The sequence below is a fragment of the Danio aesculapii genome, chromosome 17 (assembly GCF_903798145.1).
Source record: "Danio aesculapii chromosome 17, fDanAes4.1, whole genome shotgun sequence".
NCBI classification, from domain to species: Eukaryota; Metazoa; Chordata; class Actinopteri; order Cypriniformes; family Danionidae; genus Danio; species Danio aesculapii.
The window spans coordinates 37,652,471-37,708,885 of NC_079451.1; the positions used below are offsets into that span (position 1 = coordinate 37,652,471).

The window sequence follows — 56,415 nt, forward strand, 5'->3', positions numbered from 1 at the left end:
ACTTCAATAATGCGACTAAAATCGGCATACTCCACATGTCTTAATTCGATTTCTCTGTAGTTCGATTATGACCGTAATCTGATTAAATTAATCAAAAAATGCTGTTTACATGGTTAACTCTTAATCAGAGTATTGTCTTAATCGCATCAAAATCGAATTATTGTTGTCCATGTAAACGTACTCACTGATTTTTTATTATTTTATTATTTTTTATTTAATCTGATTAAGGTTATAATCAGACTAAACAGAAATCAGACACGTGGAGTATTGTCTTAATCGCATTAAAATCGAATTATTTGTATCAAACATACTCAATGTAAAGAAATGCTGGGTTCCACAAATGATTTGTGTTTGGACAATATAAAGCAATTAAGTTAACTTATTAGTTTTTACTAATTTAAGTAGATTGAATATAAAACAATTAAGTTGTGCCACAAACAACTCAAGCATTGTTTTGTTTCAGATCATTTAAAAAAAAGTAGTTTGAACAAGCAGCAGTATAAAAAACAGTATATACAGTTGAAGTCAAAATTAGTAGCCCCCCCCTTTATTTTTTAAACCAATTTCTGTTTAATGGAGAGAATATTTTTTCCAAAACATTTCTAAGCATAAGAGTTTTAATAACTGATTTATTTTATCTTTGCCATAATGACAGTAAATTATATTTGACTAGATATTTTTCAAGACACTTATATACAGCTTAAAGTGACATTTAAAGGCTTAACTAGGTTAATTAGGTTAACTAGGCAGGTTAGGGTAATTAGGCAAGTTATTGTATAATGATGGTTTGTTCTGTAGACTATCGATAAAAATATAGCTTAAAGAGGCTAATAATTTTGACCTTAAAAAATTAAAAACTGCTTTTATTCTAGCGGAAATAAAACAAATAAGACTTTCTCCAGAAGAAAAATTATTATCAGACATACTGTGAAAATTTCCTTGCTCTGTTAAACATCATTTGGGAAATATTTAAAAAAAACAAAAAAATTCAAAGGGTGGTTAATAATTCTGACATCAACTGTATATAAAAAATATTTAGTATGTAAAAACCCATTTATATCAACAATAAGTAAGGGATAATCAACAGTTTGCTGTGCGTTAAATAATTTAAAATGCACGACAAATGCTTCACAAAGGGCATTTAAAATCCTTTAACGCACAACAATTCCTTGATTTTCCCACTTATTCTATGGTTATTTGCAAAGTTATAGACAAGTTAAAATGAGTTTTGTTAGATCTAGTCCCCATAGAATAAGCAGAATGTAAATGACACAGGCATACTTTAGGCTGTTAACAGCTGCTTTTCTGATCTTTTAATCTAATACTTTGAAAGCTTGCGGCATAGTGACTCAGTAGTTAGCACTGTCACCTCACAGCAAAAAAGTTGCTGGTTCGAGTCATGGCTGGGTCAGCTGGCATTTCTGTGTGGAGTTTGCATGTTCTCCTCGTGTTCATGTGGGTTTCCTCTGGGTGCTCTGGTTTCCCTCACAGTGTAATACTTGCGCAATAGGTGAATCAAAAAACTAAATTGAATAAACCGTAGTGTATGTGTGTAAATGTAAGTGTGTGGGTGTTTCCCAGTTCTGGGTTGCGGCTGGAAGGGCATCCGCTGCGTAAAACATATGCTGTAATAGTTATCAGTTCATTCCTCTGTGGCAACCCCTGATAAATAAGTGACTAAGACAAAGGAAAATGAATAAATGACAGTGAAAGCCAGCACACAAATACAAAGCAACAGATCAATTAAACTTTATGAGTATAGGCTACTTATCGACTAATGAAATTAGAGGTAGATATTTGTTTTCCAATGCAACTACACACTTTATTGTTGTTTAAAGTTTTAAGATGTATATATGCCTTTTTATTTTGATAAAAATTAGTTTATTCAATATTTTAGGACATCAAATGTAATTGGTTGTCGAATATTAAAACAATAAATAAATGATTAAGCAAAGGAAATGATCAATCATTCAATATGCGAGGTATTCGACTCTTTTCCAAGTCCCTCAATGTTGATTTGAATAGAATAAAATTATTAAAAGCACATTAAAAACTATACACTATATTAAATAAAACATTCATTCACAGGCGCTGTGAGCTTCTGTTTGAAAAGAATGAAGCCATATCATGTTTGAGAAATCTCATTTGCAGTCCAATATGTATTTGTTTTTCCAAGAGAAAATATTTAAACATATCGGGACTAGTGAGAGAACATTCTACTATAATGTTTTTGTGTCCAATACAAAACAAAAGATTATCAATGACAAATTTTTAAGGTGTTTGCCGTAATCTCAACTGAAGAATGAAGGTAGGACATAATGTAGCTCCTCCTTTAAAAAAAAAACAGCCAATAGCATTTGTTTTTATCACAGCTCTGCCAGTGACAGTGGTTGAGATCAAAATGAAAAGCAAATGAGATGCGGCTTGAAGGGGATGGGACATGTCAGATACTAGAGAGCATTTGATTGGTCAGAGATTTGATGAGAAAGTGAAGTATGAGGTGACATGACAAAAATCGTTAATCATATTAAAACTTTGGATGTTTATATCAGTTTTAGATTTTCTAAATGCAAATTTTGGAGCACACTAGCTTATAAGATATCTTTAAAACTAACAGACTGATTATAATATCTAAAAACTTTAATTTAATTTCACGGGACCTTTAAATCTGTCCTCCGGTTTGAGTGTCTGCGCTTATGAATGAGCTCAAAAGGCGAAGACAGAGTTTAGCAGCTGTTAAACACTTGCACTCAGACTACCGAGGAAAAAAAGGCTCTGGCAATGGTTGTTTCTAATTTTGAGGGGAAGTGCGTTAATTTCGAACTGTAATCAAAACTGACTGGAATACCTGTGAGCTTCAACTAATTTAATGCACCCCCTTCAGCCAATCAGAATCAAGGGTTTCAACAGCCCATAGAATAACTGGATGTATTTATAGCATTGTATGAAAATGTTTTAAAACTTTCACTTTAAAGTCTATTTTTCAAAGTCCCAAAATGCTGTTGTCATATAATTGAACAGGAAAGATTCATTTAAAAAGTTTTAGTAAAAAACTTTGTTGAAAATCCTTATTCACTAACTCTTATATGTCATCATTATATATGATTATCATCCGTGGATCATTTTGGTGATTAAATATTGAAAAAACAATTACCTCATATTAGTCTAACTTAATAAAGCAGAGAGACTGTTTTATTTTTATCTTTATCATAGATAATAAAAAGGAATATATATATATTGTCTGGTCGGACACAGAAAAAAAGCATTTAAATGTGTGGTGTAAAACACAACCGGTTTTTACAAGAGATGCGCTGTTAAACGTATCTACAAAGGTTAGCTTTAGGAGATGACTAGTACAGGTTTATTTACCAAATTAAAGTACAGATTACAAGATAAATACATCATATTTCTCATTTTTAAAATGATTACACAAAGTCACATGACAATTCTTCCCTGACTGGCTATAAGATATAACAAAGGTGAAGCATCGCCATCCAGAGGGAAAAACTGGTAAAACATGCACAAGATGTTGCTTTGTTGTTTGCTTGAGTAGCCAGTCTACATTGAAAAATGTTTTATGTAAAATAGTTTTAAATTGAACAACAAATATAAAAGTGTAATAAATATATAAGTGTATTTTACAAAACAACAATTAATATTACTGTCTTTTTATTTAATACACTGACAATATGAATAGGGAATCCCCTGTTTTAAAGGGATAGTTCACCCAAAAATGAACATTTTAAAATAACAACTTTTAAAAAATGTTCAACCTATGTCTTGTTACTTGCTGTGTCTTTAATATTTTCGAGATTAATTTCGAGATTAATTACAACTTTCTAAATGAAAATAATTTTATGCCTTTTCAAAAATAATAATTATACCAAAATTTACTCACTCTCAATTCATCCTCAGTGCATATGCCTTTAAGAGAAACACAATTGGAGAAAATGTTAAATTATATCCTGGCAGTGCAATATTTAGACAGTGAATAGTGTTTGAGATTTAGAAGCTCTAAAAATGCATCCATCTGTCAAGAAAAAATCCATACAACTGCAGTGGGTAAATGAATATATTCAGAGAACATTCATTAGCCAACTGGAGACGTATGGATTACTTTTATGATGTATGGTGCTTAAGAAAACTTGAGTACTACCATACAAAGTTGGGAAGGGTCAAGAAATTATTTAATATAACTGAAAGAAGAAAGGCATACAGTATACATCTAGGATGCATGGCTTGAGGTTGAGCAAATTATGGGATCATTTTCATGTTTGGGGTAAACCTATTGCTGTACCCTGAAAAAGGCATAGACGTCATTTTCGTTTAGATATTCGTAGTTAATCTCGAAGCTATAATGAAACAGCTAATTCTTTTTAAATTGAAAAACAAATACTTAGTTTTTGCACACAAATGTATCAAAATTTAGCATTATTTGAAATCCTGAAAAATATTTATAGTTCATTTTGCTGTGCCACTCTCACTCTAAAATGTGCCTTTGATTATATACATTAACTTTGGAGAAGGTAGGCTATATCTGGACTAAATACACTGAGCAATTAGTTGACTTTAAAAAAGTGCATAATCCTATTGTGTTATGCACGGGAAGTGTGTAGTGGTAGGGATCCAAATGCAGTTTATTTAAAGATATTTCAGACAGGCAGTGATCAAATCAGTGCAAGCAATCGTATTGGGCAAATCCAATGTATATGCACGGCTAGGGTTTTTCAGCCAATGATAAACTTACGGTGAAAGCTTAATGTGACCATTTTCAATTTCATAAGGTTCCTTTTACAGCATCAGTGTTGTAATGTGATCAAAATACATTCAGTTAAATAGACTTGAGCATTCATTTAGTTGTTGAAGCGTAAAACAAGATGAAAGACAGCATAATCACTAGCACTGTTACGATCAGCAGACAAGCTCAGAAACTCTATTGAAAGTACTGGGATAAAATAAATTGTCATATTTTAAAGACATGGCAGGGGAAAATGGAATTTAATGCAGTGCTTCTTGTCTGGTCTGAGACCCACTTCATATCGTATATCTATCAGGCAGAGAAGATCACTGATTTTTAAAGAACTCAAACCTTAAATGTGGCAATTTTATAATAGCAATACAGTTCACCAGAAGCACTGAGGCTGGCTGAAAATTAAAAGTCTGTGTGCATATAGCCCATTGAGTAAAGCTGCGGTCACACTGGACTTTTCTTCCCATAGACTTCCCTTCATGTTCAGACCGGAAACGCTAGCTCATGCGACAAGTTTCGCGGTTGGCTGTGTTGCAAAGTTGAAGCTTGGTGAACTGTGACCTGCGAAATCGCATCACATGATTGCGTGAGACCAATCGAAGATTAAAACATGACCTCTTTGGACAGAAATTTAAAACATGGACCAATCGCTCGCTTTTGTTAATGTCTAATCATCTTGTTTAATCCCGTCCCTTTTCGCAGCGCCAATATACACTGACACTGAAGAGAAGAAACTGTTGATTAAAGTAATTATTTTTGTTTCATGTGCGCACGAAATGATTCTTGTAGCTTGATGATATTCCGATTGAACGACTGAAGGCATATATCAATGGTCTCAAACTCAATTCCTGAAGGGCCGCAGTCCTGCATAGTTTAGCTCCAACCACCTCCAACTCACGCATGCTTAGTAGTCAATAGTAGTCTTGAACACCTTGATTATTTGGATCTGCTGTGTTTGTTTAGGGTTGGAACAAAACTGCAGAGCTGCGGCCCTCCAGGAATCGAGTTTGAGACCTATGGCATATAGTCTGATTTGAGGATTTTTTAAATCTCTATTTTGGGGTGAACTAACTCTTTAAATTAATGAACTGCGCATATTTATAGAAAATTAAGTTAAGTTAACTTTACAGTTCCAAGTTATAATGGCTTTACTCACTTTTTCATCACTTTTTACAGTGTTTCTTTAGTAACAATGCACTGAATGTATTTTGTTATAGATCAAATTCACAACTGATAGCAATTACACTTTGAACCATTAAACAAACACTTCCTCAAATCCACCAGCAAAACCTGTGAAGATAAGACCATGTTTTACAACCAAGCGGCCACAGTTCAGTCTGCGTAGTTATCCACCAGTGATACATAACACATACTTTGACAATATTTGTACGAAACGCCCGTTTCCGTCTGTTTTCTGGTAAGACACACCTGTGCCACACCGAACAGGTGTCCAGCCATGGTTAAAATGTGTTACGAATCGATATTTCAGTCTACTTCTAACAAATATCATGTGAATGATTACACCATAGATTAGATAGATTCACGCTGGGTGTGTTTTGACATTCGGTGCATGTGAAATGGAAAAGATTTGTTGGAATAGGAAGGAAATTACGGCTTTGCAGTTTCTTTCAGCGCTGCTACTTGAACTCATTTGTCTCAGAGCTTCGTCATGTTATAAATGTCCTATTGATGCTTCAGTTCACCCCATGGTAAGACTCTTCAGATTAGTTAATAAGCAGTATTGATTTCTTTACTTGCGCTAATGCCTGTATTATTGTAATTCTAGACCCCCAGAAGTGGCTTCAAACAGTGCTCGAATGCCATTTGCCAAAGTGAGTAGGACTCCTGCCAGGATTTGTAATCAAATTTACGATTTATTCTCGTCTTTCTCTTTGGTGTCTGTTTACAGATTGCTTTACAAACATTTACATTCTTCTTGCTGTCTGTAGATGTTGCTTGTGAGCTTGCAGCGCCGTATGCATCCTGGATTGGATCTCATAACATCAGTTTGACCTGGGAGTCCCTGAATCAGTCTGATGTGGTGTTTGTTCCTCAGTGGACCGGTCCCAGTTTGTCCGGGATTTGGGCACAAGCTGAGGTAGTGGTTGTGTTTATATTCGTACTTTTGTGTGTGTTTAACTCTGTCTTTTAGTCATTTGTACATTATACATTAAATTGTAGTGAAATAGTCAATGGTCAAAAACATTTGATTGTATGTCTGGGTTATTTTAATTGTAAAAATTACTAATTTATTTTAAAAGCTATTTTTACCATTAGGATATTTGCATTGAGACTATTTTTTCCAAACCACCTATCAATAATTTAGTAATAATAATTAACAATCACATGTTGATTAAACAAGACAAGCTTCAGTGTTGGGTTGAAATAATCTTGGCTGATAGTTTGAAGCAGCTAAGAAATACTAGATTCTAAAATATTAAAAAATAAAACCTGAAAACACAAGTTCAGTGCTATTCTATACAACATGCCCTTGGTAGTTGTTAAAGTATTGCTCAGTGTTTTTTAGTGTGTTGCTAGGTGGTCACTAGGTTGTTCTGAGTAGTAGTTTGTAGTTTGCCAGAGGTGAATACTAGAGTGGACTGGTACAGTTGTTGCTAGGGGGTCATTAGGGTGTTATGGTTGGTTGTTATGCAGTTGTTAGGGTGCTGTGCGGTTGCTAGATAGTTTTTAGGGTGTTATGATGGTTCAGTAAAGTTGCTAGGGGCTTGCAGGGTGATTACCACTGTAGTGTGCTTTGGGTAGTTGCAAGGTGGTTGGTGTTAGGGTGGTTGCTATGCAGTTGCTGGGGTATTGTGAGTAATGTTGGGTATCCATTGGGGTTATGTCGATACCGGTGCTAAATCGATACTTTTAAAATGGTACCAGTGCCAAAACGGTGCCTGAACCGATACATCTAAGCCACAAAATGATGGTGCACGACTCTAGAAATTTTTTTTTAATGATTTTAATTGTACAATATTAATAAAGTTTAAAGTATACATCAATTCATATTATATATTTGTTTTGATCATTTGTTTGTTTGCATACATTTAACATTTGCATTATGCAATTCACATTAGCTTACAACTAACCTGTGGAAAGGCTGTCATCAAAATCAGGGAACACCTTTTTTCTAGGGTTGAGGTTTGTGACTACTTTTAGATGGACATCAGTAATCTAATGATTTGCCTTAATCTGAATAAGACAATAATATGATTAAGGTGTTTAGATGAGTTGCTTTTTGAATGTTCCTTTTCTGATTCTGCTTTACATGTTACAGCACATAGATTGATTAGCGTCGTTGCGTCACCACGCTATCCACATTTCCTCATGAGTTTCATTTTAATTTTTAAATTTTCGACTTTAACTGAGGGCGACGCGGTGGCACAGTGTGTAGCGCTTTCGCCTCACAGCAAGGAGGTCACTGGTTCGAGCCTCGGCTGGGTCATTTGTCATATCTGTGTGAAGTTTGCATGTTCTCCCTGTGTTCGCGTGGGTTTCCTCCAGGTGCTCTGGTTTCCCCCAAAAGCCAAACACATGTGGTATTGGTGAATTGGGTGGACTAAATTGTCCGTAGCGTATGAGTGTGAATGAGTGTGTATGGAGGTTTCCCAGTGATGGGTTACAGCTGGAAGGGCATCCACTGCGTAAAACATATGCTGGATAAGTTGATGGTTCATTCCACTGTGGCGACCCCTGATTAATAAAAGGACTAAGCCGAAAAGAAAATGAATGAATGACTTTAACTGCAGTTCAGCACTTTCACTTTCATTCAGCAACATATTGTTCATGCCCTTGTCACAATCTGAGATATTGGATGAGAATATGAAGTAAGGACTGGTGGAAGAGTGCTGTTTTAATGGAATTTGATACCGAACCCTGAATGGAAAGAAAAAACCTCCGCATTTCGTGACGCGGGTGTCTGTGGTCCTTTAAGGTTATCAAAAATCACTGTTTACATTGTAGTCTAGACTCTTAGTCAGAGTATTGTCTTAATCATATTAAAATCAGAGTATTGGTGTCAGTGTAAATGTAGTCACTGAAAGTGCCAGATGATGTCGCAAGCTGTCAAATTCAGTGCATTCCTCTGCCTCTAAGTTGATTCCATGTGCCAAATGTTTCAAATGTTTAATAAGTTTAAAGTGTTTCCCCCTTACATGCATTTTTGTGAAGCATCTGCTGCACGTTGTTGTGTCAGAATCCTTGCTTGTAAAATATAGCCATACTTTGGAATGCTTAGTTTATGTAAATTTGATGAACGTGATTATGTGTGTTGATGACTCTCACCGGATTCGCTCACTGGATGTGCTGTACTGCACTGTACACAAGTTGCCTATGTGTGTGCGTTCCCCAGGCAAGAAGAACAAACGCCTAACATCATCGATGGTGTCCGTATACCTCAAAGTTGTTTAGAATGAAATGTTTAGACCTAATGTGTGCCTTTGTACCCCTTGATGCTTCTTACGTCCTTGTCGCAGCACCAGTGGCCCTGAAATTTAGATGCTGATTCGGTCTGGTGCATACGGTTACACAGGTACCGGTACCCAACCCTGATTGTGAGTGGTTAATAGGAGAATGTTATGGATTGCTATGGTATTCTGGGTTTTTGCTAGGGTATTGCTGTGTGGATTCTATGGAAATCTAGTGTTGTTGTTAGAATGTTACTATGCTTAAATCATATTAAGTATAAATATATAACTATGATAAGTAAGTAAAATTGTACTTTGCAAATATTTAGTGCATTTTAAGACTCCCCAAGTCCCAATTTAATATATTTGAAAACATCACCTACGTTACAGTGTAGGCTAACACTTATACAGTTCTTCACAGTTTGTATTAAAATGTCATTTTTCTCCATAGAATGTCACTGAATCTTCATACACAGTTGAACAGTTGGAACCTTACACCTACTATACGTTCAGGGTCTGGGCTGTGATATCAGAAACGCAAGCTTGTTCTCCAGCAAGCCCTTGGTACCAAACCAAACCTTTTGGATGTAAGAAATCAACAGTAGATAAGTAACAGTCTTTTTACATTATGTTCCAGTATCGGTAGTTTGAATCTGTTTAATGTGTTTCTCTTGAAAGTGCCCTCTAGTCCATCCATCGAGAGTGTTGAGAACGTCTCTGGAGAAAGTGTGGAGGTTCGCTGGACTCCACCTGAGAAACCACGAGGACCAATCCTGGGCTTCAACCTCAACCTCACATCCAATAAACACAACATCAGTGCAGCAACCGGAGGAAATGTTTTCTCTAACACATTCTACCCAACATTCCATAACACTACATACAGGTAATGCAGACCCATTTTTATATTTCTGCGCTTTATTTTACACAAGGGTGCGAATTATACACTGACGATCGGGGGGGTCAATTTTTTCGTTGTTTGCTAATATGCCTCAGTGAACCAAATTCATATATTTATTTTGATCTAATTTACTAATCAAACTTGTTAGTGTGTTTTCAGTGTTTTGGGGGATTTTGAGTGGTTCTCAATGACGTTTGTGAATATTAAGTAAGCGGTGACAGATTTGCTTTTCTGCACCTATTAATAGATGACCATGAAAGACTGCATGTATTTTTTATTTTACTTTTTATTTAACTTCCATGTGCGAGCCAATGTATAATAAAATACACTAAGCATCTTGTTACAGACACCTACAAATGCCTTTTTTAAAGAAACATGTTTTGTGAACACTTACACTGTCTGTTGGTGCTCTAGATTTGCCGGTTTCAAACCGATGGATTAATATTTTTGGCACAAAAATGCATTCACAATGGTATGAACCATTATAGGGGTGGTTATATGTATATTGAAGTTACTTATTATTTTAATTAATAATATTATTTAAGATACAGATCAGAGCAAATTATTTCTTAACTATTAAAGGGCAGAACCACCCATCTTGTTTTGATGTCCTTCAGGGGGGATCAAGCGTTAAGTCAGAACCCCCCCAAATCCCCATATGATTCGCACCCTTCTTTAAACCCATGAACTTGGCATTTCAAGCACTACACTGTGGCAGTTTGATGTTACTATTTTTGTATATTAAAAAGAATGTAATAAAGTTCTAAAATAATGATTTTATTTGAATGTGTCATACAGAATCTCCATAGCTGCCGTAAATGACGAGGGCCAGGGTTCAATTGCTGAAACCAGCATAACAACACCGGCACTAGTTGGTAAGTTTAGTGACACTTTATACCAGGGCTGGCCAAACTTTTCATATAAAGGGCCAAAAAGCAAACTTGATTGAGGGTTTGATATTGCATACGGATCCTGAGCATACGTCAATAGCCCCGCCAAATTTATACAGTGCTCCCAGGACAAATGTCATTCAACGGCACTGGTCAAGGCTAAAGCCAATGTGAAGATGCTGGACTTTAGTGCCGTGTATGGGTGTAGTAACGAGCAAACAAAGAAAACAAAGTATGAAGACAGAACATTTCATAGGTAAGATTTAGTTTTTTACATTTTTGTATGTTACGAACTTTTGTGCTCAACAAGTATTGATGATAATACAGTCACTTACTGCACTGATCATAAGGTAAAGTAGAATCAACTCGCGCTAATTACTAGGCTTATGCTAGTTTTGTTGAATAAACTAAACAAACGATGTAAATGAAATATGATAACAAGATGCTGCAGTTCATGAAACGTATTATTGTCGGCTAAGAGAACGAGTCGTTCATTACGGAGATTCATTCACAAACGAATCGCTCCATGCATTAGAATGAGAAGTGAAAGCGGGAGATGGGGTGTGTTTCAGGACATGGATTAGATCAAATTTAACAGGAAGGGAGGATAATATATTTCCATGCACACAAACACACGCTCTTTGTCAGCAATGACCACTTATCCACCGATGTAGAAAAGTGATGTAAAATTATAATTTTCGTAATTTCAAAAAACAGTTGCATACTGACCACTGGGAAAACGCCAGATCACAGATATATGTATATATGTGTATATATCTCTAGCTCTGGATGGTCAGTCCTCCACAGCACCTTGGTCCCACATTCATTTCAAAGGAGCTGTACTAAATTGGCGGCTCTATTGACGCATTCCTTCCAATAGACAACAATAGCGTAGGCGACATCTAATGTAAATATCTATAGGCCAAATATATATACCAAACCTGTATATATTAAATTTGCCATGGGTAATTTCCTAATTAATCTGGTAAATTTTTTAAATAAGTAGAAAACGTTGCTTTAAGTTATCTTAACTAATGCAGTGTCATTTTTAACGTTTAATAATGAACTTAATACAGTAAAAACATAAACAATCCTATCTATAACGCAATGGAGTTCTTGCAAACACATTAGTCGAGCTGCTCCTGCCTTTACTTTGATTTGCTCGCAGATATCTTATGCATTGTCTTCTATCGGTCAAGTGACCGTTTTACATTTTAAAAGTCTGATGTATTTACAACATTTGATTGAATCATTTTATCTCAGTTGGCTTTTTGTAGCTTAGCAATAAAACAAATCAACAAAAGGTTACGTTAATTTTGAAATGTCGATTTCTGTCAAAGGAATTCACCCTAACCACCTCCCCATCGTTCTGACTCTCTTTTCAGATGGGATGGTGGGGCAAATCAAAGCTTACCATGGGCTCTTCTTTCAGCATCTCTGATTTATACTATTGTCTTAACCCAGTAAGCATTTTTTGTTTGTAAAAGATGTCTAATAGATGTCTAATAGACGTCTAAAGAGTCCTCTTGGTTAAAACAAGGCTAAATTTGGCTGTCAGTGAAAATCAAACAGACATCTAAGAATGGCCCATAACCTAGACTAGTCATCAAATAGACAGATTAGACAGACTTTATATATGTAGTCTTTCATTTTTGTTTATTTGCTGACTAGTCTAGTTTTGGCCTATTCTTAGCCGTCTATTTGATTTTCACTGACAGCCAAATTTAGCCTTGTTTTAGCCAAGAGGACTCTTTAGACGTCTATTAGACATCTATTAGACAACTTTTACAAACAAAAAATGCTTGCTTGGTTAAGACAATAGTATAAATCAAAACTAGACTAGTCAGCAAATAAACAAAAATGAAAGACTACACATATAAAGTCTGTCTAATCTGTCTATGTGATGACTAGTCTAGGTTTTGGGCCATTCTTAGATGTCTATTAGATTTTCACTTACAGCCCAAGTTTAGCCTTGTTTTAGCCAAGCTGTCTACATTTAGATATCTATTAGACGTCTATTAAACACAAAATTTTTTGCTAGGAAGTTATGTAGTATTTTGTTATTTATTATTATCACTTAAAATTCTGGTACAATATAATGATAAAATATAGGATAAAAAGTTTAATTGTATTTTCATTGTATATATGCACTACAGCTTTGTATATAGATGAAGGTTCTGTACAGACCTTTATAATGTTAGTTTAACTTTTTTTGATGCATTGTGGTCAGAGAGTTACAGAATCAAATATAAAGAAACAGTAAGACATCAATTGTTCCAGTCTATCAGCAGAAAACAAAATAAGTTCACATTTTCTTCCTCTCAAACAGTACAATTATAATTTCTTGCATCAAAGACAATTATGGAAGTTTTTTCTTAACAAAATAAAATGAAAATGCTTAAAAGATCAAACAATAAATCAAACTGTCTAAACAACTACTCAAATCAGAAATCAAATGCTCAAACTATAGTTTTTTTTTCAATTCACCTTTATTTGTATAGCACCTGCAGTACTTCACCATTGCTTGTTAAACGTTTCTCAATGCACTGTGATTGCATTGACTTGCAATAAACAACAATCATATCATCACTCCATTTGTGCTGGCTTACAGGGCAGGACGGAGGCCGCTGGGTCTTTGCATCCAGATGGAGCTCTTTAAGGATGAGAGAAGAGGATGCCGATTTCTTCACAACAGCACAGTGTCTCTCAGACAGTCGGATCGAGGGCAACATCACAGGTTCATTCTTCCTCTAATCAATAACATCTCCACCACACAAGAGTGCTCGTAGGAAAGACAAATCATGAATGAGAGCACTTCAATACCTCAGGTGTTTCTCTTACACGGAGAGGCAGAATCTCTTAAATGGAGAGCAAATTTGTCTCCTGAGAAAAGCCAGCAGTAAAGTCAAATTTATTCTCTAGTTATCTCGACACCAAGTTATACAACACGTTATTTATCTTTTTAGCTCGATGCTTTGTCACTAAAGTTGATTTAAATTTAAATTAGCTTTAAAAAAAGCCACCATTTATCATGAAGAGTTTACTTTTGGCTAGAGATGCACTGATAGGATGTTTTTTTTTTTTTGTTAGTTTTTTTGCTGATGCTGATAAAGATTTTTTTAAAAATTAAAACTTTCTGCTGACTTTGATACAGATATTGGTCAATTGGATACAGTATTATACAATGTTATCTAGTTTTTCGAGAGGGGTCTGGATGCAGACCGGGTGCGGTTGCAGTCTGAGCTGAATGCGATGCTTTTTAATGTGCACAGCTAACCCTGCCCCTCACCGTGACATCACTAGCTCCATTTAGTGCATTGGGTCTGACAATGGTCTGAGACTTGCGGTTTCGGCTTGCACAATCAAGGCTGTATCCAGATACTGTTGGGTTTTTCTGCATTAAATGAATTGTACTGAACAAGAACTTGGTCCAGAATCAAACAAAAAGTGCTCAAGGGTAGCTTAAATGATGTGGGATAAGGGATTTATCAGAATAAACAGCAAAAACTCAGTCCAAGGCACTCGAAAAATGTGGACAAAATATTTAAAAGTCTTTATTCACATGGCTAATCCTTAAAAACTGCACTTGCATGTTTTGGCAGAGAACTGCCTTCCTCGGGGTAACAGTGATCAGGTGTGTCTGGAGTTTCTTTTGAAGGTTACAATCTCATGATTCATTAGAATATATATATATATATATAAATGTTTGTTTCTTTCTCTTTTTCTCTGCTTTCATTTTGTAAAATCCTTTATTATAATAATTAATATTATTATTATTATAATTATTATTATTATTGTTGTTGTTATTATTGTTATTATTTTTAAATGTGACAGGAAGGGTTGACAAATACTGTAATTTTTTTTCAGTATTAAAACAAGCTGTATATCTAATCTTTTCTATTTGAATAGACTGCATCAGTCTTTTATAATGTTATAAAATATTTCTACTTCAAATAAGATATTTGACCTTTCTATTCATTATAGAATCATAAAAAAAATTGCAAAAAAAAACTATATTCATTTTTATAGAATGAAACCACAAAAAATGTATAAATAGACAAATAATATGTACAGTGTACAGAAAATGCACATACACATACAGTTGAAGTCATTATTAGCCCCCGTTTGTTTGGTTTTTTTAACGAAGAGATTTTTTAACACATTTCTAAACATAATAGTTTATTATGATTATGATTTGACACTGATTTATTTTTGTCATGATGACAGTAAATAACATTTTTCTAGATTTTTAAAGACACTTCTATACAGCTTAAAGTCACATTTAACGGCTTAACTAGGTTAATACGGTTAACTAGGCAGGTTAGGGTAATTAGGCAAGTTATTGTATAACGATGGTTTGTTCTGTAGACAATCGTAAAATAAATAGCTTAAAGTGGCTAATAATTTTGTTAAACATCATTTGGGAAATATTTAAAAAAGAAAAAAAATTCCAAGGGGGGCTAATAATTCTGACTTCAACTCTCTATATATGCATATATATATATATAATATTATTATTATTGTGTCATGAGACTGTAGCATTCAAAAGAAACTCCAGACGCAACTGATCACTGTTGCCCTGATGAAGGGAGTTCTCTGCCGAAATGCATAGGTGCAGTTTTTAAGGGTTAGCCATGTGAATAAAGGCTTTTAAATATTCTTTCCACAATTTTTGAGTGCCAATGAGGCCCAATTAACATTCAGTGTTTTTTGTTAATAACAAAATGACAATCTTTAAAAGTTTTTTTTTTTCCATTCAGTATTTTTTAACAACATTAATTTTTATTTGACATATATTTAAATTGTATTTAATAGTTTAAATTATTTATGTAAATTGTACATTTTGCTGCTCCAAAATAATATTGACCCACTTTCTTATATTTTTCAAGACGTTTTAGCCCACACTAAGCAATGGTTTTAGCTCTATATTACAGCACTTAAGCCTGGTGCAGACCAGTTGATTTCACAATACACATCTGACATTTTGTACATATTAGATGCAGGTCTAATTACATATGATTTGTCCTCTGAATAAAACATTGGATTATTCAAAAAATATGCAATGCATTGGCTCTGTGTAATTAATACGACTGGTATCTGCATTTTTCATATTATTGCCAGTATGCTGATAGCTGTAAATTAATCCAATTTTGGCCGATAAATATCAGTGCCCGATACATTGGTGCATCCCTGCTTTTGATGATTCCTGATGAATGCTTGATTCTTGATTCTTGATTTCTGAGTTCAGTATTGAAACATTTTCAAATAGAATTATTTTCAAATAAAAGCAGAGCTTAAATAGTTCCTGGCAGGTCTTCAGCACATTACAGTTCTATATCACTATACAGTCAATGTTGTACGAATTCAGTGGCTTGTTGTCCATTATTCCATATTTACAGTAAACAATGTTTGTTTATTGACTCGCATAATTAATGTTTTTTTTCTTACAGGGGTGGCCGTGCATTACGATTCCAACCATGTCTACTTCTCTGAGGGGTCTCGTATCTGGGTTAAAGGGGCTGGGAATCTCACTGACCACTCAGATCTCAAACTTCTGCACACCGCCCCGCTGGAGGTCACAGCATTGACTGTAGACTGGCTTTATTTGAGGATTTACTATGCTTCTGGTGGCAGGGTGTGTATTCGCTGTTTATTTCAGTAACTTGCACCTTTATTTGGTGATACAAAACTACTGTTGAGATTTAATTTAATTCATCTTGATTTTATAGCACTTTTACAGTGTAGATTATGCCAGAACATCTTAATATAGATGAAGAAAAGTTAATTAAAAAGCCATTTACTTAAAGACCCCATATTATACATGAAATAGGGTCATATTTAGGTTGTAAGGGTCTCCAACAACAGTCTAATATGCATGCAAGGTCAAAAAACACTTTCATGGTCTTATAATCTGCATTTATTTTTACCTAATTATCCCAGCGATTCCCATATGAATCGTTCAGCGATTCATTTGTTCCCAAACCCCTCCTCAGCGCGAAGCTAATCTGTGCTGATTGGACCGATGACAGCCTGCTGCGATTGGTCGACAACACTGACAGGCTTCAGCGCGAGGCAGAGTGAAATGCCCAGCTGCTAATCAACAATATAAAAGTAGTCACAGTGCACACACGCTTTATAGTAGATTTTGGCTGCCAGTGCGTGAATGTAAATACAGACGATGGACTAGAAAATACTGACGACTAACTATTTTATTGAGCAAAAAGTCCAAGAACTGGCGAGGAGATCTCCTAGCTCGTCACAGTCTGCTCTTCACACACACACACACACACACACACAGGGCCGGCGCGTCCAGAATAGAGACGGCTCGGCGACGACACCTCCCTCACCACCCGCGTCCTCAGTTATATCCGCGATTACCCCCCCCCCCCCCCCCCCCCCCCCCCACCCCCCGGTCTTCGATTTCAACCGCGACACCCCCCCGGTCCTCACTTTACAAACGGGTCCCTTTTGTTTTCACTAGTGGGTTGAGGGCGGCGTGATCACCATTTGCCTAGATCCTCTTCAGAGGAGACACACACACACACACACATTAACCTCCTAAGAGGAGACACTCACACAAACGACCCTCCTCAGAGGAGACACACACACACACATTAACCTCCTAAGAGGAGACACTCACACAAACGACCATCCTCAGAGGAGACACACACACACACACACACACATTACACTCTTCCCCAGAGAACACAACACACACGCCTAGAGCGCCAGTTCAGCTTGCTGGGTGCAATTTAGACACCTCACCTCGAACCTGAGCTGAACTACTTTGAAACTTGACCATTGCATGTGTGTAGAAACAGCTGACGATCCGTAAACAAAGCGGCACGCGTCGCATTTTCAACGTGGCTTTACACGCGATATGAGAATATAAAGAGTTAACCTGATACAGTACATGTGGTTACAAGTAACAAAACACAACTAAATGCATAATTTGCAAGCTAGAGTAAACGAGGCAACAGTTTTAATCGCACGTACTTACACTTGTGAAATGAGGGAAGAAACTGATCCATGATGCACTGATCCATGTTCTGACAGTCTTTACTGATCCTTCCTTTAACAAACTGAAGAAGTCTTCTTTGTAAGCATGTTTTCAGAAGCACTCAGAACTGCTCAAGGCTGGGCTATATTGCTATGGTTTCATCTTTGGGTGAACTGTCAATAATATCCCTCTGCACAGCATCACTTCATTCGACCGGTGTCTGTCTTTGTGTCTGTGTGTGTGTGACTTTTTTTCTGTTAGTGGGCGGGGCCGCAGGTTTCAAATCTCCCGGGTTTGCACGCACAACTACTTGTGTTTCGTAGCCACGTCATCACGAAACACCTAATAACTCGTTATCAAGACGACTCGTTTGAAGCACTATGAGTCGACTCTTTTATAGATGAATCAATAGTTTTAAACACTGTACACTTACAGATTTAAGCCTTAACTGGTTATTTCACTTCACTTAGAGCTGTGTTACACACTACATGGAAGGGCATTTTCAAAAACCCATAATATGGGCTCTTTAAAGTATGCAGTGAAACACAGTAGATCCAGTGATTCTGGCTGTTGACCTTATTGGGTATGTATCTATTGACCTTATTCTGCTACAGTATGTGGAAGTGCACTCATTTTTGCAATTGTTTTAGAACTTCTGATTCAGTTGCCTATGGGAGACATAACTAGGTATAATAAACAGCATAAAATGGTCAATCTACTTGCCCAACAAACAAGTGTGTTCATGACTACAAATAAAAAGAAGAATATAATCAGAAAATATCAGTTTGCAATATTGAGCAGCATAGCGAGCTGTTTTTAATGTCTAAAAATCAATGGAAGTGAATGAGTCAAAAGTCTTGAGCCAAATATTTTCCAATGGCGAGCCAAAGGAATTTCACAGTTCATGGGAGGAAAGTACTTAACTAAATTATGCAATGACATTTACTCAGGTTTGCAGTAGTTGGTATTTGTATAATTTAATTCTCCCCACCGTACCAAAAAGCATATCTTAGCCCAATTCGTGCTGCATTGTTAGTAGATTCCACACTCTTGATTATCATAGGCTCTGCATGTTTACGATCAAATTTATTGCACATTATGGCAATGAATTGCAGCATCTCTTTTCTTTAATTGCCAGTAGGTCAATAAGAGAATTTTCCATGTCCATCTTCACTTTAATCTGAGAATTATGTGTTATTTGGATGTGTTCTGAAAATATGGTCCCAAATATCATAGATATAAATCATATAATGTAATGTAATGTTTTAACAATGGCCTTTTTGAAGCTGCATAAAAAAGTTGGAGGGACCACAGAATAACTTTCAGTGAGTCCCTTTCATGTGTATTTAAAAGTGCATACGACAACAGGAATAAATAATGCTGAAAAACACAAGGGATATGACATGATCAGCAGAGTTAACTCATTAAAGATCACTTATTAATAGATATGAGCATTTGATAACAATCTTGCCAAATTAAACCAGTCTTTAGGTCTAGCATAAAAATGCCATCAGTAAAACACTGAAACATCTGTTTCAGCAAATTAGTTCATCAAGTGGATTAGTTCATCAAGGGATGGCCATGGAATCAGATGAGAAGTGGATGAAAAAGTCTGTAGGTATGACAAAAAGGGATTGTCCCTTTTTGTCCAGGTCCTGCATTGAGGTCTTAAAGTGCATCATACAAAGGCCCTCTGCATATAGACAAACATACAATCACCCCTTCTAACCCCTAACAAAACATATATACAAAACCAAAATATATACAAAAACAGGACTACTTACATTTGAGTTTAAGAACAAAATGTTCCTCAAATGAGGGCACCAACAAAGCACAGCAGAGTGAAGCTATTCCATGTGCTGAGTAATGTAATGTAATGTGTTTTTTTATATAGCGCATTTATTCTCTATGGCCATACACCCAAAGCGCTTTACAATTATGAGGGGGTCTCTTCATATCATCACCACCAGTGTGCAGCGTCCACTTGGATGATGCGATGGCAGCCACAGGACAACGGCGCCAGTGCACTCACCACACATCAGCTATAGGTGGAGTGGAGAGATATTGATTAAGCCAATTCAGTGGATGGGGATAATTAGGAGGCCATGATGGGTAAGGGCCAATGGAGGGAATTTGGCCAGGACAACTGCGTTACGCCCTTACTCTTTACGAGAAGTGCCATAGGATTTTTAATGACCACAGAGAGTCAGGACCTTGGTTTACATCTCATCCGAAAGCCGGAGAGTCTCATCTGAAAGCCGCTTATGAACATATTTAAATGTCTTGGTACTCCTTGCTCCACAGACTCTCATTGTAATTATATTACTTTTGGTAGTTATACATTTCCAGCTTTATATTTAACTTCAAATAGAGACTAAAATGGCAACTATTATGATTTAATATACTGAATAATTAATATAATATGATATTAATATAATATTTACACTTTAAAATCATTATTTAAATCATTCTGAATACCTTGTTCCATAAACTCTCATTGTAATTGCATTTCCATTAGAAGAATGTGTATTTGCTGTTAATTAGGAACTACAATGACATTTTAGACAACATACAGCAAATGTTATATATCTTTATACTGAAAATAAATATGAGTACCCTTAAAACTCATTGCCTTATATCACTTTATTGTAATTATGATTGGTAATGGTGGGATTTTAATAGATCTTTGTCAAAAAACAAACAACTATGAATTAACTTGTACTTACCTTAAATACTTCAACCATACATTGCCGTAATCATACATTCTTTCCCTCAAAGGCAGATTCACTATTGTGGATTAGATGACTGTTTGTCTCCAGTGGATATGAACGTCAACCTTTCCAGTGATGCAGTAAATATAATCGCAGATCCATATAACGGGTGAGTGTGATAAACATAATTAAACAATGGTTGTTTGGTTAAGCACTGTGTTTGCTTTTATATTAAGCTATAAAACATTGCATTATAAACTTAATACTGTAATATTTATTGCTACTATTAAAACTAGTAGGAAACCGCTCCATTAGAGGCATTAAATAACTTCGCTTATCATTTGGTTAGATTGACCAATTAAAGTAAAGGGTAATTTAATAAAACTGATAAATTGTGCTCGTCAGATGGCTCTACATGTTGCTGAGCACTGGGATATATCGCAGTCCTCTTCCAGACGTCTCTAGCCAACAACAAGAGATAAGTCACATCATTAAAGTGCCTTCTGTCTCCAACTTTGTGGTCAGTTTTCCTAATAAGAGACTGGTTTATCATGACAGAAGTGATCAAACGCTCAACGCCACATCTCTGGATGGATTATTCCCCATTACTCTGTACACAAATGTTAACTTTAAAGCAAACAGTATCATTTATGAGGACAATTTCTTCATGCTCAGCAATGGATATGCAGTGTATAAACAAGTCGGCCAGAGTCAAGTGCCCACTTTTTTTGAATATGCTATGGACTGTGATATCGTCCATAGTGAAAATGGTGGATTTGATAATCTGCGCTACTTTAGTACATCTGCGCAACCGTATCCTGTGCCAAGAAAGCCAAAAGACCTACAAGTCCTGTTTGGATCAGATAAAGCCAATGTCTATTGGGATAAGCCTGAAAATACGATGGGAGCAAGTGAGTGATGCATGTTAATAGAATTATTGGATTGATTTATGAGTAGGAGATTTTTTTCATAATCATCAAACCATGTTTATTGGTTTAGATTTAGTTTCTTACTCTATGAAATTACACAGGTTGTCCAATCCCACATAAACAGGTAATATATGGCAATATTTGCAAATTAGATATATGACATACAAGTTCATATTTGAATCTCATATATATAAAATACTGTATATGCAACATATGTTTTAAAATATTACAAAAATCGATATCATATATATTTTTCATATAAAATATATCATATTTTCACCAAATATTACAAAAAATGGCAGTTTCATATATATTGTTTCTAACAATAGGAATTTCAAATATTTGCATAAATGTTCAAATAATAATGTTAAATTTGTGCCCATATATGAACATATTGTACATATACACTTACCAGCCACTTTATTAGGTACACCTTACTAGTAACGGGTTGGACCCCCTTTTTGCCTTCAGAACTGCCTTAATCCTTTGTGGCATAGATTTAATAAGATACTGGAAATATTCCTCCGAGATTTTGCTTCTTATTGACATGATAGCATCACGCAGTTGCTACAGATTTGTCGCTGCACATCCATGATGCGAATCTCCCGTTCCACCACATCCCAAAGGTGCTCTATTGGATTGAGCTCTGGTGACTGTAGAGGCCATTTGAGTACAGTGAACTCAATGTCATGTTTAATAAACCAGTCTGAGATGATTCACGATTTATGACATGGTGCGTTATCCTGCTGGAAATAGCCATCAGAAGATGGGTACACTGTGGTCATAAAGGGATGAAAATAGTCAGCAACAATACTCAGGTAGGTTGTGGCGTTTACACGATGTTCAATTGGTATTAATAGGCCCAAAATGTGCCAAGAAAATAACCCCAAATATTACACCACCACCAACAGCATGAACTGTTAATACAAGGCAGGATGGATCCATGCTTTCATAGTGTTGACACCAAATTCTAACTTCCCATTCAAATGTCGCAACAGAAATTGAGACTCAACAACAATTGAAATTGTTGAAAATTGAACAACATTTTTTCCAGTCTTGGTCTTCTGCTGCTGTAGCCCATCTGCCTTAAGGTTAGACGTGTTGTGTGTTCAGAGATGCTCTTCTGCATACCTCGGTTGTAACAAGTGGTTATTTAAGTTACTATAACCAGTCTGGTCGTTCTCCTCTGACCTCTGGCATCAACAAGGCATTTGCGCCCACAGAACTGCCGCTCACTGGATATTTTCTCTTTTTCGGACCATTCTCTGTAAATCCTAGAGATGGTTATGCGTGAAAATCCCAGTAGATCAGCAGTTTCTGATATACTCAGACCAGCCCGTCTAGCACCAACAACCATGTCATGTTCAAAGTCACTTAAATCACCTTTCTTCCCCATACTGATGCTCGGTTTGAACTGCAGCAGATCGTCTTGACCATGTCTACATGTCTAAATGTATTGAGTTGCTGCCATGTGATTGGCTGATTAGAAATTTGCATTAACGAGCAGTTTGGCAGGTGTACCTAATAAAATGGCCGGTGAGTGTATGTACATATTTTAAGAAACAATTTATGAAACTGCCATTTTTGGTAATATTTGATGCAAATATGACATATTTCATATACATGAAATCCATATATGAACTTGTGTGTCATATTATGTCATTTACATATATTTCCATGTTTCATATTTCGATTTTGTTCCTGACAGGTCCATCTGCCTGGCAAAACTGGACTTATGCTATAAACTGCACAATGAATGGTCTGGTGGTGATGAGTATTAGAGAAATAACCAGCACATATGCGACAGTCCCTGATCTGCAGAGTTCACAGCACTATAAAGTGACGGTCAGGGCTTGTTCTCCTGGAGGATGTTCCAGATCAGTGTCTTATGAAGGAACCACTCTTCATTCTGGTGATTATGCTGATGCATTGTATCATAGGTTTAGCTTAATTTTTAGGAGCTGACTGCTATACTGTAAAAAGCCTCGTCCTTTCAGCTGATGAGCCCCCATACATTGCTGCTGCCAGTGATGGTGACATATGGAAGCAAGATTTGGATAACATTGAATTTATGGAACAAATGGTGTCTTTGATTGGTGATGTGAAAGGTAAGAAACCAGAGAGGTTTTATACAGTCAAGCCCGAAATTACTCATACCCCTGTCAAATTCTGACTTCCTTTTATTCAACCAGCAAGTTTTTTTTTTTTTTTTTTACCAGAAATGACACAGGCTTCTCCTAAAAGATAATAAGGCGATATACAAAATGTTTCTCAGCTTTTATTTACATTTGAACAAAAGTCAGAATTTTCCAGGGGTATGAATCATTTCGAGCTTGACTCTATGTACTGTATATAAAATATAAATAAATAAATAAACAATATTAAATAAGATATAAATATATCACTTACAGTACATGACACTTTCGCCTGAGTTCCAATGCTTGACGGATGGCATGTCTGAAATTGAGGCTGACGCAATCATCATAGCAACTTCAAGCAGTTTGGCAATGCTTGAAGTCACCCATTCAAAGTGAATGGGAAGCGTTGATGCTGACGCCCAGTGTGAATAGGATGTTAAAGGGGTCCTGTTGTACTTTGTATCATTTCAAATGCCTTTAGCGCATAATGTTGCTGTTTGGGTATAAAAAAGCCTCATTTGTTAAAGAAACAATACTTCCCAGATGGAATATACTGATACAAATGCACCCTTCCTTTTCTGTGCTTTTAACATAACTTGAACTTGAAAGCGAGCTGTACTCATGCAACACATTATCTGACGACCTGTTTTCTCACTTTGTGTCTGTGTGTGTATAGCAATGCATGTCAGTTGTTATCAAAATACATGCATGTTTTTTCTTGGTATCTGAGTTACCAAGACAGAAGCTTTAAAGACTCCACTCTCTTCTGGAAAAGGGATGTGTGCAGCAGCTCATTTGCATTTAAAGAGACACATGAAAACATGAACAAGCATGTTTTTACTTCCACCCAAAAAGGAGCATTTGCACTATGATATAATAAATGATTTGTGGGAGCTGACATGTCAAAGAGAAATTGTAGAGGCACCCAAGAGTCTTGTTAATGAGCAAATTTATAACAACTACATTTGAACTAGAAAAAAAAAACAAAGAACCTACTAAATGTCACTTATGATCTTTTTTTATGATCTTTACTGAGAAAAAAGTATTAATTCCTTAACTAAAATCTTCCCCTTACTGTTAAACAAAATAAATCCCACTAGTTTTGATCGATAATAAATATGAATAATATTAAATGTACATGCATAATAAATACCTTTATTATATATGGTATATAAACCATTTGTTCTATTATATATACATATGAGAAAGAGTGAGAGCCTGATATTATTGTATTTTCTTCTTTTTGGTGAGCAGACATGGACTGGTATAATTCTACAATCTACTGGACTAACAGTTCTGGTCACATTAACTGGTTTGATCTGAATAATCGGTCTTTGAGTGTGATGACGATGCCCTCAACAGCAGTGCACGCTGAAGCTCTGGCCTTTGACTGGCTTGGACAGCACCTGTACTGGAGCTGTAACACAAATCAAGTGTGTATTTATATTAAAATGTGCTTGAATAAATAACACGTTGAAGACAAAATAGAAGCTACTAAAACACAAATGCATCATTGAATATGTAGCAGTAGCGTGAACTAATTATGGAACAACTCTGATCAGATATGCAGAGGGTCTACATCTGGTCAAGCAGTTGAGATATTTCTCCAGGCAGACCAGAAGATTCTCAGTCTGGTCATCGATTCATTAAATGCTGCCATCTACTGGACCACTGAAACATCAGTAGAGGCCTGTAGACTGGATGGAGAAGGTTACCAGCTCCTGGATAAACTGAGTGTGTTCTCTGGGAAAGAGGTGAGGACAGATATATGAAATATATATCCTATTTAAAAGTTATTTATGTTGTTATTTATGTTTTTAAAAGATGTCTCTCATGCTCACTAAGGCTGCATTTATTTGATGAAACATTGAGTAAAATGCTTTTTTCTCAATTTGAAATGACTATTGTCAGTTTTACAAATATTTTACATTTCATGTGACAGTAAAGCAGATTTTATTTCAGTCTTCAGTCTCTTATATGCCCATTAAAATAACAGCATTTGGTTTTAATAGAAATATTTAGTATTTAGTCCTTGCTGTAACTTTTTATAAAGTTTAATGCGTCTCCAAACAATAAAAGTATACATTCTTTCTTTCAATAGAAACAAAAATTGAACAGTTTTTTGTATCATTCACACACACTCATCTTGTAGTCTCTTGTATCTAGCCTTGGTAAATAAGTTTCAGTTGTGTATGTATGTATGTATATATATATATATATATATATATATATATATATATATATATATATATATATATATATATATATATATATATATATATATATATATATGTATATATATATATATGTACAGTTGCAATCAGAATTATTAGCCCTCCTGAATTATTAGCCTCCCTGTAAATTTTTTTCCCTCAATTTCTGTTTAACGGAGAGAAGGTTTTTTCAACACATTTCTAAGAATAATAGTTTTAATAACTCATTTCTAATAACTGATTTATTTTATCTTTGCCATGATGACAGTAAATAATATTTGACTAGATATTTTTCAAGACACTTCTGTACAGCTTAAAGTGACATTTAAAGGCTTAACTTGGTTAATTAGGTTAACTAGGCAGGTTAGGGTAATTAGGTAAGGTATTGTATAATGATGGTTTGTTCTGTAGACTATCGAAAAAACATATAGCTTAAAGGGGCTAATAATTTTGTCCCTAAAATGGTGTTTAAAAAATGAAAAATTGCTTTTTTTTTTTCTAGCCGAGAAGAAAAATAATTATCAGACATACTGTAAAAATTTCCTTGCTTTGTTAAACATCATTTGAGAAATATTTTAAAAAGAAAAAATATTTTAAACAAGGTTTAATAATTCTATTAAATATATATATATATATATATGTATGTATATGTATAATCTAGGTTGCTGGTGTCACTTTGAACATGATTGAAGGAAATCTGTATTGGTTGGTTCAGGACGGCTCTCTGCTGAATCTCTACAGAGTGAATATCAGTGGTGACAGGTTGGTACATAAACAAGTCATTAATGAGATGACCAATGTTTTCCTCTTTGAAACTATTTTTTCTACTGAGTTGTGTAAATTTGCCTGTATTTTCTGTACATGTGAAGGATGCAGAAATCCAAAGCAGAAGAATTTGCGAAATGGACCACATCTCAAATCTTCGATCATCAAGTGAGCTACTACAGTGAACGACTTGTTTGGCTGGATGAAAACAAACAGCTCAGGATTCAAGAGTTGAACCTAAACAACAGTGTCCTTATGTCTTCGAATAAAACACTGACAGCCTTTTCTGTTGTACAGAAACTGCTGAAGCCCCTTCCAGGTCAGAGCTGTGTTAAAGGGATAGTTTACCAAAAAATTTACATTTCTAAATTAGAAAAAAATAACAATTTACTATCGGTTGATTAAAATCTGCGTTCAAAGAGGCAGAGACAGACTGAATATATACTAAAAATATAAAGTTTTGAGTTCTGAATTTGAGTTCTGGTTGATGCTTTTCTAGTATGACCACCTTTTGTCAGAAGTTCAAGTGAATTTTGATTTCTGAGGTAGTAGCTATTCACTGGCATTATGTGCTTAAGTATGAGCAGGACATTTCATTAAAGAAAGGTGAGCATACAACATGGGAACTGTAAATAATGTACATTTAAATCAAAACTTTGAGTGGACAGTTTCTTTATATTACACTACATGTATAGTAGTTCATATTCCTCGACGTATTATTCTTGCAAGCTTTCTTATTATTAATAATGTCTTCGTGTTTGTGTAACAGATGGATTCGTATCTCCTCCTGTAGTTATTCCACCTGCAGTTTCCCAAATTGTCCTCGCAGGGAATGCTTCATTTTTCCAGATCCACTGGAAACCCAGCAGTGTTGACTATGGAACTGTGTTTTATTGTGTGGTGTCAAAGGAGGTGTTAAAGAATTTGGATCCACTTCCAAATGTAGGACACTTTTTAATGTAAATCCTACATTTTTCTTTTGACACTTTCCTTGTATAAAATATACTCATGATTTATTTCCTACACATTTCTGCAGAAGTTCCCGACCAGATATTGTCATCCTGTTAATACGTTCACAGAGACGGTCATAAATGTCACAAGATTTAAGCCAGGAGCTGAATTAAACATCAGCATAACTCCTTTTTCATACTGGGGTAGAGGGAAATCAACAGAAACAATTCTCATTACTCCAGGTAAGCATGCTGCTACATTAAATATAAAATTTTAAAAAACTAAACATTTAAAGGTGCTGTATGTAAGTTTTTGACTCTTCTTAATCATAAAAATACCATAAAATGTTTGCAGATATTTAAGAAACATGCAAAGTGAGCATTCTTGTTTATCTGAAAAAAATGCTAAAGTCAGATAACTTTGAAAACGTGTGTTACGTGCCGGAACGCTGTCTTTGTTTTTGTTCTTTTAACTCTGTAACTTCCACTTTAGTCAATTATATTTCAGCAACCCAGCTTGCCTTGATGGAAAACAGTGTATTTGATTCATTCAGTCAGGAAGGCTCTCAAAGCATGTGCCCGCAACAGAAAATGCGACCTCCGGTGGACAGTATTAGCCTCTAAAATGATACACAGATTCATTAGGTGAACAAGTTACATTGTAACCCCGTGTCCTAACGACACGCTAGATTTGCAGTGGTAAGCAATTTGGCTGTTTGCACCATTGGAAACATGACAAAAATGTAAATACAGCTATTCAGAAGCACAGAATAGTGCACTTACTGCACTCCAGCAAAATAGTAAGGATTACAATCTATTCAATACATATTAAAACTCTTTAACATTATTAAATGTAGATGCTGAATCACTGATATGTGTTGGTTTGCACTGAATCACGGTTCTAAAGTTCAATTTTAGGCAAGACACGTTTATTTATATAGCACATTTCATACACAGTGGCAATTCAAAGTGATTTACATAAACAGGAATAAAAGAAACAAGTATAAGAGAAATAAAAACAAATAATAAAAATGGTAAAAAAAGCAAAAAAAAAACAGATAAAATGTGTTATAAAAGAATGAAAAAAAAAAGAAAAACATAATAGTGCGATCTGTCAGGCGTAGCACAGTGCTCATTCAGTAAAGGCACAGCTAAACAGATGTGTTTTCATTGACTTCATTGATCAACGATTTATTGTATTTTCAAGATCTGCTGTGTCTTTCCAAACTCACATTATTAGCATTTAACACTGAATGAAGCACATGAGGTGTACCTGAGGTGATCATTGTTCACCTGTGAGAAATAGAAGCTGTTTCTAAAATAGAAAATTTCAGGTATTGGTGAGGACAAAAGCTCCTTTTGGTATGGAAAATACTTCTTCTGTCGCGTGCCGTTGCTTTTAGTTTGAAAACGTTTCAAATCAGCCTTTAGGCTCGATAGTCAGGCACACTCACGTCAATCTAGCACTTGCGTGGACTCGTCAGAGGAACAGCTGAGTAAAAATGTGTTTTGATCCAGGAGTACAATACCTAGTTCAACCAGTGGGGGTCAAACTTACATACTGCACCTTTAAATCCTCACTATCCTTCAGCTGATTTATCAAGTCATATGTAAGACCCTGATTTATTAGGGGTCGCCACAGCGGAATAAACCGCCAATTACTCTGGCATTTGTTTTGTGCAGAGGATGCTAAACTTTATTAAACTTCAAAAGCAGCTGAGTAAAGTGAATTAATCTTTTATTGTTAATTTAGAATTCACCCTTTTGTTATTTGCAGTCAAAATTAAACAGCCCAGTGCCAGCCCAGTATATAATTTTGATGTAATAAAAAATGCTGAAATGATTTTCTTTATTATTTGGTATTTTGAAGAAATTTCATGTTTGAAAAAATAATCTAAATTATTGAAAAAAGAGAAAATATTATTACAGACACAAATTATATGGCATTTCTCAATGAATTTAATAATAACATTCAATACAGGGTGTCCGCGGGGTCTTAAAAAGTATTAAAAGTTGATAAATCAATGTGGAGAAATTTAAGGCCATCAACAGAACACAGTGTGTCCATATGGCCGGTTTGACTACTTTATCTTTAGAGGTGCCCAAAGGAGTGCTGCAGGGATCGATATTAGGAACTATATTATTCTCTATTCACATTAGTAACTTGTGTGACAACCTTCCAAATGCCTTTTATCATTTGTATGCTGATGACAAAATGATTTATTGCTGCTCTCCTTCACTTGACCAGGCCATGTAATCTTTACAGTCTGCTTTTAATATTGTTCAGTCTCAACTTCAGGATGTAAAATTGGTTTAAATGAGTGAATCTAAAATAATATTAGATATCTGAAAGATTTTAATATTTACATTTGTTCAAATGTATGAACATTTATATACATTTATTTATGTATTATATCATTGCTTCAAATTACAAAAAGCGAATTACCGCTTATGCGAGGTGTTTCTAATGCAGTGTCTATAGGGCTGACAGTAAATCTGGCCTTATTCTCTCCTCTAGCTGCCATCATCAGTCTCACACATTTTTTTCCTTTTTCTGAAAGTCTTGCTAAAACCATTGTGGAATTTTTCTTTTATTATCTCAGCAAATAGGATTGAAAAAAAAATGGTTGTACTTTCACATTCACTGCGCTCTATGTTTACCCAACCAAGAAGCCTTCCGCTACTGAGAAACCCGAAAATGTGAAAAGGGTCTGTTTTTTTTTTTTTTTTTTTCTGATTAAATAAAGAAACATATATAAAAAGTATTATAAAGTCTTAAATGCTATTTTACAAGGTATTAAATTTAGTGTATTTTTTTGATTATACAATGTATAGTTTGCCTGAATTTAATCTGTGAAAATTGAGATGCTGTGTAGTTTACGAAATCTATACAATCCTGCTAGATTTTACATCCCTCTGCTTTGTTTACTACCCAAGACAACGGAGTCATTTCTGCAGTTCTGTAGGCTTCACCTGCTGGATTAGCATTTGTAATCAGGTATATGAATGATGTTTTAGTTTTAGATTAGTTTCTCACATTCAGTGTTTAGTAAATATACTGTAAGTTAAATTGTCGCCAATGTTACCGGTTGAAACCAAAAATGGTTATCAAGTCTTAAAATGTATGAAAAGAGTCTCTAAAAAAGTCTGAAAAGGTATTTAATTTCACTCTCTGATTCATATATATATAAATTTAACATTTAATTTTATTAAATTAAGGCAGATTAGTGCCACCTGCTGGGAAAATAACCCATGTTGTGAACCATGATCAACAGGGATGAACTATATTGAACAGGGATGTTTGATCAGAACTCATCTTACTGGTAAAAACACATTGTTTTGCTTTTGTGTGCTGCATTTTCGCAGTCTAATAAACAAAGTGATTTTAATTGCGCTCTGGTTGTCGACCAGCAGGTACTTCAGACACCGACAAGACACTGATTATTGCAATCGTATCAGTCGCTGTTGGTGTCACACTGATTATTCTCATCCTCGCTGTAGTCAGTAAGTAAACAAATGACAAAAAAATCCTAATATCAAAACTAACAAGAGAGTATGAAAGTACATTTCACCCAGTGTTTTGATGTAGTTTGGCACAGACACCATAAGAAGAAGGATCATGGGACAGCTACACATCCATCCAGCTTGCACATCCATCCAGATGAGGAGTTGGCGTATGTTCGAGGTTTAGTTGGGCTTGAGAATGGCTGCTTTGCTATCAGGTACATCTCACACAAACTGAGGCTTTATTTGAATGGGATTGAATGTTAATATATAAACTACCTTCCCCAGTAACACACCCAGCCGAGCAGAGATCGAGGCACTCCCTGTGTTTCCCAGAGACCGTCTGAAGCTACAGAGGCTGTTGGGTAGTGGTGCTTTCGGAGAAGTTTATGAAGGAGTTACTGTTGGGAGCCAAATCAATGGAGTTGAGCCAGAGAGAAAAGTGGCCGTCAAGGTAAACCTTTGAGTAAATGAATAGTAAACATTTTTCTCTAAATATATATTTTAAATTAAGGTTCTTCATTGGCTTCTATGGCTATCCAAAAATGAATATTTACAGATAGATAATTTACTCAAAGATGTAGGTGCCTTTTTTCTTCAGTAGAAGTAATGATTATTTATAAACTAATTTCGAGAGAATCACATGCTTATGATTGACCATGGCTGGACCTGCATTAACTATCACTTGATTCTCCAATGACATGTTTCCTAAGTCACTATAAATAAGTCTTCCTAGCACAGTCATCTTCGTCTTGAAGAATCCTCCCTTCCTCTCCCATTCCTCCCCCTTCTTCCTAGATTGGGCAGCATAGCGGCCCAGTAGTTAGCACTGTTGCCTCACAGCAACAACATCACTGGTTCTAATCCTTACCAGGCCAGTCTGTGTGGAAGACATATGTTGTAAGTAAATTAACTAAGCCAAATCGGCTCCATAGTCAAGTTCTTAGCCAACAGTATTTCTCCCTCATGAAATAATTCGCCATTAGCCACTAATAAGCGGGGGAGTTCTAGAGAGCTACCTGAGCTCAAACTCCCCTCTCGCCCTACAAACAGAAGGGACCCCCGGGCTCGAGAATCTTTTGAGCTCAGGGCTCTCTCCCGGGACAGCATGTCAAACAAGCTTATAATCAATCATCAGCTAAGTGTGAACTCTCGAAAGAAGAGTTTGATCTGAATTCGTGGTCCTCGGTAATTTGTATAATGCAAGTCAATGTTTAGCCATTTTTGAGATTAAAAATAAACACATGCAAACAAGTCCAAATCAATCTCTGTGGCTCCCAATGATACACTAAGGACTTGAAGTGAAAGGATCAGTAAGAAATTGAACATTATTTAGAGTATTATTAGCTTTATACTGATTAAAAGAGCTGCATTTCATGCGATTAGAAATATTTAGGATTAGTCTTTGCTGTAACTTTTTGAGTTGAATGCATCTCTGACAATAATTGAACAGTTGTTCACGTTTCACACACTCATATTGTAGCTTCTTGTATCTAGCCTTGGCGAATAAATTTCAGTCATGGATTAAATGTATATGTATAATCTAGGTTGCTGGTGTCACTTTGAACATGATTAAAGGAAATCTGTACTTTTTTTACTTAATTTGTATAATGCAAGTCATTGGTTACCCGTTTTTGAGATTAAAATAAACACATGCAAACAAGTCCAAATCAACCTCAGTGTCTCCCAATGATACACTGAGGTCTTATACAGCGAAATGATTGGTCTGTGCAAAAACTTTAACATTATTTACTATATAATTAGCTTTAATCCACAGCATGGGTTAACCGTTCTCTTAACAAAAATGTCACCTACATCTTCATTTGCCTGTGAGTGAGTAAATTAACTAGATGTTCCTTTGCATTGCATTTTCATTATAGAATTTCTGATAGATTACTTTAGTATAAAGTTCATAAAATGACCTTTTTCATATTTTGAAGAACATTTAATAATTGTAATGTATCAAAGGACCAATTCAATTCAAATGTTCATGAATGGTACACATTCATTAGATAAAGGTCTTTATTTTAAGAGAGGAAGGAGGGTTATTGACATGATTAAAATAAAATGAAAGAAAAAATGGTACTTTTATGTTGACTATGGCATTACTGTGGGGGAAAAGCCACTTAAAACCTTTATTTTATTGTGATTTCTCATATAGTTCAATGGAGAATTTGAAATATGTCTAGCTGCTCCTAACTGAAGTAAATGAAATATATCACGAATCAATCTCTTCACAGACTCTGCAGAAAGATGCCAGTGACTACGAGAAAACTGAATTCCTAAAAGAAGCTCATTTGATGAGGTGAAAGACATGTTCGCTCTCAGCATCACACTGAAAATATGATTATAATAGGGCACAATGTGGCAAAACAAATGATGATAATGAGGCGCCCTGGCTTGGAGCAAATTGCAGTGTTTGTTGCTGTTTATTTTTCTGGTAGACAATTCAAAGCTAAAATGGTGTTATACCCGTGGGGCAATGCATAAACATATATGTTTTATGCTATAACAATATCATTTTATCTAAATTTCAAAATGTTGTCATTTAGAGCATTCTTTAAAAAGAAAATGTATATTTTGACACAAATGTTTTCATTTGGTATGTGTGAAAATCAGGGATATTCCACTAAATATTGCTTTATAAACATTTCTGAAGTTATAATTAAGTTGTACTTCATTAATTCATATTCCTTTGGCTTAGTGCCTTATTTATTAGGGAGTCGTCACAGCAGAATGAACCGCCAACTCATTCGTTCATTCATTTTCCTTCGGTTTAGTCCCTTATTTATCAGGGGTCACCAAAGTGGAATGAACCGCCATCCATATGTTTTACGAAGTGGATGCCCTTCCAACTGCAACCCATTACTGGGAAACACCCATACACTCTCACACACTCATACACTACGGCCAAATTAGTTATTCCAATTCAACTATATTGCCTGTCTTTGGACTGTGGGGGGAAGCAGGAGCACCTGGAGGAAACCCTCGCCAACATGGGAGAGAACATGCAAACTCCACACAGAAATGCCAACTGACCCAGCCGAGGCTTGAACCAGTGACCTGCATTGGATTTATGTTAAACATGCCCTGTGTGTGTGTGTGTGTGTGTGTGTGTGTGTGTGTGCGTGCGTGCGTGCGTGCGTGCGTGCGTGCGTGCGTTTGTGTAAAGATCAGTGTTGGAAAAAGTTACTTTTAAAAAAATACAATCTTAAAACTTAATCTTAATCCTTGACAAAAAATGATCAAATTAACATTACTTTCCTTAAAAGGTAACCGAGTAATACGTTTCGTTTATTTTTTAAGTCAAGATTGTGATATATTACTTTAAAAAAGTGTCCTTACCCAATATTGGTAAAGATGTGTTAAAATCCTTCAGAAATCGTTCTGATTTTGTGCACATAAATATTCTTATTATCTTCAATGTAGAAATCTGAATAGTAATGTGGAAACATGTTATGCATTTCTTCAGAATTCCTTGATAAATAGAATTTTTTTTTTTAAAGTTCATCCCAAGCTTTAAAAAACATTTATTTCATTTACTGACTCCAATTTTTTTAAATGACTGTTTATTTATTAAAATAACACATTCTGTGGCACAATTAATATGCATTGTTTTATTTGTGGCTCTCCAGTCAGTTTAGTCATCCTAATATCCTGCGTCTGCTTGGAGTGTGTCTGCTAAACGAGCCACATTACCTCATCCTGGAGCTGATGGAAGGAGGAGACCTTCGTTCTTACCTCAGAGGAGCTCGACCCACAAATGTGAGCCATTCTTTTGATGCATAGTCAGATACCTTCATTATTTCTACCATTATCACAGGTCCTAAAATACGACAGAGTTAAACTGTGTCAGGACAAATTCTTTCTATAACTTTGATAGAAATGGATTACAATCAATCAAAAATTATAAAATGTTTACTTTCTGTTGGTTTTAAGTCAGCTGTATGAATATTTATAATACAGTGCCCATAGGGTAATAAATAAGAACACTCCTTATATATCTATTTTTGTGAATAGATGAATACTTATTATAAGATGCAATTCAATCAAATATTTGTGTATATTAGTTATAAACCAAAACAAAAAGACCTCATTTGAATTTAAATGTATTATTTTTCTATTCCTAAAGATGTTCAGTGACCAAACTCTTATATTATTGAATATAACTGTTTAATAAAACTGTTTTGTTTAAATGCAAGGCGGCATGGTGGCTCAGTGGTTAGCACTGTCGCCTCACAGCAAGAAGGTCGCGGTTTGAGTCCCGGCTGGGCAAGTTGGCATTTCTGTGTGGAGTTTGCATGTTCTTTCCATGTTTGTGTGGGTTTCCTCCAGGTGCTCCGGTTTCCCCCACAGTCCAAAGACATGCGCTATAGGTGAATTGAGTAAACAAAATTGGCCGTAGTGTATGCGTGTGAATGTGAGAGTGTATGGGTGTTTCTAAAGGCATAAAGGCATCTGCTGCGTAAATATGTGCTGGATAAATTGGCGGTTCATTCCGCTGTGGCGAAATGAATGAATGTTTAAACACCAAAATAAATTTTCTATATTCACTGAAAAATGGAACAAAATATTCATTTTCAAAGGGAGTGTGCTCATTTTTACTTGCCATTGTATGTCATGGTTTATTTTGCTATCCTCACTGCTGAGGAACTCTATAGTGTCCTGAACCAACTAGTGAAAATAAAAATATATACACTGTTGTCTGAATAATTTTTGGTTTGACTGTATATTAGCTGCATTCACTGATCTTTTGTCTCACAGAACCATAAAGAGCTACTGACCCTCAGCAGCCTTCTGGACATCAGTTTGGATGCCGCCACTGGATGTGCTTATTTAGAGAGGATGCACTTTGTTCATAGGTATGAAGATGTGCTCGTGTATTGCTGATGCATTCTTAAACAGTACAGAATGTACAGATAAAATGCCATGTGGATAAAAGTGTCTGCCAAATGTTAATGCATCTAAATGAGACTGTGTTGAATACTTTATGTACAGGGATATTGCAGCAAGGAACTGTTTGGTGTCAGTAAGAACTTACACAGACCCAGAAAGGGTCGTTAAAATTGGAGACTTTGGATTGGCTCGTGATGTGTATAAGAACGACTACTACAGGAAGAAGGGTGAAGGTCTGCTTCCTGTTCGCTGGATGTCACCAGAGAGTTTAACGGATGGCATTTTCAATAAATATTCTGATGTCTGGTCAGTATTTAGGATACTATTTTTGCCAAACACTATTAATTGATGTGTTCTGGGTTCCATACCGACATACATGTGACCTTTTAATTGTGTGTTTTTTTAATTTTTATTTATACACTCACTGGTGACTTTATTAGGTATACCTTATTAGTACCGGGTTGGACCCCCTTTTGCCTTCAGAATTGCCTTAATCCTTCATCAAGGTACTGGAAATATTTCTCAGAGAGTTTGGTCCATATTGACATGATAGCATCACGCAGTTGCAGCAGATTTGTCGGCTGCACATCCATGATGCGAATCTCCTGTTCCACCACATCCCAAAGGTGCTCTATTAGGTTGAGCTCTGGTGACTGTGGAGGCCATTTGAGTACAGTGAACTCATTGTCATGTTCAAGAAACCAGTCTGAGATGATTCATGCTTTATGATATGGTGCGTTATCCTGCTGGAAGTAGCCATCAGAAGATACACTGTGGTCGTAAAGTGATGGACATGGTCAGCAACAATACTCAGGTAGGCTGTGGCGTTGACACGATGCTCAATTGGTACTTATTGGTACTAGCCTCAGTTTCCTGTTCATAGCTGACAGGAGTGGCACCTAGTGTGATCTTCTGCTGCTGTAACCCATCCGCCTCAAGGTTGGACGTGTTGTGCATTCAGAGATGCTCTTCTGCATACCTCAGTTGTAACTTGGTTATTTGAGTTACTGTTGCCTTTATATCAGCTCAAACCAGTCTGGCCATTCTCCTCTGACCTCTGGCATCAACAAGGCATTTGCCCCACAGAACTGCCGCTCACTGGATATTTTCTCTTTTTCAGACCATTTTCTATAAACCCTTGAGATGGTTGTGTGTGAAAATCCCAGTAGATCAGCAGTTTTTGATATACTCAGACCAGCCCGTCTAGCACCAACAACCATGTCATGTTCAAAGTCACTTAAATCACTTTTCTTCCCCATTCTGATGCTCGGTTTGAACTGCAGCAGATCGTCTTGACCATGTCTACATGTCTAAATGCATTGAGTTGCTGCCATGTGATTGGCCGATTAGAAATTTGCGTTAACGAGCAGGTGTACATAATAAAGTGGCCGGTGAGTGTATATCACATTTAAAAACAACAAATGTTGACCAAAGTGCTTTACAAATCAATCAACACACAAAAAATGTAAAAATATATACTTGCACGTGTAAACATATTTAAATTAATTACAGACGAATGCTCAAGACAGAAGATGATTTTTAAATGGCATTTCCACAATTGCACATAAAAGTCTTTTAGGTTATTAAAATGTTCTATACAATAAGGACAAATCACTAAAAATTGTCTACAATGATTCTTTTATTGTATCAAAAATCCACAGTGGAACCTTAATTTTTGTGTCAAAGAAGAAAAGTGTTTACAAGCATTAAAACAACAGTTATATGCAGCTTTATTTTTATCACCCATACATTAGAATGTATCCTGTTTATTTTTATACATAATTTGTTGCTGCGATTTACACATAAGACATCCACTAAAATTTCATTTAGTGTAACAATAATTATATGCCTGTATAATCGTGTCGTATTTAGAACATTTATAGAATATTTAGAAGAGTGATTTGATAGCGTATTTAGACTTGTGAAAATATTAATTAACTGTCATTTTAAAATCTTTATGCAAGAAATGTTAATTCACTTAAAATATAGTAACATTTGGAGTGATCACATAATTTCATGAATATACCTTCTAAAAGTACAGCTCAGAATAAGTATGTCAGCTCATTTTTATATAAATATTTCTGTTACTCTAAATGACAATATGTAACAGTATATTTGCTCATATGTTGATATTTTATGTCCACAAATGTTATTTGAAACATTAAAGTAGACTCTTAACTTGAATCTATAATGTTTTTTATAGAGCTGGGCAAAGATTAATCGTGTCTATTTGCATCCAAAATATATATATATTTTTTTACATAATATATGTGCGTGGACTGTTTATATATAAAAGCACACATGCATGCATATATTTTAGGAATAATTATTTCTATTTAGATATAAAATATATATATGCACTGTATATGATACAAGTTATATATAAATTTAAATATCTATGTAACAAAATAGTTTTGTGATTATATATGTGTGTGTATCACATATACATAGTAAATATAAATATTCATTCATTTTCTTTTTAGATTAGTCCTTTTATTAATCAGGGGTCGCCACAACGGATTGAACCGCCAACTTATCCAGCATATGTTTTACACAGCGGATGCCCTTACATGCACAACCTAGCAGTGGGAAACATCCATACACTCTCATCCACACACATACACTACGGACAACTTAGCTTACCCAATCACCTATAGTGCATGTCTTTGGACTTGTGGGGGAAACCGAAGCACCCGGAGGAAACCCACATGAACACGGTGAGAACATGCAAACTCTACACAGAAATGCCAACTGACCCAGCCGAGGCTCGAACCAGCGACCTTCTTGCTGTGAGGCGGCATTGCTACCCACTGCGCCACCGTGCCGCCTAAATTTATCTTTATCTGAGATAATCTTTATCTGATTAATCTTTACCCAGCGCTAATTTTTTATCAGTCTAAAATCGTTTGTAAATTAAATTCTAACAACAAAATGGGATCATGCGTAGTCGTATAAAAATAATTTCTTATGATTCGCTCATTTTCAGGGCATTTGGTGTGCTCTTATGGGAGATTTTGACATTAGGAAAGCTTCCATATCCCACATACACCAATCATGAAGTCTTAAGCCACATCAGTACAGGAGGACGACTGTCCTCCCCAGCAGGCTGTCCGCAGAGACTGTAAGTCATATCAGTAGATTCCGTTCAATTTTATTCAAGCTTATTTGTATAGATCTTTCACAGAAATTATCATTTTAAAGCAACTTTACAAAAGGAGCAAATTATTACATTACAATCAAGATCAGTTGTGTGTATATGGTGGACAATATATGTACATAATTAACCTGCAGTTATACAAAATATAGTGTAAAAAAGTTGATGACTGTATAATATGCTTTCAATGAAGTGATCTGATCATAATTGACAATATTTTGTGTATATTGTTCTCCTCAAAGTCCTCTTGGCATTGATATGACTGATACAATAGATTTGATAATAAAATCACATGCTGTTTTTTTTGTAGGTATAATCTGATGATGAGCTGCTGGAGTAAAGAACCAGCTGACAGGCCAAACTTCCAGTTCCTCGAGGAAACCATGAGGAAACTGAGGAATTATGAAACCAATAAAAGAGCAGACCAGAATAATGGAGCAGATGGACATGTGAACCAAGCCTACCTGGGAGACAGTAGGATCTTATATCAATATAATCCATGCAAATATAAAAATATCATCAAATATATTAGCTTTATATCTTCATATAAAAGATAATAAATGATGTACACAATTACACCTAAATCAGATATACATGTTTTTGACCGTTTGCCAGATACGTACAAATTCCCAGTGAAAAGTTTGGAAACAGTACGATTTGTTAATGTTTTATAATAAGCTTATTCTGTTCACAAAGCCTGCATTTATTTCATTGAAAATACAGTAAAAACTGTTTAATGTTATTGCAGTATTAGATAACTATTAGTTTAATAATCGAAGTTTAAAATTCAATTAATTATTGTGGTTTTAAAGCTGAATTGTTCGCATGATTAGTCTTCAGTGTCAAATCACAATAAATTGTTTAAGAGTGGAAGTAAATACGTTTATAATGTAACAAAAAAATTAAATAAAAGCTAATATTTTGATCTTTCTTTTTATCAAAGAATCCTAAAAATGAAATGTATTACAGTTTCCATTATACTTTCATTATACTATCAAGCGAAAAAAACAAATTTTACAGGGTGTCCGCAGGGTCTTAAAAAGTCTTAAATTTCACAAAAACAAAATTTTAGGTCTTAAAAAGTCTTAAATTCACTGAAATATTGTCTTGATTGTCTTACAGTTTTTCCAACTGCTTACACACAACATGTTTTCATGTCACACAATTTCTGAAACCTCTCACTCAAAATGCAAAACTACACAGCAAATCTCCAAAACCAGAAGCTATTTCTTAGCCTTAATTTCAGTTTTCAATCGCATTAAACCCTTTTTCAAAACTTTACACACAACGCTCTACCTAAAACACAAATTCTAACAACAAGCCACTTTTCCTTTTCCAAACACAACCAATCAAAATGCAACACTTAGGCCCCGTTTACACTAAGTCGTACTGTTTTAAAACACATACGTTTTGCTACAGTTATGCCATCCGTCCACACTACACCGGAGTTTTCGAGCCACAAAAACGGAGCGTTTTGAAAACGCTGGAGAGGCTGTTTTCATTCTAAAAGCTGCTGCTCCGTCTCAGTGTGGATGGGGGAAAACGGACACATCTGAAAACGGAGGCGGGGCTGAAGACATTTGCCTATTTTATTAGTGCTTTTTCCTCAATATTAAGTAGCCTACACACAGTTCAGTCTAACAATCCTCTCCTTGTAAGTTCAGACTTTGCAAGTTTGATATGGAAAACATATGCTGTATAGACTCCAACATATCATTTTTATGATATTATCCAAACTTATCCTTGTGCTCAGCCAAAACACGTTACCTGAGAACAAGTAATAGATTCAAAAGACCAAAGTCTGGGAATATGTCGTTAGATATATACAACAAGATGAATTAAACATCACGTTTAACAAATATAGTGAGATTAGATCCAGCGGTAGATCCTTGATGAACAGTCTGACGTGCACAGCTCTCATATGGGTATGTGCTCAAATCACGCTGCAGTGCATGCCAGAGAGTGTGTGTGTGGTCACGTGATGTGCGTTTCCAGTGGTGTAATGTGGACGGAGAGTGTCCCAATTCTCTTTAGCTTGAAGGCGTTGGGCTAAGGGGAAGGGGTAGATACCCCTTCGAACTGAGATTTTTCAGGACCACACTCGAAACCAAGGGGTAAAAAAAAATTCCCAGAATGCACCAGCCACAACTGCAAATTTAAGTGTACAAAGTGAAGTTTCATAAACTAATTTCGAGAGCGCCTTCTTGCTGTGAGGCGACAGTGCTTCCACTGAGCCACCATATCGTCCAAATCTCTATTTATAACTTATATTTTAACAGTCTGTTGTGCATTTGTTTAGTTTAATACTATTTTTTTCAACATAACTTACAAAAAACTCTTTAAAAAATGTATGTATAGAACTAGGGTCTGCTTGTTTTGACACATTAAATATTAAATATATGGCTAAGAAAGAATTAATTAGATTTTTTTAATTAGTGTTTTTTGATGGGTCAAGAAAAAATATTTTTTTCTGCTGGGCCATTAAACAAATGTCATTCTTGATGGTCTTAAAAAGGTCTTAAAAGTCTTAAATTTGACTTGGCGAAACCTGCTGAAACCCTGATTTCAGCACTGATAATAGGTTGTTTTCAATCACGTGGTTCTGGTGAAGCATGGAATTCAGATGGAGGGCGGGAAGTAAAAACTGAATGGGAAACAGAGGAAAGTCCATATTTTTGTGATTTATACCATATTTCAAAGGAGATATAAACAGAAAATAGCCACATATGCTGGGCATGATCTTTATATCATGAAAATGTATTTGCCGGTCATTGAAGCTATGTGTAATATAACCTATTACAATACATGAAAAATACTGTAGTAAATTCAATAGTGTTTGGAAGCATAGTATAGAAAATTACTTGAATTAAACTGTCGTAGAAAGTATATTGTTGCTGTGGTACAACACAACTGTAGTAATAAACAAATGAATCAATAGGCATCCGTTTCCTACACTATACACCATCACAATACACCAGAGTTTACACTAACGTGATTTATTACAGTTTATCAGTGTACTATGCTTCATTATTCTGTAGCATTCATTAACAAAGACTTGCACATGTTTATTAACATGTTAATTAACATGTTTATTATAAATTACTATAGTTTTTCCCCCATGCGGCTATCTTCCAGACATCACGAAATAACAGATGAAAGCTTACAAAAGCATGGACACGTAGTTTATATTATTTATTTACTTATATTTGTAAGGGGGTAAAGGGCTTCACAATAATAACCGTCTGGTTTTGTCACAAGAATTTCCTTTTTGTTTTGATGAACTTACCATCAATAAACATTCACCGCTGCTGCGCATCTCGATGTTAATGCTACAGTTGTTTACTCCACCAAAACGCATTGGAATAATGCAAAACAAGATGGAGATTTCATTTACATGGCAGGGTACGTTATTTATATTCTCCTGGATTTTGTTTAGGTGTGGTGGTGTTTGTATCTGATTTTTATATAACACATTGACATATTTAAACACATAGCTAGGCCTGTATATCTTTATTGGTGCTGTCAAACAAATTATCGCGGTCAAAAAAAGTTTGTACACATAGATGTATTGAAAAAATGTTTGTTACATGCCGCCTTTTCTAACGTTTTTCAGCTTTCAGCCAGTTTCTTGAACTTTCCCCTGTTTATGAGCACTTTAAACAATTATAAACAACATAAAACAGAAACATTTAGATTTTCTGATAGCGATTCCTATGTAGAAAAATCACTTCCTGTTCTCTATCTGAATTTCAAGCGTCATCAATTATGTCATGTGAAAACAACCTATTGTAAGAATCAATATTAGTGATTTTGTACCAATAATAACTGATCAGAATAGAACAGCAAGTCATCATATGTTCATGAGTAGTGAAGGATTATGTGACACTGAAGACTGGAGTAATGATGATGAAAATTCAGCTTATAATCACAGAAATAAAATTAACTTGAATCTACATTCAATAAGAAATCAGTTATGTCAGATTATAATATAATAATATTTCACAATTTAACAGTTTTTTTCTGCAGTTTTGATTGAAGAAATGCAGTTTTGGTGAACAGAATTAAATTTAAAACATTGAAAATATCTAAATGACTCCAAACTTTTGACTGGTAGTGTATCTCTGATGGTAACTGTGTTTGCTGGTTTCTCCAGAAGAGGAGGTCTGCGCTGGCGTGGATGAAGATGAAAATCTGGAAACTGGACTTTCTCCTGTTCTGAGCAATGAAGGACTGAATTATTTGATGTATCGAGCCGAGAGTCTGGACAGTGTACAATCAGCCTCATCGAATCCCAGAGAAGATTGATATTGAGTGTGTGAGCGATAGAGTGTTATATGTGTGTGTGAAATGTTGCTGTTTTGAAAATTCTGCAAGAACTCCAATGTTACTCCTTAGCAATCTGGTTGAGAAATGTGCTGCATCACTGAAGATGGTTGTAGTAATGTTAGATGTTGATTTTGTTACCGGGGGGAAGGAGGCGGAGAACCGCAGAAACTTTAAAGGTATATTTATTAATAAAAGGGATGGTAGCTCCTCACGGAGACTGCCATCCAAACCAAAACAAACACAACTGTGTCCAGGCCTGGACCTTTTTCCGCTTCCTCTGCCATAGTTCCACCTCGTCTTACTGTGCGTTCACACTGAAGGCGGTGACATTGTCAAAGGTCACTCTGGCTACCCTGGCAACAACGCTGTCTGCCTTCAGCTCCAGCGTCAAGAGCGTCAACATTCGCTACTTAGATCTCGTGTCTAAAGGGGCAGTTGCAGCATATCACATCAATTACATTCCTGCATAAAACATGCTTTCTAGCATGAAAATGTTGCACACTTTTTATTCAATTCAATTCACCTTTATTTGTATAGCGCTTATACAATGTAGATTGTGTCAAAGCAGCTTCACATAAAAGGTCACAGTAAATAGGAACAGTGTAGTTCAGTTTGTAGTGTTTAAGTTCAGTTCAGTTTAGCTCAGTTCAGTGTGGTTTAATAACCACTACTGAGAGTCCAAATACTGAAGAGCAATCCAACGATGCGCAGCTCTATAGATCCCGAACCATGCAAGCCAGTGGCGACAGCGGAGAGGGAAAAAAAAACTTCACTAATGGCGGAAGTGAAGAAAAAAACCTTGAGAGAAACCAGGCTCAGTTGGGCACGATCATTTTAATTTCTCCGCTGGCCAAACGTCTTGTGCAGAGCTGCAGTCTCAGTGGCGTAGGCTGGAAGCTGGCCTCAGCGAAGACTCGTCTGTCTCTGGAGTGTCACAGGAATCAGTCTCGTGTTCTCCACTCTTCCGTGACCACCACAGAAGCTGCTCAGGATACGGCCTGGTCCAGGATATGGAAACCTTGGGATCATCTCATCGTTGGTCTTGGATCGAATCAGTGACTTTGCATAGTCTCAGGGCCTCGGGAAGAGTATCCCCTGGTGGAAATGGAGAATAAAGAAAATAATTAGCTTAGCTGCTGTTCATAGTGTATATAAACTAGATGCAGATCCTGTGTGGAAGCCCCCTAAGTGGTGCACTAAGTGTATGCTTTACTGAACAGATAGGTCTTTAATCTAGTTTTGAATTGGGAGAGTGTGTCTGAGCCTCGGACGTTATCAGGAAGGCTATTCCAGAGTTTAGGAGCTATAAATGAGAAGGCTCGACCTCCTTTACTCGACTTTGCTATTCTAGGTACTACCAGAAGCCCTAAGTTTTGAGACCTTAAAGAGCGAGTTGGATTGTAGCGAGACAGAAGGTTGGTTAGATAAACAGGAGCTAGATTATTTAAAGCATTATATGTAAGAAGCAATATTTTAAATTCACTACGAAGCTTAACAGGCAGCCAGTGTAAGGAGGATAAAATTGGGGTGATGTGATCAAATTTTCTAGACCTGGTTAGAACTCTGGCAGCTGCATTTTGTACTAATTGAAGTTTGTTAATAGAGGATGCTGGGCAGCCAGCAAACAGTGCATTACAGTAGTCCAGCCTAGAAGTCATAAAAGCATGGACTAGCTTTTCTGCATCTGAGATGGATAGCATACTTCGTAACTTAGCGATATTTCTCAGATGAAAGAAAGCCGTTTTTGTGACATGGGATATATGATTTTTAAAAGTTAAATTGCTATCTAATATGACACCCAGATCTTTTATAGTAGAGCTAACGCTAACTTTGTATCCCTCTAATTTTATCAAATTCATTCAACTACAGATGATCAAGTTGCATGTGGTGTGGCTTTGTTCCACTTGATTATCCAATGTGTCCATATGTCTAAAATATCCTAAAGCAGCAATACTGTTTTGTACTGTTGCATGAGATTCCCACTTTTTTTAAGAAAAATTATATATAACTTTAATGCACATCAGTAACTCGCCAGTAACTTTTTTAATGTTTGTCCTTGTAAGAAAACATTGGAAATAATTGGAAATCCAGTGACCGCAATAATTAAACCCTTGGGAACAACTGTGATCGGAACCAAAGTTCACAGAGTTCACAGTTCAAAGTTCACAGAGCTTCATTCCTCTCAAGCAGTGGACTTCCACATTCTGATTGCTTGGCGCCAAACCGCAATATAGCTCATTACCATAAAGTTAACTTGGTTTCAACTCTCCTACATGCCCACATCAGCGAAGACACGCTGCGCTGCTCCTCGCCGCTTATCGCCGCCCACTCTCATTGAAAATGAATGACTTCCGGCTAGTTTGACGCTCTCGCCGCTTTCGTTGAGAACAAACAGTTACGGCTACTTTGAATCTCTCGCCGATTTCGGAAAGGCTGTTCACAAAGCCTGCATTTATTTCATTGAAAATACAGTAAAAACTGTTTAATGTTATTGTAGTATTAGATAACTATTGTTTTAATGATCGAAGTTTAAAATTTAATTATCTATTGGGGTTTAAAGCTGAATTGTTCGCATGATTAGTCTTCAGTGTCAAATCACAATAAATTGTTTAAGAGTGGAAGTAAATACGGTTATAATGTAAAAAAAAAATTATAAAAGCTAATATTTCGATCTTTCTTTTTATCAAAGAATCCTAAAAGTGAAATGTATTACACTTTCCATTATACTTTCATTATACTATCAAGCAAGAAAACTAATTTTACAGGGTGTCCGCAGAGTCTTAAAAAGTCTTAAATTTGACTTGGCGAAACCTGCTGAAACCCTGATTTCAGCACTGATAATAGGTTGTTTTCAATCACGTGGTTCTGGTGAAGCATGGAATTCAGATGGAGGGCAGGAAGTAAAAACTGAATGGGAAACAGAGGAAAGTCCAGATTTTTGCGATTTATACCATATTTCAAAGGAGATATAAACAGAAAATAGCCACATATGCTGGGCATGATCTTTATATCATGAAAATGTATTTGCCGGTCATTGAAGCTATGTGTAATATAACCTATTACAATACATGAAAAATACTGTAGTAAATTCAATAGTGTTTGGAAGCATAGTATAGAAAATTACTTGAATTAAACTGTCATAGAAAGTATATTGTTGCTGTGGTACAACACAACTGTAGTAATAAACAAATGATTCAATAGGCATCCGTTTCCTACACTATACACCATCACAATACACCAGAGTTTAAACTAACATGATTTATTACAGTTTATCAGTGTACTATGCTTCAGTATTCTGTAGCACTCATTAACAAAGACTTGCACATGTTTATTAACATGTTAATTAACATGTTTATTATAAATTACTATAGTTTTTCCCCCATGCGGCTATCTTCCAGACATCACGAAATAACAGATGAAAGCTTACAAAAGCATGGACACGTAGTTTATATTATTTATTTACTTATATTTGTAAGGGGGTAAAGGGCTTCACAATAATAACCGTCTGGTTTTGTCACAAGAATTTCCTTTTTGTTTTGATGAACTTACCATCAACAAACATTCACCGCTGCTGCGCATCTCGATGTTAATGCTACAGTTGTTTACTCCACCAAAACGCATTGGAATAATGCAAAACAAGACGGAGATTTCATTTACATGGCAGGGTACGTTATTTATATTCTCCTGAATTTGTTTAGGTGTGGTGGTGTTTGTATCTGATTTTTATATAACACATTGACATATTTAAACACATAGCTAGGCCTGTATATCTTTATTGGTGCTGTCAAACGAATTATCGCGGTCAAAAAAAGTTTGTACACATAGATGTATTGAAAAAATGTTTGTTACATGCCGCCTTTTCTAATGTTTTTCAGCTTTCAGACAGTTTCTTGAACTTTCCACCGTTTATGAGCACTTTAAACAATTATAAACAACATAAAACAGAAACATTTAGATTTTCTGATAGCGATTCCTATGTAGAAAAATCACTTCCTGTTCTCTATCTGAATTTCAAGCGTCCTCAATTATGTCATGTGAAAACAACCTGTTGTAAGAATCAATATTAGTGATTTTGTACCAATAATAACTGATCAGAATAGAACAGCAAGTCATCATATGTTCATGAGTAGTGAAGGATTATGTGACACTGAAGACTGGAGTAATGATGATGAAAATTCAGCTTATAATCACAGAAATAAAATTAACTTGAATCTACATTCAATAAGAAATCAGTTATGTCAGATTATAATATAATAATATTTCACAATTTAACAGTTTTTTTCTGCAGTTTTGATTGAAGAAATGCAGTTTTGGTGAACAGAATTAAATTTAAAACATTGAAAATATCTAAATGACTCCAAACTTTTGACTGGTAGTGTATCTCTGATGGTAACTGTGTTTGCTGGTTTCTCCAGAAGAGGAGGTCTGCGCTGGCGTGGATGAAGATGAAAATCTGGAAACTGGACTTTCTCCTGTTCTGAGCAATGAAGGACTGAATTATTTGATGTATCGAGCCGAGAGTCTGGACAGTGTACAATCAGCCTCATCGAATCCCAGAGAAGATTGATATTGAGTGTGTGAGCGATAGAGTGTTATATGTGTGTGTGAAATGTTGCTGTTTTGAAAATTCTGCAAGAACTCCAATGTTACTCCTTAGCAATCTGGTTGAGAAATGTGCTGCATCACTGAAGATGGTTGTAGTAATGTTAGATGTTGATTTTGTTACCGGGGGGAAGGAGGCGGAGAACCGCAGAAACTTTAAAGGTATATTTATTAATAAAAGGGATGGTAGCTCCTCACGGAGACTGCCATCCAAACCAAAACAAACACAACTGTGTCCAGGCCTGGACCTTTTTCCGCTTCCTCTGCCATAGTTCCACCTCGTCTTACTGTGCGTTCACACTGAAGGCGGTGACATTGTCAAAGGTCACTCTGGCTACCCTGGCAACAACGCTGTCTGCCTTCAGCTCCAGCGTCAAGAGCGTCAACATTCGCTACTTAGATCTCGTGTCTAAAGGGGCAGTTGCAGCATATCACATCAATTACATTCCTGCATAAAACATGCTTTCTAGCATGAAAATGTTGCACACTTTTTATTCAATTCAATTCACCTTTATTTGTATAGCGCTTATACAATGTAGATTGTGTCAAAGCAGCTTCACATAAAAGGTCACAGTAAATAGGAACAGTGTAGTTCAGTTTGTAGTGTTTAAGTTCAGTTCAGTTTAGCTCAGTTCAGTGTGGTTTAATAACCACTACTGAGAGTCCAAATACTGAAGAGCAATCCAACGATGCGCAGCTCTATAGATCCCGAACCATGCAAGCCAGTGGCGACAGCGGAGAGGGAAAAAAAACTTCACTAATGGCGGAAGTGAAGAAAAAAACCTTGAGAGAAACCAGGCTCAGTTGGGCACGATCATTTTAATTTCTCCGCTGGCCAAACGTCTTGTGCAGAGCTGCAGTCTCAGTGGCGTAGGCTGGAAGCTGGCCTCAGCGAAGACTCGTCTGTCTCTGGAGTGTCACAGGAATCAGTCTCGTGTTCTCCACTCTTCCGTGACCACCACAGAAGCTGCTCAGGATACGGCCTGGTCCAGGATATGGAAACCTTGGGATCATCTCATCGTTGGTCTTGGATCGAATCAGTGACTTTGCATAGTCTCAGGGCCTCGGGAAGAGTATCCCCTGGTGGAAATGGAGAATAAAGAAAATAATTAGCTTAGCTGCTGTTCATAGTGTATATAAACTAGATGCAGATCCTGTGTGGAAGCCCCCTAAGTGGTGCACTAAGTGTATGCTTTACTGAACAGATAGGTCTTTAATCTAGTTTTGAATTGGGAGAGTGTGTCTGAGCCTCGGACGTTATCAGGAAGGCTATTCCAGAGTTTAGGAGCTATAAATGAGAAGGCTCGACCTCCTTTACTCGACTTTGCTATTCTAGGTACTACCAGAAGCCCTAAGTTTTGAGACCTTAAAGAGCGAGTTGGATTGTAGCGAGACAGAAGGTTGGTTAGATAAACAGGAGCTAGATTATTTAAAGCATTATATGTAAGAAGCAATATTTTAAATTCACTACGAAGCTTAACAGGCAGCCAGTGTAAGGAGGATAAAATTGGGGTGATGTGATCAAATTTTCTAGACCTGGTTAGAACTCTGGCAGCTGCATTTTGTACTAATTGAAGTTTGTTAATAGAGGATGCTGGGCAGCCAGCAAACAGTGCATTACAGTAGTCCAGCCTAGAAGTCATAAAAGCATGGACTAGCTTTTCTGCATCTGAGATGGATAGCATACTTCGTAACTTAGCGATATTTCTCAGATGAAAGAAAGCCGTTTTTGTGACATGGGATATATGATTTTTAAAAGTTAAATTGCTATCTAATATGACACCCAGATCTTTTATAGTAGAGCTAACGCTAACTTTGTATCCCTCTAATTTTATCAAATTCATTCAACTACAGATGATCAAGTTGCATGTGGTGTGGCTTTGTTCCACTTGATTATCCAATGTGTCCATATGTCTAAAATATCCTAAAGCAGCAATACTGTTTTGTACTGTTGCATGAGATTCCCACTTTTTTTAAGAAAAATTATATATAACTTTAATGCACATCAGTAACTCGCCAGTAACTTTTTTAATGTTTGTCCTTGTAAGAAAACATTGGAAATAATTGGAAATCCAGTGACCGCAATAATTAAACCCTTGGGAACAACTGTGATCGGAACCAAAGTTCACAGAGTTCACAGTTCAAAGTTCACAGAGCTTCATTCCTCTCAAGCAGTGGACTTCCACATTCTGATTGCTTGGCGCCAAACCGCAATATAGCTCATTACCATAAAGTTAACTTGGTTTCAACTCTCCTACATGCCCACATCAGCGAAGACACGCTGCGCTGCTCCTCGCCGCTTATCGCCGCCCACTCTCATTGAAAATGAATGACTTCCGGCTAGTTTGACGCTCTCGCCGCTTTCGTTGAGAACAAACAGTTACGGCTACTTTGAATCTCTCGCCGATTTCGGAAAGGCTGTTCACAAAGCCTGCATTTATTTCATTGAAAATACAGTAAAAACTGTTTAATGTTATTGTAGTATTAGATAACTATTGTTTTAATGATCGAAGTTTAAAATTTAATTATCTATTGGGGTTTAAAGCTGAATTGTTCGCATGATTAGTCTTCAGTGTCAAATCACAATAAATTGTTTAAGAGTGGAAGTAAATACGGTTATAATGTAAAAAAAAAATTATAAAAGCTAATATTTCGATCTTTCTTTTTATCAAAGAATCCTAAAAGTGAAATGTATTACACTTTCCATTATACTTTCATTATACTATCAAGCAAGAAAACTAATTTTACAGGGTGTCCGCAGAGTCTTAAAAAGTCTTAAATTTGACTTGGCGAAACCTGCTGAAACCCTGATTTCAGCACTGATAATAGGTTGTTTTCAATCACGTGGTTCTGGTGAAGCATGGAATTCAGATGGAGGGCAGGAAGTAAAAACTGAATGGGAAACAGAGGAAAGTCCAGATTTTTGCGATTTATACCATATTTCAAAGGAGATATAAACAGAAAATAGCCACATATGCTGGGCATGATCTTTATATCATGAAAATGTATTTGCCGGTCATTGAAGCTATGTGTAATATAACCTATTACAATACATGAAAAATACTATAGTAAATTCAATAGTGTTTGGAAGCATAGTATAGAAAATTACTTGAATTAAACTGTCGTAGAAAGTATATTGTTGCTGTGGTACAACACAACTGTAGTAATAAACAAATGATTCAATAGGCATCCGTTTCCTACACTATACACCATCACAATACACCAGAGTTTAAACTAACATGATTTATTACAGTTTATCAGTGTACTATGCTTCAGTATTCTGTAGCACTCATTAACAAAGACTTGCACATGTTTATTAACATGTTAATTAACATGTTTATTATAAATTACTATAGTTTTTCCCCCATGCGGCTATCTTCCAGACATCACGAAATAACAGATGAAAGCTTACAAAAGCATGGACACGTAGTTTATATTATATATTTACTTATATTTGTAAGGGGGTAAAGGGCTTCACAATAATAACCGTCTGGTTTTGTCACAAGAATTTCCTTTTTGTTTTGATGAACTTACCATCAACAAACATTCACCGCTGCTGCGCATCTCGATGTTAATGCTACAGTTGTTTACTCCACCAAAACGCATTGGAATAATGCAAAACAAGACGGAGATTTCATTTACATGGCAGGGTACGTTATTTATATTCTCCTGAATTTTGTTTAGGTGTGGTGGTGTTTGTATCTGATTTTTATATAACACATTGACATATTTAAACACATAGCTAGGCCTGTATATCTTTATTGGTGCTGTCAAACGAATTATCGCGGTCAAAAAAAGTTTGTACACATAGATGTATTGAAAAAATGTTTGTTACATGCCGCCTTTTCTAATGTTTTTCAGCTTTCAGACAGTTTCTTGAACTTTCCACCGTTTATGAGCACTTTAAACAATTATAAACAACATAAAACAGAAACATTTAGATTTTCTGATAGCGATTCCTATGTAGAAAAATCACTTCCTGTTCTCTATCTGAATTTCAAGCGTCCTCAATTATGTCATGTGAAAACAACCTGTTGTAAGAATCAATATTAGTGATTTTGTACCAATAATAACTGATCAGAATAGAACAGCAAGTCATCATATGTTCATGAGTAGTGAAGGATTATGTGACACTGAAGACTGGAGTAATGATGATGAAAATTCAGCTTATAATCACAGAAATAAAATTAACTTGAATCTACATTCAATAAGAAATCAGTTATGTCAGATTATAATATAATAATATTTCACAATTTAACAGTTTTTTTCTGCAGTTTTGATTGAAGAAATGCAGTTTTGGTGAACAGAATTAAATTTAAAACATTGAAAATATCTAAATGACTCCAAACTTTTGACTGGTAGTGTATCTCTGATGGTAACTGTGTTTGCTGGTTTCTCCAGAAGAGGAGGTCTGCGCTGGCGTGGATGAAGATGAAAATCTGGAAACTGGACTTTCTCCTGTTCTGAGCAATGAAGGACTGAATTATTTGATGTATCGAGCCGAGAGTCTGGACAGTGTACAATCAGCCTCATCGAATCCCAGAGAAGATTGATATTGAGTGTGTGAGCGATAGAGTGTTATATGTGTGTGTGAAATGTTGCTGTTTTGAAAATTCTGCAAGAACTCCAATGTTACTCCTTAGCAATCTGGTTGAGAAATGTGCTGCATCACTGAAGATGGTTGTAGTAATGTTAGATGTTGATTTTGTTACCGGGGGGAAGGAGGCGGAGAACCGCAGAAACTTTAAAGGTATATTTATTAATAAAAGGGATGGTAGCTCCTCACGGAGACTGCCATCCAAACCAAAACAAACACAACTGTGTCCAGGCCTGGACCTTTTTCCGCTTCCTCTGCCATAGTTCCACCTCGTCTTACTGTGCGTTCACACTGAAGGCGGTGACATTGTCAAAGGTCACTCTGGCTACCCTGGCAACAACGCTGTCTGCCTTCAGCTCCAGCGTCAAGAGCGTCAACATTCGCTACTTAGATCTCGTGTCTAAAGGGGCAGTTGCAGCATATCACATCAATTACATTCCTGCATAAAACATGCTTTCTAGCATGAAAATGTTGCACACTTTTTATTCAATTCAATTCACCTTTATTTGTATAGCGCTTATACAATGTAGATTGTGTCAAAGCAGCTTCACATAAAAGGTCACAGTAAATAGGAACAGTGTAGTTCAGTTTGTAGTGTTTAAGTTCAGTTCAGTTTAGCTCAGTTCAGTGTGGTTTAATAACCACTACTGAGAGTCCAAATACTGAAGAGCAATCCAACGATGCGCAGCTCTATAGATCCCGAACCATGCAAGCCAGTGGCGACAGCGGAGAGGGAAAAAAAACTTCACTAATGGCGGAAGTGAAGAAAAAAACCTTGAGAGAAACCAGGCTCAGTTGGGCACGATCATTTTAATTTCTCCGCTGGCCAAACGTCTTGTGCAGAGCTGCAGTCTCAGTGGCGTAGGCTGGAAGCTGGCCTCAGCGAAGACTCGTCTGTCTCTGGAGTGTCACAGGAATCAGTCTCGTGTTCTCCACTCTTCCGTGACCACCACAGAAGCTGCTCAGGATACGGCCTGGTCCAGGATATGGAAACCTTGGGATCATCTCATCGTTGGTCTTGGATCGAATCAGTGACTTTGCATAGTCTCAGGGCCTCGGGAAGAGTATCCCCTGGTGGAAATGGAGAATAAAGAAAATAATTAGCTTAGCTGCTGTTCATAGTGTATATAAACTAGATGCAGATCCTGTGTGGAAGCCCCCTAAGTGGTGCACTAAGTGTATGCTTTACTGAACAGATAGGTCTTTAATCTAGTTTTGAATTGGGAGAGTGTGTCTGAGCCTCGGACGTTATCAGGAAGGCTATTCCAGAGTTTAGGAGCTATAAATGAGAAGGCTCGACCTCCTTTACTCGACTTTGCTATTCTAGGTATTACCAGAAGCCCTAAGTTTTGAGACCTTAAAGAGCGAGTTGGATTGTAGCGAGACAGAAGGTTGGTTAGATAAACAGGAGCTAGATTATTTAAAGCATTATATGTAAGAAGCAATATTTTAAATTCACTACGAAGCTTAACAGGCAGCCAGTGTAAGGAGGATAAAATTGGGGTGATGTGATCAAATTTTCTAGACCTGGTTAGAACTCTGGCAGCTGCATTTTGTACTAATTGAAGTTTGTTAATAGAGGATGCTGGGCAGCCAGCAAACAGTGCATTACAGTAGTCCAGCCTAGAAGTCATAAAAGCATGGACTAGCTTTTCTGCATCTGAGATGGATAGCATACTTCGTAACTTAGCGATATTTCTCAGATGAAAGAAAGCCGTTTTTGTGACATGGGATATATGATTTTTAAAAGTTAAATTGCTATCTAATATGACACCCAGATCTTTTATAGTAGAGCTAACGCTAACTTTGTATCCCTCTAATTTTATCAAATTCATTCAACTACAGATGATCAAGTTGCATGTGGTGTGGCTTTGTTCCACTTGATTATCCAATGTGTCCATATGTCTAAAATATCCTAAAGCAGCAATACTGTTTTGTACTGTTGCATGAGATTCCCACTTTTTTTAAGAAAAATTATATATAACTTTAATGCACATCAGTAACTCGCCAGTAACTTTTTTAATGTTTGTCCTTGTAAGAAAACATTGGAAATAATTGGAAATCCAGTGACCGCAATAATTAAACCCTTGGGAACAACTGTGATCGGAACCAAAGTTCACAGAGTTCACAGTTCAAAGTTCACAGAGCTTCATTCCTCTCAAGCAGTGGACTTCCACATTCTGATTGCTTGGCGCCAAACCGCAATATAGCTCATTACCATAAAGTTAACTTGGTTTCAACTCTCCTACATGCCCACATCAGCGAAGACACGCTGCGCTGCTCCTCGCCGCTTATCGCCGCCCACTCTCATTGAAAATGAATGACTTCCGGCTAGTTTGACGCTCTCGCCGCTTTCGTTGAGAACAAACAGTTACGGCTACTTTGAATCTCTCGCCGATTTCGGAAAGTGCTGGGTTGCGGCTGAAAGGGCATCTGCTATGTAAAACCAGAATAGTTGGCCGTTCATTCTGCTGAGGCAACCTCTGATAAATCAGGGACTAAGATAAAGGAAAATGAATAAATGAATGAGTTTTGGCCAGTTAACCTTTCCCTAAATACAATATATTGAATTTATTATTTGTGAATTATTATTTGTTTTTATACCTTATTTAAAATATGTTTCAGTATAAATTAAAAACAACATGTTTTTTTTAATGAATTTAAGAGCCTTTCTTTTTCAGCTAGTATGATTTGATGTTTATACATTGAACCTCTGACGTTGTATGAATGTATTAAAATATTTAAAACACAATTATCAGCGTAGCTTTTAATGAATTTGACATGCTTTATTACTTTGTGAAAGCTTTAATGAACTGTATTGTAAGGATTAAAAAGCCAATCACACTTCTCAGCCTGGAGCAGTGAACAATCATACATCACAGACTGGAGCAGCGACCAATCACTCGTCTCATTCTAGAATATTGACTAATCATGCTTCTCAATGTTAAGCAGTGACCAATCAGGCTTCTCAGACTGGAGCGGCGACCGATCATACTTTTCAGTGTAAAGCTGCGGTCACACTGGGCTTTGTGTGTGCGGAATTCTGTCATATGGCGCTGCGAAAAGGGGCCGGATTAAACAAGATGATTAGACATTAAAAACAGCGAGCGATTGCTCTATGTTTTAAATTTCTGTCCAGAGAGGTCCTGTTTTGATCCTCGATTGGTCTCATGCAATCAAGTGATGCGATTTCGCAGGTCATAGTTCAGCAAGCTTGAACTTTGCACCGCAGCGAACTGCGAAACTTAACGCATGACCCTGTGTTTCCGGTCTGACGCATTCGCGTGCATATGAATGGAAGTCTATGTGAGGAAAAGCCCAGTGTGACCGCAGCTTTAAGCAGCGACAAATCATGCTTCACAGTCTGGAGCAGAAACCAATCACACTTCTCAGTCTAGAGCAGCACCCAATCACGTTTCTCTGTTTGGAGCAGCGACCAATCTTTACAGACTAGAGCAGCGACCAATCACGCTTCACAAACTGGAACAGCGACGAATCACGCTTCACAGACTGGAGCAGCAACCGATCAAGCTTCACAGACTGGTGCAGCGACCAATTACGATTCACAGACTGGAGCAGCGACCAATCATGATTCACAGACTGGAGCAGCGACCAATCACGCTTTACAGACTGGAGCAGCAACCAATCCAATTCACAGACTGGAGCAGCGACCAATCATGCTT

At 36.3% G+C, this 56,415-nt stretch overlaps 1 protein-coding gene across 1 annotated transcript; it reads left to right on the forward strand.

The window, feature by feature from the left end:
* Window positions 1-6,086: 6,086 nt before the first annotated feature.
* Window positions 6,087-44,423, forward strand: ros1 (c-ros oncogene 1, receptor tyrosine kinase). The gene is made up of 28 exons (XM_056477300.1): window positions 6,087-6,459; window positions 6,537-6,582; window positions 6,700-6,848; window positions 9,611-9,746; window positions 9,838-10,042; window positions 10,856-10,932; window positions 13,559-13,684; window positions 16,398-16,582; window positions 20,730-20,827; window positions 21,064-21,569; window positions 23,296-23,499; window positions 23,585-23,695; window positions 24,980-25,158; window positions 25,288-25,479; window positions 26,600-26,700; window positions 26,808-27,022; window positions 27,473-27,645; window positions 27,740-27,896; window positions 31,065-31,157; window positions 31,243-31,375; window positions 31,446-31,611; window positions 33,398-33,462; window positions 34,793-34,922; window positions 35,922-36,019; window positions 36,156-36,359; window positions 39,040-39,174; window positions 39,518-39,681; window positions 43,361-44,423. Exons 1-28 carry the CDS (start codon window positions 6,328-6,330, stop codon window positions 43,510-43,512), a joined length of 4,332 nt encoding a protein of 1,443 aa, XP_056333275.1. The 5' UTR covers window positions 6,087-6,327; the 3' UTR covers window positions 43,513-44,423.
* The last annotated feature ends 11,992 nt before the right edge of the window (window positions 44,424-56,415 follow it).

Bases quoted from the DNA above. Each gene is read 5' to 3' on its own strand.
- ros1 (XM_056477300.1), top strand. From the start codon at position 6,328: ATGGAAAAGATTTGTTGGAATAGGAAGGAAATTACGGCTTTGCAGTTT. The intron at 10,043-10,855 runs GTAATGCAGACC...TGTGTCATACAG, and splicing joins TTCCATAACACTACATACAG to AATCTCCATAGCTGCCGTAA. The intron at 34,923-35,921 runs GTGAGCCATTCT...TTTGTCTCACAG, and splicing joins GAGGAGCTCGACCCACAAAT to AACCATAAAGAGCTACTGAC.